Below are 60,948 nucleotides of genomic sequence, written 5' to 3'. Positions count from 1 at the left end.
CCCAGTGGGACTACACTTCCCAACAGCCTCTACTCCGCCGCCGAGCAGGATCGGCCTGGGAAAGCGCCGCTCCCCAGCCCGACTGGGTGTCGCCTGGGAACTACGTTTCCCAGCAGCCAGAGCACCGCTCTCTGCAGGCGAGACAGGCGCTCAGGGCCGCCATGCGCGCTGGGACGCGTAGTCGGTGTGGCTGGCGCCCGTGCCTCGGAGTGGCCCGTGCGTCAGGCGGCGCTCCGACCTTGCGGGTTTGTCTGGTCGCGTCTCCACTGCTCCCGGTCCGCCTGCCCCTCACTTGCCGGGAAGATGGCTGCCGTACGCCGGGCCCGCAGTTACTCCCGCTGCGTGGTGCGCTTCTCCGACCGAGAACTCTGCTAAATTCCTCCCGCGGGGAGGACACAGGGACCGAGCAGGGGGGGCAGAGACCCCCGGGACGGGACAGCGCCGCCCGAGCGTTGGCAGCATGGTGAGCGGGCCCTAGCCAGCCGTGCCCGGCGCCCCGCCGTGGCGCGGCCTGGAGCCGGGGGGCGGTGCAGCGGGGTGAGCGGCACCAGGCGCCCCGCAGTGAGGCAGCGACGGCGGGGGGTCGACCGCTGTGGCAACTGCGGGCGGAAGGCGGACCGGCCCCGCCCTATCGCCGGGGGCGCTTCTGGGGCTGGTGGCTGCAGCAAGGGGGGTGTGCCCCGGGGCGAGAAGAGCAACGCCCCGAGCAGTGCTGCTGCCACCAGCCCTGCCCAGTCAGCCCTCCTCGGCCGCCGGGTACTAGGTGATTCTATGTGGAGTGTGCTGTGGTCCTGGCTGTGATCCCACCACGAGTAACCGCGCCGCAAGGAGACGCGGCAGCCTTCCGCAGGGGATTTTGGGGTGATGAGTGGGACAGCTTGACTTGGGACCGATCTAGCTCTGTTCAGAAACACCTGAACGAGTCGCCGTGTTATTACAGATGAGCGTGCCCTACCTTTCTCTTCCCTCAGAAAACGCGTGGCATAAAGTCGCTTGGTATTTTAAACGGCTATATGGGCTAGGCACTCGACTTATTTGAGTTTATGATTTAACATAACAGAATTATTGTTCAATTCAGTATTGCTTTTTTGTCTGTACCTCAATGTGGATCCAAGTATCCACGATGAGAACTTGATCAAAGTTAAACTATTTACATAATTCAGGAACTCTTGAATCACTCTACCACTGTGATTAAAAACCTCATTTTTGAACACAGTGTTGATTCCATCACAGTAGGTATGACTTACTAATTGTTTTCTAAACCCAAGAAGAATGTCAGCTGTTGGTCACTGTTTTGCTATGTCATGCTTGCTTCTCCTGTAGTTCTGTACTGTTCACGTATAGCCATGTTCAACTGGTGACAGGCAGCTTTGAACTGTTTCTGGTCTTAGGTTTATTTTGCTGAAACAAAAATCTAATGTATTGAAGGACTTGATATTACAGGCAGTTTAGTAAGTGATTGTTGTGCTCTGAGCAAATCAACCTGCAATTATTGATTGCAAACCAGTCGAAACTAAGCTGTCCAAACAAACTAGTTTTGTATTTGACAAATTATTTGTAAAGCTTACAAACAAATCAGAATCAAATCTACTGAGCTGACTTCGTTTTGCAGGTCACAGTCCAATTCAGATGTTTCCTTTTGACATGTTGACCTTTTGGTGGCTGGAGTGGTTACCACTTTTGTGGAAAATTACTTGAGCTGATCAGAGACTAAGGAGGTCTCACTTTCAAGCAGGATAAAGTCGCTGTTCCATATGATAGCTGACCTGTATCAGGAAGGCCAACAGCATAAAGGTGATCAGGCTAGATTTATCCATCAAGTAGCAATTACAATGCAGTGTTCCGTGAACTTATGAATACAGTTTAAGTATTGTTAGATGGGGAGCAAGGAGACATTTTTCACAAGTTACAGCCTTCTTTAGGTATGGTCTCCTAGTGAAGCTCCTTGCTCCAGCGATTACCTGTGTTTACGCATTTGTTCTAGCAAAACCATAGGATTTCAGTGTATCAGATAAATAGTGGAAAGCTTCTTCATAGAGATCAGTTTTCTAGCCAAGTTAAGCATACAGTAGCAATGTGAATGAATTGCTTTACTGGTCAGTTTAGGGGGATGGTCACTTATGCTGCATATGAGGGACTGCAGATCACACATGAACTCAGTATAGAGGAGGTAATGACAGAAATTGTAACTTTGATTGTAATCAATATCATGTTTTTTTTTTTTTAAACTTCTAGGCTATGGACTAGCTCTTCATAGTAGAGTATATATTTTATTTGCATTGAGAACACTTTAAAGTTCTAAAGAGCATTGAAAGACATTTTGGAAGCACTTGGTCCAGAACCATGACTGACTGACTCAGAAATGCAGGAGGAGTAGGGCAGTAGAAAAGAGGTGAGGGGATGAGCATGAAGATTCTTGAACAGATTACTGAAACAAGGTTTTGAGTATTTAGGTAAACTTCAGACAGCTTCAAACCTAAATAATTTTAAATTAGTTTGTTTACATGAGCTAAGTGTTCTAATGGGCGTGCCTTTGTGCATAAGAAGATAATGTGTTGATTTAGTTTAGAAATTACTAATTTCTGCATTTTGCAGATAAACCCAGGTTTATTCTGCCCAGACTGAGAGCTGACTGGTCATAAATCAGCTGCAAAGCAGAAGCCTGACACTCTGCACAGGCAGCAGTAAGCATTATTCGTGTCAGCCAAGTGCCACAATAATGCACTTACAAACATCTATTTCAGTGCTAGCTCATTCCTAGGCTAAAATAATATGACAGGACTGTTGTAACTCATAGGACATTAACTGCCTGTAATCAAGATCAGGAAGTGTAGCGGGTTGAGAGAGAAGGCCTAGCTCTCCCTCCCCCACAAAGAGGAAAAAAAACCACAGCTAACTCAGAGAAGAAAAAGGGATTCTATATTTACAAGCAATGTGAAAATGCAGGTTATTTATACACAATATATACAGTATTTACAATATATATACAGAAATATACAGCAAGGGAAAAAAAATAATACAGGAACGAAATTCTCTCCTCCGGACAGAGGAGGGTTCCCCCCCCCGTACCCTGCTCTCTCCCCCTACCTCCCTTTTTTCCCAAAAAGGGTTAGAGAGAGAAAAATCAGTTATTAAGGGAGAAAGGTGTTAGTAGGCCTTATCTGTTATCCAAGTTCAGAACTCTGGCTAGTTGCCCAGAAGCAGACAAGCTGGAAAGGGAGAAGGAAAGGAACAAACTGAGAAAAATTCCAACTGCACTAAAACTTAAAGCTTCGTTCTACCAATGAAATTCATTTAGACCTGTCTTTGTTTACAAAATATTCACCCAGAGTGTCCCAGCACTGTCCCTTTCTTAAAGGCACAGCCTCAAATGGTCACAGGAAGGAAAACTCATGACATTTCTAAGTTATTTGCTCCATCCTCACATTTAACAGTGCTGGTGCTTTGGAGTATTCTGGCTTACCTGCCTACTCCACCAAGAAATTAAAAATGTACAACCTTAAAATCAGATGTAATGTCTGTTTACTGTAACCAGCCAACACTGTCTGCATTATCAATTGTAAAAGATAAATTGAGACATTGATGAAAACTCATTCACAGATGACAAACCAGTAAGCTTGTGGTGTTTGGGGAGCTGCTTTGTCACCAAGACAAAGAGATTAAACATTGCCTTCCTGTCAGGTTTGCCAGTAACCTGTAGTTTGATCATGAAATTCCAGATACTGTAAAAATTTTATACATTTTCTGAATACAAGAATGCTTTGATTTTTGCACCTTGTGCAGAAGCTTGTAATTTTTAATGAGAATTCATAAGAATTTCACTGACAGAATGTCACCTGGAGTTTTTGAACACTGTCTACAATAGGAAGGAATGGGAAATAAAACTTTCACAAGTAGTTCTGGTAATCTTAATAGCAAGTTTACCTTCTTATAGTCTCACTTTGCATTACATACTTGGCAGAGCTATGGATATGAATTGCAGCACAGCATGGTAGAAAAACTGGGATGCTTCAGCTGCAGGAAGAGTTTCAGACAAATGTAGTTTTGGCCGAGGGATTTTCTTTACTAGCATCTTATTGCTGCTGTTTTAGTGGCCTTTCACTGATGCTCAGAATTAGTTTTTGTTTATTATAGATTTCATACGTCTCAGTATATTTCACAATGAGAATTTCTGTCATCTTAAGTTTTGCTCTTAAAGTAGCTAACTCCTATGTAGAGCTTTGTTAAGTTTAGTTGAAGGTCTTATGTGAGGTCTTGTTTAACCTGTCTCACATCAGTACTGTAAATAAAGCCAGCTGTCAAGCTCTCATGCTAGGTTTTTTTCTTTTGCAATACATTTCTTCTTTAGTTGCACATCTGGTTTTTGAGATCGCCCCTGTTGTCCCATGATTTTCATAAAGGGTGGCTACTCAAAGCACTAGTGCTTTACAAAACAAATCAAGACTACTGTTTAGTGATTAAATGTTAATTTCTTGTATGAAGCATACTCCTGTTTAATACTGAAGCGTTGGTTCTATGTTTTGACTTAGACACTGAGTGTATTCATTCATGTATTATGGCAGTACACCGATGCATACAACTCTTCAAGTGATACATAACTAATCTGGATTGATGTGACTGAAATGCAGATCTCAACTTCATTGGATTAATAGGGAAGTGCAAACAATACCAGTAATTTTAGGATAAATTTTTATCATCTTTTAAGATTGTTACAGTTTGAGCTGGGTGCCCCCCTGTAATGTTTACTTCCTGTGTCCAGAGGTCCAGCCCAGAGGGGTGGACACAGGAAATTATGTAGTATTTCCTACCACAATCCTTTGTACCACTATAAGATCCAGTGCGGAGTCTAGCACTCTCTCTTTTCTTCCTCCAGCCGGTACCTGGGGGAGATGTCTCCTGGCTTTGGGCCTGGTTAAGCCCAAGGCCATGGGGGGATGGGCAGTCTCAGATCTGGCCAGCTGAGACTAGCCTAGCAGTGGGAGGGGGAAGAAGGAGCCCTGGGGGTCTTGGGTGTACCCTCAGGTGGGGATGGGATCTCTCTGGGTCTGTTTTGGGATCTTTCTTTGTCACTGTGCTTTTGCTTTTCTGTAAAAGTTCACTGCTTTCTATTTAAACTTTCCATCACTTTTGCAATCCCTTTGTCTGAGTGTTTATTGTTGCCAGGGGTGGGGAAGGGGGCTGCCTCAACCCAGCACATTCTTGGTAGCAGAGGATGGTTTCGGTGGGCAGGGGGTCTGCCCCCAACCCCTTTACATTCTTGGCGAGCCAGCCAGGAGTAGGAGTTGGTTATTGTGGCTACTCTGCAGATCGGATTGCAAAAGATAAGGGAGTTTAAATTTAGTTCTGGGCGTCGTTTTGGTTTTTGGCAGTTGGGGGCTCGTGTTGTTGTTGGGGCAATTATGTTAAGATCTTGTGGATTGCAGGGGGACTCCTGGTGCGTGACCGGTGGCAGAGAGTCCCTCCTGCTGTTTCAAGCAGGGGTGGTTCTTAACCATCGGAATGGGGGCACCGCTTGAGAATGCGGGACCTGCCTTCCTCCACCTTTATTCTCTGCGGAGCGGTAGAAGCGGCAGGGAGTGAAGTGGGGGAGAGGCAGCGGCGAGCAGATCAAAGTCAGGTCCGCTCTCGCTGCGGGGTAGGGTCAGCCGCGGCGAGCGGGCGAGCTCGGCTCCCTGTGGGCGAACGGGGACTCCAGCTGAAAGCTGTTCTCAAGGGCCCTGAGGACGTGCTCATGGCTTTCGCTGGAGGAGGCGTTTGAATGCCCGAGGGGTGGAGGCGATTTTGATTCTGTACCGCGGCGATAGAGACGGCCGGAGCCCTCCTGTATGCTCGGGCGGCGGCGGGCCCGGCTGTGCGCTCAGGCTGCGGCGGCGGTGAGCACAGCCGTGCGCTCGGGCTGCGGCGGGGCCGGCCCTAGTCTCTTCCCCGACCTTTTTGGACAAGTTCCAAAAATGGCGCCGAGCACCTGGCTCCACCTCCCTTCTTCTCACTAGGTTGTGGTGCAGCCCCTCCCTCTGCCAGGGGAGGGTTAAGTTGTTGGATGCTGTCACGTCTTGGTACGGGAACGCCTAGCGGGAAGGCGGTGTACCATGACATGCATCTGTAGAGCCTCGGGCCGCGGCTGGAAGCGGTCAGCACTGGGCTTGGGATAGGTCCATGCAGGGTTGTGAAAGGCTCAGCGTGCTGTTTTCCTGGAGGGGTGGAGAAGCAGTTAGAGCCTGATTGTTCTGACTGGCTTGCCCCAGGGGTGGAAATATGCCGCTGAGTAAATAGAGATGGGAATAAAGGTTTGGTTGAGAAGTTGTGAGGTTCTTTCCAGGTGACCAGGATGTCCGACGGATCCATGAAGAGCTTGCACCGCAGAAGAGTGAACTCTGCATCGCTGAGAGGTTCTACTAGATGAGGAAAGAAGAATTGGAATGGACGGACACTAGAGCCTGAATGAGAGACTGTTTGGGTGGACGCCCAGATGAAGATATGGACTTCGCCGAACATATCATCAGAAGATTTCTGATTTAATGATGTGTTTGGGTGCAAAGATTGTGGTATGAAATAAGGGGTGGCGTGTTACATTTTGAGCTGGGTGCCCCCCTGCAATGTTTACTTCCTGTGTCCAGAAGTCCAGCCCAGAGGGGTGGACACAGGAAATTATGTAGTATTTCCTACCACAATCCTTTGCACCACTATAAGATCCAGTGCGGAGTCTAGCACTCTCTCTTTTCTTCCTCCTCCGTCAGCTGGTACCTGGGGGAGGTGTCTCCTGGCTTTGGGCCTGGTTAAGCCCAAGGCCATGGGGGGATGGGCAGTCTCAGATCTGGCCAGCTGAGACTAGCCTAGCAGTGGGAGGGGGAAGAAGGAGCCCTGGGGGTCTTGGGTGTACCCTCAGGTGGGGATGGGATCTCTCTGGGTCTGTTTTGGGATCTTTCTTTGTCACTGTGCTTTTGCTTTTCTGTAAAAGTTCACTGCTTTCTATTTAAACTTTCCATCACTTTTGCAATCTGTTTGTCTGAGTGTTTATTATTGCCAGGGGTGGGGAAGGGGGCTGCCTCAACCCAGCACAAAGATGGACCTATGTTGTAAGTGGGTAGCATAGGGAAAAGGGGAGTATTCTTGAACTATTCTTAATGTATGTCCATGACAGCTGTGTTTCATGAGTGTGTTGTAGGCCCCTTATGCGGACTCTATAATCACATCTGACTGATCTTTACTAGGCAGAAGCTGAAGAAGATTGTCACTCCGATTTGGTACGAACTGATGACAATGAAAGATCCAGTGAAGCAAATCTTCAGGTACGTCACTCCTGCTAGTGGTTTTTTACAAACATAGTACTGATGTGATTTTAGCTGCAGTACTTAGGCTCATTTCCTTACTACACAGTTGTTGATCTGACAAATGCTTCATCTGTCTGCCCCACCAAGAGTGGAATGGATAAATTCTGCATTGTATTCCAAGTGTCACATTCAGTCTTCAGTTACCTGTGATGATGAAAAGAAATTTTGTGGCAGATTTGGGATTTCTTTGAAGAAGTGTAGAAATTAGGCAGCAGTTTCTGTATGCATCAAATTACAGTTTAAGTTGTCACTGTCTTCTGGAGCAGGAAGTGGATAAAAGCAGTCTGATGAAAAGTGTCTTCTCTTACAATACTAGAGTTCTGTGTAATTGCACCCCAGAAGTAGTGATGGTTGCAAGAGATCTGTAAAGTGTAATTTCAAAGATGCTGAAGAAATGCATGGCAAGAATTACAACTTGTTTCACAGAGTATAGTCCTTTCTTTTCAAAAGAGAAGGGGGTGTAAGGTCTTGTTTATATAATATATAAGTGACAGCCTTGGTTGTAATACAGCTTAGTATGCTTGTGTAAAGAAAAATGATGTTTTCTAAATTTTAATTTCAGGAGCTAATTGACTTCTTGATTAAGATAACTCTGCATGAATAAGAATAAAAATCATGTCCAGAAAGAATACTTTTCTATAGAGTCTTAGGTCATAACCATATTATTAACAACCATTTTGACTGCTTCCTGATGCAGCTGTTAAGTGAGCCTACCAGAGGCCAGGCTCTGCTTGACCTGCTGTTCTCCAATAGATAAAGGCTGGTGGGAGATGTGATCATGGGAGGCTGCCTAGGGTGCAGTGACCACGAGATAGTGAAGTTTTCAATATGCAGGGAGATAGGGAGGACCACCAACAGAACCTTCACCTTGGACTTCCGGAGGGCAAACTTCAGCCTGTTTAAGAAACTTATTTGTAAAATTCCCTGGGTAGCAGCCCTCAAGAACCGAGGGGTCCAGGATGGTTTGGCCTACTTCAAACAGGAGCTCTTGAAGGCACAGGAACTGGCAGTTCCCACGTGCCGAAAGATGAGCCGGCGGGGAAGGCGACCGGCCTGGATGAGCAAGCAGCTCCTGAAGGATTTAATCGGAAAAAAGAGGCTGTATCACCTTTGGAAGGAGGGGAAGGCTTCTCAAGGTATGTTCAAGGAAGTTGTTAGATTATGTAGGAAAAAAATTAGAGAGGCAAAAGCCCAGTTGGAACTTAAGATGGCCACCTCTGTGAAAGATAAAAAAAAGCATATTTACAAATATATTAACACTAAAAAGAAGGGCAAGAAGAACCTCCACTCCTTATTGGACCTGGGAGGGAACACGGTGACTGAAGACGAGGAAAAGGCTGAGGTCTGGAACACCTTCTTTGCCTCAATTTTTAACAGCAAGGCAGGAGTTCAGGACGAGTGGCCTCCTGAGCTGGGTGACGGGGTCAGGGAGCAGTGTAATGCCCCGGAAATCCATGAGGAATTAGTTTGGGACCTGCTGAGCCACTTGGACACTCACAAGTCCATGGGACCAGATGGGATCCATCCTAGGATGTTGAGAGAGCTGGCAGATGAGCTGGCCAAGCTGCTCTCCATCATTTTCCTCCAGTCCTGGCTCACAGGTGAGGTCCCAGATGACTGGAAACTGGCCAATGTGGTCCCCATCCATAAGAAGGGTCGGATGGAGGAACCTGGAAACTACAGGCTGGTCAGCCTGACCTCAGTGCCAGGGAAAGTGATGGAGCAGATTATCCTGGCAGCAATAACTGCGCGCCTGAAGGATGGCCACGGGCTCCGGTCCAGCCAACATGGATTTAGGAAGGGCAGGTCCTGCCTCTCCAACCTGATCTTCTGTGATCAGACGACCCGTCTGGTGGACGTGGGGAGGCCTGTGGATGTGGTCTACTTGGATTTCAGCAAGGCCTTTGATACCATCCCCCACAGCAAACTGCTGTCTAAGCTGTCAGCTTGTGGCTTGGACCATTACACTCTGTGCTGGGTTAGGAACTGGCTGGAGGGCCAAGCCCAGATAGTGGTGGTGGCAGCCAGTCACCAGTGGCATCCCCCAGGGATCAGTGCTGGGCCCCATCCTCTTTAACATCTTCACTGATGATCTGGATGAGGGGGTTGAGTCAGTCATCAGCAAGTTTGCAGATGACACCAAGTTAGGAGCAGATGTTAGTCAGTTAGAGGGTCGAAGGGCTCTGCCGAGGGACCTCGACCAACTGGACAGATGGGCGGAGTCCAGTGGGATGTCATTCAACAAGTCCAAGTGCCGGGTGCTGCACTTTGGCTACGGCAGTCCCATGCAGAGCTACAGGCTGGGGTCAGAGTGGCTGGAGAGCTGCCAAACAGAGAGGGACCTGGGGATGCTGATTGACATCTGCCTAAACATGAACCAGCAGTGTGCCCAGGTGGCCAAGAAGGGCAATGGCATCCTGGCCTGCATTAGGAATAGCGTGGCCAGCAGGAGCAGGGAAGTCATTGTGCCCCTGTACTCTGCATTGGTTAGGCCGCACCTTGAGTACTGTGTCCAGTTCTGGGCCCCTCAGTTTAAGAAGGACATCGAGACACTTGAACATGTCCAGAGAAGGGCAACAAGGCTGGTTAGAGGCCTTGAACACAAGCCCTATGAGGAGAGGCTGAGGGAGCTGGGATTGTTTAGCCTGGAGAAGAGGAGGCTCAGGGGTGACCTCATTGCCCTCTACAACTACCTGAAAGGTGGTTGTAGCCAGGAAGGGGTTGGTCTCTTCTCCCAGGCAACCAGCACCAGAACAAGGGGACACAGTCTCAAGCTGCGCCAGGGGAAGTTTAGGCTCAAGGTGAGGAGGAAGTTCTTCATCGAGAGAGTCATTAGTCATTGGAATGGGCTACCCAGAGAGGTGGTGGAGTCACCATCCCTCGAGGTGTTCAAGAGGAGATTGGACGTGGCACTTGGTGCCATGGTCTAGTCATGAGGTCCATGGTGACAGGTTGGACTCGATGATCCTCGAGGTCTCTTCCAACCTTAGCAATACTGTGATACTGTGATATCAGGTAGTGATAGGACTAGGGGGAATGGAATGAAGCTGGCGGTGGGGAGTTTCAGACTGGATGTGAGGAAGAAGTTCTTTGGGCTGCCTGGGGAGGTGGTGGAGTCGCCGTCACTGGAGGTGTTCAGGAGGAGACTTGACAGGGTGCTTGGTTACATGGGTTAGTTGATTGGGTGGTGTTGGGTGATAGGTTGGACGTGATGATCTTGAAGGTCTCTTCCAACCTGGTCTATTCTATTCTATTCTATTCTATTCTATTCTATTCTATTCTATTCTATTCTATTCTATTCTATTCTGTTCTTCACCGTGGGAGTGGTGAAGCCCTCGAATGGGTTTTCCACGGAGGTGGTTGAGGCCCTGACCCTGGAGGTGTTTAAGACCAGGCTGGATGAGGCTCTGGACAGCCTGATCTAGTGTGGGGTGTCCCTGCCCATGGCAGGGGGGTTGGAACTAGATGATCCTTGTGGTCCCTTTCACCCCTGACTGATACTATGATACTATCAAATGATTATTAACTCTGTCTGAACTCACTGAAACCATTTAAGACTTGGAAGTGTAAAACATAATTTTGAAATTATTTTTTGCAATTGTACTTTGTAATTCTCTTCAGATGTACTGTCTAAATGCAGTGTACTGAATTACAATTAACTGATTTTTTTTTAGGCAGAGCTCCAGATGTTCAGAGCTCAGTTGATGTTTGAACTTGCCCCAGGTGTGAGTTCTAGTGGGTTGGAACCTCTGCCATGCAGAGCATCTTCAAAAGGACCTGGAGTAAAGTCTACAGACTCCAGAGGGAAACAGGAGATAGCAACAGAGGAAAAGGTACCAAAAACAGATTTATAATTTTGAGATCTTTTTAGTATGCAATAATACTGCATCAAAAGTATCCTGAAACCTAATGCTGAATTAAATCTAGCGAAACAACAGAGGTGATTAACCTATTGTCTCCTTACTTATGTCTTTCCATAATGCTACACTGATCTTTCTGAAAGAGGGTAAGAAAGAGGTAAGGGGCAAGCAGCAAGAGTATGGATAGTTTGTTTATTGGGAATTTCAGTTACAGCTTGTACAACATGAATATGTTTTCTCACATATTGGTGAGAATTATTTTATTCATCTTCTTCACATGGTGCAGTAGGTAAGATGAAAAACCATTCTAAGTCAAGTGATAACACCCTTGTATTTTGAGGAATTTAAGAAGTGTTCTGTGTAATTTATTGTGCAGGCAAAAGAACTTTTCCTGAAGGCAGTGGAAGAAGAACAAAATGGGGCCCTTTATGAAGGTAATGTGCAAGTCTACTAAGAACACCCTTATTGCAGAGGAATCTGACACTTTGATTTATGTGCAAGACTGGATGATGCCAGTGAACTTAAACTTCAGGCTAATAGTAATTTGAGAGCTTAATTATTTGGACAAGGAAACAAACTTGCTGTAAAAGAAACCATCATGTCACAGTTTTGAGATGAAGCTGAAGTGAGATCAAGGAAAGAATATCTAGCTTTCAGACATTGTTTTAAAATCTAGGAATTGAATGCATTGCTTTTTCATACAGCAGCAAACTTTATGTAAGTTTGTAATATGAAACAAGCATAGCAATTCACCAAGGCAATATACTATATTTTACAGTTATCTTCATTCTGTTTTGAACAGTACTTAACCCATGGAATGTGGTGGTGTTTGGGTTTTGCTTTTGTTTGTTTGTTTTGTTTTATTTTAATTTACACAGCATGCTAGGATAGCTTCTTAAAGAATTCCTGAAGCAAATGTTTAGATGTGGTAGTGTTATTTTGTGGGGTTTGCCGTAAGTACTGAGGCAGTCCATTTAATCATAGTGTATATCAAATGAAAGCTAGAGTTCATTTGCTTGAGTGCACTCTCTCTATGTTAAACATAGCAGAGAAGCAGTAACACCTAACAAAGTTACGTTCACTCAAGTGTTTTCAGGTGTTTGGATTTCATGAATATGAATCCATTCTTTCTTAGTTGAATTTGATTTGAGATTTAAAGAAACAAAACAAGACTTTCTATACACATGTCTATATAAGACCTTAGAGACAAGGTCCTAGATTAGGCACAGATATATTAACTGTGGACATGTTGGGACATCTGTTTCCACACCACTTCTATTTGCTGACCTGGCCCAGGTCACCAGAATCCAAGTGGCATTTCAGCCTGCTTCTGAAATCTGCTGATATCTGACATTTGCGAGACAGTTATGTGCATCAGCTTCTTCTTGTTAAATGCTAAAGTTGAGACTGATCTCTGTTTAGCTGGCTGCTGGTATTCCTCATCCTCAACAACATAGGGCCCTATTTGACAGTCACTGGCCCTGACACAAAATCAAGAAAACAGGAACATTTACATTCCCCCAAACTCAGGCTTCTCAGACTCATTAACATGCCATATTCTGTGCTTCATGTTTCTACACTGATGTTTTATTTTAGGTTTTGTTTGTAAGAGTTCAAGCTGGGGGAGAGCTGATGTATCACCATGTAGGAATACGAAAAGATGTGTAAATACAGACATGATCTTAATACCAGTATTAAAACAGACCAAATGTACAAGCAGCGAATCGGCTTAAGGATCCACAGAGTTAACTCAGGAGAAAGATGTTCTGCAGTTTAAATAACTTCATTGCCACAGGGTGATTTTCCTGAGCCTATTTCTCTACTGAATATTTGCAGCATCTTTGGAGTGTTAAAGGCAAAAAAAATACTTTCTCTGTGTTCTGGAAGAAACTCATCTGTTAGTTTTCTGCTCATGCCCCATAGCCTTGTGCTTGCTGTGTAGGGTTTTGAGAAGGCGGTTTTCTTCCAGTCAGGTTTCTCACCCTCAGTGTTCTGCGTGGCTTGCTTCTCTTCTTTCTGTGGTCTTCAGGGTTTTGCCACAGTAAGATGTACTTGTATCTGTGGTTGAAGTTTTACAATTACAACAATATTTTGTTGATCCTCCTCATGTTTATAATGCTGTGTATGTCTAAGTGACTGTCTGTACTATTCTGGGGATGTAAGGTACCCATCTCATCTTTCCAGTTCTCTTTCATGTTCTGGTTATTTACAAATATAATGCCTAAAATATTTATGGCTTGCTGAGAAAGCTTTGCAATTGTTTGCCAACAAACAAAATCCAGATTTTATCCCATACTAATGTAAATATAAACTCCGTAATCATTTGTCTAGTTAATATTAAACCGTTAAAGTGGAAACTTATCTGCGAGGGCTCTTCATTATGAAAGAGTATATGAAGGTTTTAGTTTTGAAAATAGGTGCTTAATGTGCACTATTGCACACAATTTGAACCTAATCAGTTTAGATTAAATAAGATATACTAGGCAGAGGTATTTTTCCACCATTTAGTGTTTTTAGCTGAAGCCATCTCTGAAAAAAACCTTTGCTTTGATAAGCTAGTGCAGACATAAGACATACTTAAACATTAAACTTTTACTTTCAGCCATCAAATTTTATCGTCTAGCCATGCAGCTTGTACCTGACATAGAGTTTAAGATCACCTATACACGATCCCCAGATGGTGATGGAGTTGCAAAGAGGTGGTAAGGATGAAGATCTTCTATTTATGTGCATAGGAGTACTGAAATGTGAATGATGTACTTTGATATGCAGTTGTCTCTGAATATTTGGAAAACTTGTCTACTTCCATTTGGATAGACTACTGCATAGAAAGTTTACAGATGCATCAGTCCAAGGAGGACTTCTCTATACTGTAGTTCAAAGGAGACAGCTATGTTCAAGTGGAAGGATTACAAATAGTGATATTGTTATTAAAAAAAACCAAAAAGGCATCAGTCACTGTATTACAGTATCACTAAGGTTGGAAGAGACCTTGAGGATCATTGAGTCCAACCTGTCACCATGGACCTCATGACTAGACCATGGCACCAAGTGCCACGTCCAATCTCCTCTTGAACACCTCGAGGGATGGTGACTCCACCACCTCTCTGGGCAGTCCATTCCAATGACTAATGACTCTCTCAGTGAAGAACTTTCTCCTCACCTCGAGCCTAAACTTCCCCTGGCGCAGCTTGAGACTGTGTCCCCTTGTTCTGGTGCTGGTTGCCTGGAAGAAGAGACCAACCCCTTCCTGGCTACAACCACCTTTCAGGTAGTTGTAGAGGGCAATGAGGTCATCCCTGAGCCTCCTCTTCTCCAGGCTAAACAATCCCAGCTCCCTCAGCCTCTCCTCATAGGGCTTATGCTCAAGGCCTATCACCAGCCTTGTTGCCCTTCTCTGGACAACTTTTGTTTGATTTTCAGATTTGAATTAAACATTTAGGATCATCTACAAAATTGTAGGTGGCAAACAGATCAAATAGTAAAAAAAAGCTTTGTACCATGGAATAAGCATCATAATTAAGCAAGGGAATATACTACTATTCTTACACTAACACAACCAAAGGGGAGCATTTCCGAGAAGTAGAGCAATAGATTTAGAAGCTTGTAGATCGTAAGGGGAGTGGTCTGGTCTTTCAACATTATGCACATTAGAATCCCCCTAGTCTCAACATGCTAGATGTGTAGCAGCTTAAGGGTGGCCTCACATAAACTCAAGACTTGTGTTTGAGGACAGGTTTCAGGTTAGGACTAAGACTTCTGCGATAGCTCAGATAGCACAGTGAAGACAAGCTTATGAAACAGCTTGGCAATTCACTGCTTACTGGTAACATCCTTAGATGCTGGTACTAGCTACAAGAAATCAAGAGTTTTGAAACTGTGAATAAAAGAGGAAAGCACAGCCATGTCTGTGTGGTGTTAATAGCTCATTGTTGTTGCCCCAGGACAGTACAGCTTCCATGCAATAAATGACTCAATATAAAAGAGACTAAGATGAGGTAGGTGCTTTATTTATATCCATTACTTCAGTGTCTGAATGCACTGCTGGCAAGAAATGTTTGCAACGCATTTGTGCACTAGGAAAAATACTGGATAGTAAACTACAATGACTTCAAAATACAGGTTTTTCTTTAGAATAACTTTCTCTACTTCATTAAGACTCTGAAACTAAGTCATGTGGGAATGTGGATCTGCTTGAAGGGAAGGTTCTGCAGAGGGATCTGGGCAGGCTGGATCAATGGGCCAAGGCCAACTGTGTGAGGTTCAACATGACCAAGTACTGAGTCCTGCACTTGGGTCACAACAACCACATGCAGTGCTACAGGCTTGGGGCAGAGTGGCTGGAAAGCTGCCCAATGGGGCTGTTGGTTGATAAAACTTTTTCACAATAATTTATTTCCTGCATATGACTTAACCTTAGAGAGAGTAAAAGATGAGATTTGTCTTTTTGTGGAGTCCAGTGATTCTTCAGTGACTACACTAAAACCAGTGAACAGTGAGCTCTCAAATCCATAAAGGAAAGATCCATAAAGGAAAATCCATAAAGGAAGATGCCTGGAAAGATCATGGAGCAGATCCTCCTGGAGTCACTACTCGCTCAAAAGAATAGTGAAGAGGTGATTGGGAACAGTCAGCATGGCTTTGCCAAGGGCAAATCCTGCCTGACCAACCTGGTGGCCTTCTATGAGCAGGTGACAAAATTAATAGATGAGGGGCGAGCAACTGATGTCGTTTACCTGGACCTGAGCAAAGCCTTTGACACTGTCCCGCACCACATCCTGGTCTCCAAACTGGTGACACATGGGTTTGATGGGTGGACCACTAGATGGATAAGGAACTGGCTTGATGGCCGCACCCAAAGAGTGGCTGTCAATGGCTCCATGTCCCAGTGGAGGCCAGTGACAAGTGGAGTCCCTCAGGGATCAGTCCTGGGACCTGTGTTGTTCAACATCTTTGTCAGTGACATGGACAGTGGCATTGAGTGCACCCTCAGCAAGTTTGCTGATGACACCAAGCTGTGTGGTGCAGCAGACACGCTGGAGGGAAGGGAGGCCATCCAGAGGGACCTTGACAGGCTGGAGAGGTGGGCACAAGCCAACCTCATGAAGTTCAATAAGAGCAAGTGCAGGGTCCTGCATCTGGGTCGAGGCAATCCCAGGCACAAATACAGGCTGGGCAGTGACTGGCTGGAAAGCAGCCCCGAGGAGAGAGACTTGGGGGTGCTGGTGGACAAAAAGCTCAGCATGAGCTCTCAGTGTGCACTTGCAGCCCGCAAAGCCAATCAGATCCTGGGCTGCATCAGGAGAAGTGTGGCTAGCAGGTCGAGGGAGGTGATCCTCCCCCTCTACTCAGCCCTGGTGAGACCCCACCTGGAGTACTGTGTCCAGTTCTGGAGCCCCTATTACAAGAGGGATGTGGAGGTGCTGGAACGTGTCCAGAGAAGGGCCACAAGGATGATCAGAGGGCTGGAGCACCTCTCCTATGAGGACAGACTGAAGGAGTTGGGGCTGTTCAGTCTGCAGAAGAGAAGGCTCCGAGGTGACCTAATTGTGGCCTTCCAGTATCTGAGGGGGGCCTACAGGAAGGCTGGGGAAGGACTTCTCAGGATCTCAGGTAGTGATAGGACTAGGGGGAATGGAATGAAGCTGGAGGTGGGGAGATTCAGGCTGGATGTGAGGAGGAGGTTCTTCACCATGAGAGTGGTGAAACCCTGGAATGGGTTGTCCAGGGATGTGGTCGAGGCCCAGTCCTTGGAGGTGTTTAAGAGCAGGCTGGATGAGGCTCTGTCCAGCCTGATCTAGTGTGGGGTGTCCCTGCCCATGGCAGGGGGGTTGGAACTAGATGATCCTTGTGGTCCCTTCCAACCCTGAATGATACTATGATACTATGAAGTGGCGTTGGAATTAAATGGGGAAAATATATTGTTGCTGTAGAGGATCCAGCAAACTCTAAATGAACTTGGGAAGATTGCAATAGTTGTTTTATCATATGATGAAATGAGATTGCTTTACAAACAGGCAGAGAATAACTATACTGGGTAAGAGTAAGACAGTGGATTGATACCAAGACAAGGACATCTGTTGATATGTTTTGTCCAGTATAACAGTGTTGGCATTCCTGCTTCTCTAGTGTTGAGGATAACAAAGAGGATGGCAAAATAGCTGATGTCCTATCGGATTTCCAGCAGCAGCTAACTCTTCAGGAATCTTCAGTGAAACTTTGTCAGCCTGAGGTTGATGTCAGCCAGACCCATATCTCAGGTATGAGTTAAGGTGCACTTTAAGAGTTCAGAGGCAGAATTTATAGAGATGTTTCTCTATTAAAACATTTGTCTTTTTCATTCTAAAGCCATCTTTAAAGAAATGTATGCAATTGGTATCAAGTGTCATACTTAAAAGTAGCAACTTCTAGGACCAGACTTGTTGAAGTCAAGTGTATTCCAGTGAAATGTAGGGATTTCTGTTGTGGTTTGTAAACGTGTGTGCTGGGTTGAGGCAGCCCCCTTCCCCACCCCTGGCAACAATAAACACTCAGACAAACGGATTGCAAAAGTGATGGAAAGTTTAAATAGAAAGCAGTGAACCTTTACAGAAAGCCAAAAGTGCAGTGACAAAGAAAGATCCCAAAACAGACCCAGAGAGATCCCATCCCCACCTGAGGGTACACCCAAGACCCCCCGGGCTCCTTCTTCCCCCTCCCACTGCTAGGCTAGTCTCAGCTGGCCAGATCTGAGACTGCCTATCCCCCAGTGGCCTTGGGCCTAGCCAGGCCCAAAGCCAGGAGACATCTCCCCCAGTTACCAGCTGACGGAGGAGGAAGAAAAGAGAGCGTGCTAGACTCCGCACTGGATCTTATAGTGGTGCAAAGAATTGTGGTAGGAAATACTACATAATTTCCTGTGTCCACCCCTCTGGGCTGGACTTCGGGACACAGGAAGTAAACATTGCAGGGGGGCACCCAGCTCAAACTGCAACAACGTGTTACAATATTTATGTGTGAATAAGAGACAGTTGTTCTGTGAGGAATATGCATTTCTTGTTTAACTGATTCTGTATCATATTTTTACAAATACGTTACCAGGTTCATCAAGGCTATATAACACAGCTAGAATGGCTTTTAAAGGTTAATGGGTTTTAGTGCTTCAGTTCTAGTACAGTCATCCTGAGACCTCCTTATGAGCTCTAAATTGTAGGGAGTGTGTGTAAGCTATGAAAATCATATGTCTCTAAAACATGTGTGTTTTGCACCCCAAATTATCAGTTGCTCTTGGAAATATTGGCCCGATCTTCCCTGTTCTGCTCAAGGAATAAAAATATAGGAAATATAGCAAGCTGTTCAAGTCCAAACAATGAAAACTGGATTTAAAAAAAAATTAACAACTGTGGTATTATACATGTGGGAAACAATATTTACCTTTTTGGCCAGTGTAGTCAAGATGTTGTAGACCTTACTATAACATGGTTTCAGAAGATGTCTCTTCAGAGCAGCAGTCTTAGTATCTTTCTAGTTTTACTTTCTGCCTTCCTGTGAGGCCTGTGTCACAACACCTTGTTTACCAACTCTTACAGCAGAATGAAAACTTTTAAAATCATGATGTCTGCTTCGGAAGTTGGTAAGCTGGATCCCTCTTGGTCACCACAGTAGTACAATAGTCACAGTCCCAAGGAAAACTGAAACAATGCAAAGCAGTGTATTTGGCTGAACTGATTTCCTGTTTTCCATTTTGCAGTTCAGTGACATTCATAATATTAGAATACTGGTTAACCTTTAGTACAGGATTAGACCTCTGCTATGTAACTGACATACTGAATATATTTACTACCCTCCCTCGTATATGAACATAGTAATAAATATATTTACTGCTCTCCCTAGTATAGGAGCATAGTAGTTACTATTTTACACAAGTAAAGCTTAGGACCAAGATAACATTCTTCAGCAGAAATACTACTTTATTTTTACAGATGTGCCTAGTATATGAAGCAAAGTGTCTTAATCCCTAGTTTGCTAGAAACTTAGAAACGTGGATGGTATTATAGAGAATCAAAGGCTTAGGGTGTGTGGTGTCAATGTGAATGGAAAATGTATACCTGTTAGCACTAGTAAGACATTTTTAAGCCTTTGTATCTCTCATTGTCCGGGGCACTTAAGAGTTCACATACTGAAGAGCTTCTAAGTTGGCAGAGACTGTTTTTTACCTTCTAGCACTCGTCTGCCCAGCTTTTGCTTATGTTGGAACATTAATTTCAGGGTTGCAAATACAAGGCAATATAGTAAATTTATGGCTTCTGAATAATAAAACATAGAATTATGTCAGATTCATGAAACAAGATCTGTGTTTAATAAATACACAAGCTGGTTCCCAGTGAGCTGTATGTATTTTTTATCATATTGATACTCTGAAATGTAAATTTTCATTTTCATCAGATTTTATAGCAAAAGAAGCAGTCTTGTTGGATTTGCAGAAGTGTAGCAGTGCAGTTGTTTTAAGAAGCATGTTTTTTCACTATAGATCAGAATTCTGTTAAGTTGTGGTCTCTACCATGGTTTTTACAGATAGTTATTACTTAAGGTACCTTTGTGCCACTGAGCTGATTTCTCCATTCAGTCTCAAAGCAGTTACACTGAGTAAAATTGTCAAATTTTTTGCATTGTGGTGATACAGTTGAAACCGTAAGCTCTGCAGTAGTTGAAAATAAGTCAAGTGTAATTCCTGATGGAATAAGATTAGGAAACAAGATTATATCCACCTGAAACAATAAAGGAAACATTAGGGAGGCAGAAAGTTATTAGAAAGATTTTTGGATTAATTTCTCAGGGCTTTCTCACTGAACTTTTAATGCTGGGAAAATTATCATATGATCTTGTGGTGCCTTCATGAGGATTCTGTCATTATTTTTTACTGCATTAGGAGAAGTCTTTCAATGGTATCAAATGATAGTACTTTCAGTCTTTGGAGCTGTGCTGCAGGATAGGGCATGAATAGGTAGCTCTTAGGACCTTCTATCCAATACTAAACCTGACCTGAGCTTATTTAGTTTGTCATTCAAAAGCAGTATGCTTCGAGGTGATGCTACACACTAGGTGAGTTTGAAGAAAATAGTGCTCGGCAGGCACTGTGGATATGCAATGTATATATGGAATGTTTGGTGTACCACCTTAACAGTTGTGCATTTTGTAGTCTAAAACTATGTTTTCTCCTATCCTCTTACTCTAATGCATTTTGAGCTCTTTATTTGTTATGTGACTTTTTTCTAATGTGTAGTGACTTTTTTAATTAAAGATTTTTCTTTTGTTCCCTGGCAACTGGCTACAAAGTGGAAAAGTAGAATATTTTGTCAAACTTGGATTTACAAATGACCTGTTGTCTTACAGGTTATCATCTAACAAGGATTTCTTATTCCTTTGCAGCGTTACCTATGGAAGTACTAATGTACATTTTCCGATGGGTGGTTTCAAGCGACCTGGACCTGAGATCATTAGAGCAATTATCTCTTGTCTGTAGAGGATTTTACATTTGTGCCAGGTATTGTAGATAAATTATTTATAGTGAAGCTTCTCTCTGCTCTGAGGAAGAGAAAAAGAGCTTTTTTTGTGCTCAAGTACTTGTAAACACTACGTAGATACAGATAATAAATCCAGAGAGCAAAATTCCCTATGTTAGAAGGGTGGGGATTATGGTTTTGTAGAGGGTTGAGAGAGAAGGCCTAGCTTCCCCTCCCCCACAAAGAGGAAAAAAAAACACAGCTAACTCAGTCGGAGAAGCAAAAGGGATGCTATATTTACAAGCAATGTGAAAATGCAGGTTATTTATACACAATATATACAGTATTTACAATATATATACAGAAATATACAGCAAAGAAAAAAAATACAGGAACGAAATTCCCTCCTCCGGACAGAGGAGGGTTCACCCCCCCCCCCATACCCTGCTCTCTCCCCCTACCTCCCTTTTTTCCCAAAAAGGGTTAGAGAGAGAAAAAGGCAGTTATTAAGGAAGAGGCCTTCAAGCACATGCAGGATTAATGCTTATCTTATCCAAGGTTGCTCTGGCTAGGTGCCCAGAAGCAGGCAAGCTGGAAAGGGAGAAGGAAAGGAACGAACTGAGAAAAATTCCAACTGCACTAAAACTTAAAGCTGCGTTCTACCAATCTACCAATGAAATTCATTTAGACCTGTCTTTGTTTACAAAATACTCATCCAGAGTGTCCCACCACTGTCCCTTTCTTAAAGGCACAGCCTCAAACGGTCACAGGTTTGGTGGTTGTTTTTTTGGTTTTGGTTTGTTTGTTTATTTTTTGTTTTGCTTTTAGGCTGATAAATCACAGATGCCTTTTCTTCCCATGGCAATTTTCATGTTATGTTCCTCACAGTACTAATCAGCTTTTGAATACACCACTAAATGTGATGTATTAGATAATTTCACTGTAATAAAAATGTTGCTGAAAGTCTTAATTGCTCTACCTTGTTTGAAAGTCAGAAGCCCAGGAGCCCAAGTTAATGATGTTACCAGTAGGCTGCCCATCCTCGTGCAGCCCTCTGACTACTATCCTTTACTAGTTATGCAGTTAGGGAATGATGATGTTGCAACCAGAACTCCCAGGGCTATCAAAAATTACTTCAGGGCCCTGGGAGACCTGTTTGAGGGGTCAGGTGCACAAATAATTTTTTCATCAATACCCTTAGTTGCAGGAGGGAATACCGTAAGAAACAGGTCAGCAGCTATAGTTAACAAGTGGCTTAGAGGCTGGTGCAGTCAAAAGAATTTTGGGTTTTTTGATCTTGGGAAACTTTCTACTGCACCAGGCCAGCTGGCAACAGATGGAGAACATCTGTCCCAGAGAAGGGGAAAGGTCACAGTATATGAGAATGGCCTGTCCCCCAAAGGTTAAAAGATCCTGGGTAGGGAATTGGCAGGTCTCATCGACAGGGCTTTAAACTAGTTTTGAAGGGGGAAGGGGCTGAAACTAGTCCCCTCAGGCAAGAGTCTGGGGGCAATAAGCTAGAGTCAGAGGTGAAACCAGCAGCCCGGCTGAAGTGAATGTACACTAATGCACGAAGCATGGGCAACAAACAAGAGGAGCTGGAAGCCTTGTTGCAGCAGGAAAGTTATGATGTAGTTGCCATTACAGAGACGTGGTGGGACGACTCATATGACTGGAGCACTGCAATTGACAGCTACAGGCTCTTCAGGAGAGACAGGCAAGGAAGAAGGGGTGGAGGGGTGGCCCTGTACATCAGGGAGGCACTAGATGCCATTGAGACGGAGATTAGGGACGATCGGGTTGAGTGCTTGTGGGTAAGAATTAGAGGGAAGACCGGCAGGGCAGACGTCCTGGTTGGAGTCTGTTATAGACCACCCAACCAGGAGGAAGATGTTGATGAAGCATTCTATAGGCAGCTTAGGGCTGTCTCAAGATCTCCGGACCTTGTTCTCATGGGCGACTTCAACCTGCCCGACATCTGCTGGGATCTCAACACAGCAGAGAGGAGACAGTCTAGGAGGTTCTTAGAATGCATGGAGGACAGCTTCTTATCCCAGGTGCTGCGAGAGCCTACCAGGGGCAAGGCTATGCTTGACCTCCTCTTCACCAACAGGGAAGGGCTGGTGGGTGATGTGGTGGTTGGAGGGTGTTTAGGGGCCAGTGACCGTGAGATAATTGAATTTTCGGTATTCGATCAAGCTAAGAGGGGTAGCAAGAAGACCTCCACTCTGGACATCCAGAGGGCAGACTTCAGGTTACTCAAGGAACTAATTCAGAGGGTTCCTTGGGATAAAGCACTTAATAATAAAGGGGTCCAGGAGGGCTGGACCTGCTTCAAGGAAGAATTGTTGAAGACGCAGGGACAGGCTGTGCCAATGTGCCGGAAGATGAGCCGCCGGGGCAGATGGCCAGCCTGGATCGTTAATGAACTTTTAATGGAACTAAGGGAAAAAAAGAGGGTGTATCACCTCTGGAAGAGAGGTGAGGCAATCCATGGAATGTTTAAGGATGTTGCCAAATCATGTAGGAAGAAATTTAGGGAGGCAAAAGCACATTTGGAGCTTAAACTGGCCTCTACTGTGAAGGACAACAAAAAGTCCTTCTATAAATACATTAATAGTAAGAGGAAGGGGAAGGACAACCTCCACTCCTTGGTTGACATGGAGGGAAATGTTGTATCAAATGATGAGGAAAAGGCAGAGGTACTTAACACCTTCTTTGCCTCAATTTTTACTAGAAGGACAGAACGTCTTCCTGACAGCTGGCCTGCAGAGCTGGCAGAAGGAGCCAGGGAGCTGCACAGTTTCCCTATGTTCCATGAGAAGGTGGTTGGATCTCTCCTCAGCAGCTTGGATCCCCACAAGTCCATGGGACCAGATGGGGTCCATCCTAGGGTGCTGAGAGAGCTGGCAGATGAGCTGGCCAAGCCACTCTCCATCATTTTCCATCAGTCCTGGCTCACTGGAGAGGTCCCAGAAGACTGAAAGCTGGCCAACATGGTGCCCATCCACAAGAAGGGCTGGTTGGATGAGCCAGGGAATTATAGGCCTGTCAGCCTGACCTTAGTGCCAGGCAAGATCATGGAACAGGTCATCCTGAGTGCAATCACACAGCACTTAGAGGATGACCAAGGGATCAGGCCTAGCCAGCATGGATTTAGGAAGGGCAGATCCTGCCTGACCAGCCTGATCTCCTTCTATGATCAGGTGACCCACCTGGTGGATGTGGGGAGGCCTGTGGACGTGGTCTACCTGGACCTCAGCAAGGCCTTTGACTCCGTCCCCCATAGCAAACTCCTGGCCAAGCTGTCAGCCCATGGCTTGAACGGGAGCACACTGCGATGGGTTAGGAACTGGCTGGATGGCCGAGCCCAGAGAGTGGTGGTGAATGGTGCCACATCCAGCTGGCAGCCAGTCACTAGTGGTGTGCCCCAAGGATCAGTGCTGGGCCCTGTGCACTTTAACATCTTTATTGATGATCTGGATGAGGGCATTGAGTCGATCATCAGTAAATTTGCTGACGACACCAAGCTGGGGGCAGGAGTTGATCTGCTGGAGGGTAGAGAGGCTCTGCAGAGGGACCTCGACAGGCTGGACAGATGGGCAGAATCCAACGGCATGAGATTTAACACATCCAAGTGCCAGGTTCTGCACATTGGCCATAACAACCCCATGCAGAGCTACAGGCTGGGGTAAGAGTGGCTGGAGAGCAGCCAGGCAGAGAGGGACCTGGGGGTACTGGTCGATGGTAGGCTGAACATGAGCCTGCAGTGTGCCCAGGCAGCCAAGAGGGCCAATGGTATCCTGGCCTGCATCAGGAATAGTGTGGCCAGCAGGAGCAGGGAGGTCATTCTGCCCCTGTACACTGCACTGGTTAGGCCACACCTCAAGTACTGTGTCCAGTTCTGGGCCCCTCAGTTTAGAAAGGATGTTGACTTGCTGGAACGAGTCCAGAGAAGGGCAACAAAGTTGGTGAGGGGTTTGGAACACAAGCCCTATGAGGAGAGGCTGAGGGAGCTGGGGCTGCTTAGCCTGGAGAAGAGGAGGCTTAGGGGTGACCTTATCACTCTCTACAACTACCTGAAGGGAGGTTGTAGACAGGCGGATGATGGTCTCTTCTCCCAGGCAGCCAGTACCAGAACAAGAGGACACAGTCTCAGGCTGCGCCAGGGGAGGTTCAGGTTGGATGTTAGGAAGAAGTTCTATACAGAAAGAGTGATTGCCCATTGGAATGGGCTGCCTGGGGAGGTGGTGGAATCACCATCATTGGAGGTTTTCAGGAGGAGACTTGATGGGGTGCTTGGTGCCATGGGTTAGCTGTTTAGGTGGGTTTGATTGGTTGATGGGTTGGATGCGATGATCTTGAAGGTCTCTTCCAACCTGGTTTGGTTTATTCTAAATTGCAAAATAATGCCTGTTCTGTTGTCATCGTTGTATGACCACACAGGGAATTGCCAGGCTGCTGCAAAGTTGTTGTTCTGTACTTGGCTGAAAATGGCATTGTGTTCTTGAATTTCACTGGGAGGAGAAAGCAGCTTTCAAACTAATTAAGTAAATTAGTCAGTAATTTTAAAGTATAAGCTATTGTTGTTCAAGAAAGCTTCTTGCAGTTACACCCAAACTAACTAATGGAGTGTGTAACTTTGATGTATAAAAGCTAAACAAGGTTCACTGGCAAGTTATGGGGCTTGTTTTTTCTCATTTTCACTAGAGATCCTGAAATTTGGCGTCAAGTTTGTTTGAAAATATGGGGCAGGAGCTGCAATAAACTTGTTCCCTATGCCTCTTGGAGGGAAATGTTTCTGGAGAGGCCTCGTGTTCGATTTGATGGTAAGATGTGCTTTTCAGAATAGTGTTTGGGTTTTTGCTACATGTTACCGTGATGGAAGCAGTTAGGTGGGGTTGATGTTTATGACACTGTTATTAGACCTAATCTGAGTTTATCTGGGCTTTTAAATCTGTAGAATATATGTCAAGAAAAGGGAAGGGTGGAAGGGGTAAAAACAAAAACTTCTATGTATTAAAGAACAGTAAAATCAAAAGTTTTAGATTATTGGGGGTTTTAGTGTAAATATTATTGGTAGCTCATTTTTGCTCATATGCTTGTATCTACCTTTCCTGTAGGCGTGTATGTCAGCAAGACAAAATACATACGTCAAGGAGAACAATCTCTTGATGGTTTCTATAGAGCGTGGCACCAAGTGGAATATTACAGGTAGAACTGTAGTGCAGTGAGTGAGTGAAATGTTTATCTCTCTTAAGTTCTTCAAATCCAGCACTTGATACCACAAACATTAATTATTCTGTAAAACTCAGTGGAACTCCTACAGTATGTAAAACCGTTTTTGAGATTAGGTTTTAAGAAATAAGATTTATTACGATTATTAGAGAGGGGCTTAGAAACACGTTTCATCCTCAGTTGCACCGTTTAATGGGGATAAAACTTACACAGTAGCAACAGTAATACTTACCTGCAGAGTCCTTTCCCCAAATCACTTCTGCTTTACATTTGTGATGTAATCATTGTTTTCAGTAAAGGAAAAACAAGTGCTAATATAAGAATTGTCTTTTAACTTATTTGTAACCAATCTTTAACAATCAAGAGGCTGGGCTTTCTCAGCTTGCTATAAATACCTTGCCATTGTTTCCTCAGCATGTTTTTCTGCTGTTCTTCATCTTACCCTTCTCAACATTTATTGTTCTGTTCTGCAGTCCTTTCTGAGGTTGGAAGGTGTTAATAGAAACATAGAATCTCATGGGTGTTTCTGTAGCCTCACAAACATCTGCACGGTATCCAAGTGCTGCAAAAGTTGATCAGATCCCAGAATCTAAAAAAGCCCATATGGCATTGTCTGTTCTGTACTGATGCTGTAATTAAGATTTTGTTGCATTTGTCTCAATTGATGCCAGGAATGGGGAAACTTACTTGAGGTCAGTTTTGATTCCAGGATAGCCTTCTTGCTTTGATTAGAGGTGACAAAATTCTTGAACTTCTACCTTCTTTCATAACTCTTCATAACTTGATCTTTAAATCTTCAAAGCTCTCTTATTTCTGTTATGTTGTGTGTGAAGAAATGTGTTTTCAAATCCCATTGCCTGTTAAGTTCTGTATCCTTCTGGAGAACATCCTGTGATTAAGAGGATTAAGTCACCTTGTTGGTGACTTCAACCTCCCAGATATCTGCTGGGAACTTAATTCAGCAGGGAGGAGGCAGTCCAGAAGATTCCTGGAGCGAATGGAGGACTGCTTCCTGACACAGCTGTTAAGCGAGCCTACCAGGGGACAGGCTCTGCTTGACCTGCTGTTCTGCAATAGGGAAGGGCTGGTGGGAGATGTGATCGTGGGAGGCTGCCTAGGGTGCAGTGACCACGAGATAGTGAAGTTTTCAATATGCAGGGAGATAGGGAGGAGCACCAACAGAACCTTCACCTTGGACTTCCGAAGGGCGAACTTCAGCCTATTTAAGAAACTTGTCTGCAAAGTCCCCTGGGTACCAGCCCTCATGAACCAAGGGGTTCAGGAGGGTTGGACCTACTTCAAACAGGAGCTCTTGAAGGCACAGGAATTGGCGGTTCTCACGTGCCGTAAGGCAAGCCAGCGGGGAAGGCGACCGGCCTGGATGAGCAAGCAGCTCCTGGAGGATTTAAGGGGGAAGAAGAGGCTGTATCACCTTTGGAAGGAGGGGAAGGCTTCTCGAGGTATGTTCAAGGAAGCTGTTAGATTATGTGGGAATAAAATTAGGGAGGCTAAGGCCCAGCTGGAACTGAAGCTGGCCACCACAGTTAACGATAATAAAAAGCATTATTATAAATATATTAACAATAAGAAGAAGGGCAGGAAGAACCTGCACTCCCTAGTGGACCTGGAGGGGAACACGGTGACTGAGGATGAGGAGAAGGCTGAGGTCTGAACACCTTCTTTGCCTCAATTTTTAACAGCAAGGCAGGAGTTCAGGAAGAGTGGCCTCCGGAGCTGGGCGATGGGGTCGGGGAGCAGTGTAATGCCCCGGAAATCCATGAGGAATTAGTTCGGGACCTGCTGAGCCACTTGGATATTCACAAGTCCATGGGACCAGATGGGATCCATCCTAGGGTGCTGAGAGAGCTGGCGGATGTGCTAGCTAGGCCACTCTCCATCATTTTCCTCCAGTCCTGGCTCACAGGTGAGGTCCCAGATGACTGGAAACTGGCCAATGTGGTCCCCATCCACAAGAAGGGTCGGATGGAGGAACCTGGAAACTACAGGCTGGTCAGCCTGACCTCAGTGCCAGGGAAAGTGATGGAGCAGATTATCCTGGCGGCAATAACAGCGCACCTGAAGGATGGCCAAGGGCTCAGGTCCAGCCAACATGGATTCAGGAAGGGCAGATCCTGCCTCTCCAACCTGATCTCTTTCTATGATCAGGTGACCTGTCTGGTGGATGTGGGGAGGCCTGTGGATGTGGTCTACCTGGACTTCAGCAAGGCCTTTGACACCGTCCCCCACAGCAAACTGCTGGCTAAGCTGTCAGCCCGTGGATTGGACCATTACACTCTGTGCTGGGTTAGGAACTGGCTGGAGGGCCGGGCCCAGAGAGTGGTCGTGAACGGTGCCACATCCAGCTGGAGGCCAGTCACCAGTGGTGTCCCCCAGGGATCAGTGCTGGGCCCTGTCCTCTTCAACATATTCATCGATGATCTGGTTGAAGGGGTAGAGTCAGTCATCAGCAAGTTTGCAGATGACACAAAGTTAGGGGCAGATGTTAGTCAGTTAGAGGGTCGAAGGGCTCTGCAGAGGGACCTCGACCAACTGGACAGATGGGCAGAGTCCAATGGGATGTCATTCAACAAGTCCAAGTGCCGAGTGCTGCACTTTGGCTACGGCAGTCCCATGCAGAGCTATAGGCTGGGGTCGGAGTGGCTGGAGAGCTCCCAAACAGAGAGGGACCTGGGGGTACTGATCGACAGCCACCTGAATATGAGCCAGCAGTGTGCCCAGGTGACCAGGAGGGCCAATAGCATCCTGGCCTGCATTAGGAATAGTGTGGCCAGCAGGAGCAGGGAGGTCATAGTGCCCCTGTACTCTGCTTTGGTTAGGCCACACCTTGAGTACTGTGTCCAGTTCTGGGCCCCTCAGTTTAAGAAGGACATCGAAACACTTGAACGTGTCCAGAGAAGGGCAACAAGGCTGGTGAGAGGCCTTGAACACAAGCCCTATGAGGAGAGGCTGAGGGAGCTGGGATTGTTTAGCCTGGAGAAGAGGAGGCTCAGGGGTGACCTCATTGCCCTCTACAACTACCTGAAGGGGGGTTGTAGCCAAAAAGGGGTTGGCCTCTTCTCCCAGGCAACCAGCACCAGAACAAGGGAACACAGTCTCAAGCTGCACCAGGGGAGGTTTAGACTCGAGGTGAGGAGGAAGTTCTTCACCGAGCGAGTAATTCGTCATTGGAACGGGTTGGCCAGGGAGGTGGTTGAGTCATCGACCCTGGAGGCGTTCAAGGGGAGATTGGACGTGGCACTTGGTGCCATGGTCTAGTCATGGGGTCTGTGTTGATAGGTTGGACTCGATGATCCTCGAGGTCCTTTCCAACCTAAGTGATACTGTGATACTGTGAAAAAAAAAAACCAACAAAAACAACAAGAAAAGACCCCAAAACACTACCACAGCAGAAGTAGTATATGCTTTCTAGTTTTATCCTGTATAATTCTATTTTTGCAGGTATTTGCGATTCTTTCCAGATGGTCAAGTTATGATGCTAACAACTCCTGAAGACCCTCAGTCTATAGTTCCTCGCTTACGGACTAAAAATACAAGGTTAGCAAAATAAAATATTCTGCAGCTTTTCTTCTTGCTTTTACCTGGCAATTTCTATTTATTTTTGTCTCAAATTGTATATTCTGGCTTAGCAGAACAAGAGTCAAAACACAATGGTATTTGTATTGTATTATTGATGTTTATAGTTCTGAGAATATGAAAATTTGGTCTTGACATTGTAATTAGATTTCCTTTGCAGGTTATGGGATTTTAAACTCCTGAAGGAAGTAGATGGAAGAATACATGCTGTTAGCTTGGTGGGTTTAGAATCCTTTTAAATTAGATATTATTTTGTTACTGACTGCCATCTTACATATTTCCTTCCCTGAAGGAAAGTGAAGATTTTGGTGGGATATGACTAAATTGTTACTCCATTGATTTTTTTTTTCTTTTTAATGTTTGCACAGAATTATTTGCAATGTAGAAAATAGTTTGTGACTTCAGAACAGGTTTGAGCTGTTCACCAGAAGTCTGAAAACATTTAGCAATAGGCTACGTAGAACTGACCATTGTATGTTTACTGTCCTGTCTGGGAAAACTAAAAGCAACCTTCCAAAAATGGTTTATTTTGTATCATCAATGTGGCTGGTACCTCACTAAATGAAAATTAAAACCAATTTCCTTGATTACGTTAGGAAGTCAGTTGTCTTTTTACTACTGATATTTACATTGCAAATAAATCACTCTTCAGAGACAAAGAATATTTTTACGCCCTTGACACTATCCTCCCCTTAACCTTCCAGAACAGATGCAATCTTGCTTGGCCATTATCGCCTTTCCCAAGAAACAGACAATCAAACCAAAGTATTTGCTGTAATAATGAAGAAAAAGGATGAGGTAGGTGGCAAAATAGAATAGAGGAAAAATAGTTTTAGGAGTGGTCTTCTGTATAAGTTTGTTCTCTCAGAATGAGTGTGTTAGGGCAACTTTAATGGCTTTAAAGTGAACTATAAATAGGCATAGTGGTTAATCTTATTTCCCAATTCTGTGATAATTTTTTTTTATCAAGACACAAATTAGCTGCTTCACATTTGAGCAACAGTTCTCCCCCTTAGGCTTCGTGTGGTGCTTTTAGCTAGTTTGTTAACACCGTGGGAGGGTGAAGAGGTAATTTTCCGAAGTCAGTTCTGACAGCATTAACTATAAGTAAGCAGTACTTGTTAGTTGAACTCTGAATAATTTGGTCAACTTATATACATCACAACATTTTTTAATTAACAAACTGTCTGTCAAGAAAAACTTGGGAAGAGTTGGAAGTGCTACTTTGCTGTACAGTGAGTTTGCATAGTTTGGGTGGGTGCCCTCCATGCTTACCTTTCTGTGAAAACTTCCATGATTACTGTCTAAATGGATGTGTTTTCAAGGAAGACCAGTACTTCCTTTTGATTATGAGAGCTTTACAATCTATCTTCACAGTCACATAGGCCTCAGGATAAATAGTTGCATAATGAGTTGTTTGTAGGTCATGAAACTTCTCTTTGTACAGAAACCAATTGACTACCACAAGTACAGGTATTTCTGCCGTTTTCCTGCACAAGAAACAGATCACAGTTTTCATGTAGGACTGCAGCTGTGCTCCAGTGGGCGCCAGAGGTTCAACAAACTTGTCTGGATACATCATTCTTGTCACGTAACTTACAGGTAAGTAAATGGAGAGTAAGATCAAAGGCTACTTAACTGTAGGAACACAGATGACATTAATTTCTCCACTACCAAGTACAGAAGATGTAAAGACTTAGAAGGCTGTAATAAAATGTCTTAAGAACAGTAAATGGTCCTGATTTGATATATGGTAATAAACTTTTAAGACATCCCAAGCTTTAGTAACTTTTTATAATGGTATGGGAAGCTTCCTAAATAGTAGCACTGCAATATTTTAGCTGTTTAAAGTATTTATGCACAGTGTGTTTGAATGATTCCAGAGCTGAATCAAGGTTGAACGACAGTGTGTTGCTAGTAAGCAGGTGTGGAAAATGTGTTAATTAAGGTATATTTCTTTTCCTCTCTGGCTGTGTGTTGTTGGGGTTTGTTTTGAGCAAGAGGGGCCTTGGGTCCCAGGAACGCCTGTGCAATTCAGGCCTTGAAGAATTCTCTGTTGATAATATAGTGGCGGAGTAGGAGATGTGAGAAAGTGCTGATTGCTTGGTATGCTGAAGTCCAGCTGCCCCTGAGATGGGAGGCAAGCAAGATAAGGAGGAGGCGAGATCTGGGAAAGAGAGCAATTAGGCCGGATAGAAGAATTCCACAGAGTTGTGAAAACAATGATGTAACCTTTTAGAGAGCAACCAATAGTATGTTGCCAAGTGGGCATAATTATAGCAGACTGTATATAAGATGTGTCTGATGCTCAATAAAGTTGGAATCCGCTGATCAAATTGGTTGAATAAGCGGCCCCCTTCTTGCAGTAAGTGGCGCTCGAACACGGGACCCTAATGAAGACAAACGTTAGGGTTTAAGAGGTTCTTCGGGACGTGGGAGATTCGCAGTAAGCCGGGAGGCAAGAAGGCGGCCGGCCCGGGATAGCAGTACCGGAGGCTGCAAGAAAAGGGAAGACAGCCTTGAAGCCGAAGACGCTGTAGAGCCGGAAACTGCTTAAACGAGGACTGTGCGCACAGGTATTAAAGTTTATATACGGATATGGATAGGCAGGCAGCGTATGATTTATTTATATGCTTTTTAGAAAAGCGACAGTGTAAGTTAAATTTTACAAAGGAGTTGGTGCCGCTGTTAAGCTATGCAGGAGAGTTAGGATATTTTAAGGACCCAAATGAGGTGTTTGAAAGATTGCAGTGGAAAAAGTCTGGACAAGACTTGTGGCTGCATGGCTTAGATGATGAAAAACGAGCAAAGGAGTGTGGAAAATGGTGGAAGATGGTTATGACAGCATTGGATCAGCATCGTGCTGAGCAAATGGCAGCTTATCAAGCCAGGGTACGATTAGATCATACGGACCCAAATGGAGCAAGTGTTACACATGCTGGGTTGCCTTTGTCAGAAGAGGTTCAGGATTATTTAAGAAAGGAGAAGGCTGCGTGTGTAAAAGGGCTAGGTGGCAGAGTCGAATTACAATCTGTAACACAGGACTCTGCTGAGGAGCCTTCCCCGTCTCTTTTAGCTGAGCAAATTGTACAGGAGGAGAAAGTAGGTGAGGGAGAGGAGACAAACAGGGCGGTAGATCCTGGAGGTGGTGTTAAAGATCATGCAAGAAAGCACACAGAGTACTGGCGAAAGGTTGCAGAGCACTTAAACGCCGAAGGAGATCAGGAAGGGTTTAGCCGCCTGGCTGTTTCACATCAAGCTTTTCCAGTGATGTACACACAGGTCCCTGGGGAGCAGAATGTTGTTCAGGCTGATGTAACCCAATTGCCATGGAAATTGTTATCTCAATTACGACAGACTGCGAGTCAGTTTGGGGTTCAATCTGAACCAGCTAGACAGATGATTGATTTTATTTATATGAACTATAATATGTTGCCTAGAGATTCTTATAATGTTATGAAGCTAATCCTAACAGCATCTCAATTTATGACATTTTTGAATGAGTGGGAACACCTAGCTAGACAATCAGCTGGAGTACAAAGACAGCAAAACGATCCACTATTTGATGTAACAGTAGATCAGTTGTGTGGAACGGGACAGTATGAGAGACCAGAGTTACAGGCACTTTTACAGCCGCCTGTTTTGCAAGCATCAGCCCAGATAGTGAGGATGGCTTTTGACAAGCAGAAGGATGGAAATGCAAATCCTCACTATATGGGAATTAAGCAAGGTAGACAGGAACCTCTTGGTGAATTTGTAGATAAGTTGCTTGCCGCACTTAGAGCAGCAAGCGTAGGAGAAGGTATCCGAGAGGCAATTTTAAGGCAGTGTTTAATGCAGAATGGGAACCAGCAGACGCAGCAGCTTATTACATCAGCAGATCCTAGATGGACGGTAGCCGAATTGTTGCAGAGGGCTCAGGACTTGCCAAGCAATCCGATGGCCATGTTGACGGAGGTGATTGATAAGGGATTACAAAAACAGGCTGAGGTGTTGTCAATGACAATGACAAAACAGCTTGAGCATAGTCAACAGGTTATGGCAGCCTTAGTACCTTTGCGCACAGACTCGAAAGGGCAAGGCCGACCCTATAAGCAGTCATCAGGCGAAATACAGTGTCATCGAAAAGCGTAAGGCGGAGATATCGTCTAAAGTAATGCCCGGACTTTTGGCCCATAGATCCGCTTTAGGGCATTTCCCTAGCGGAGATAGTTATTTTGATGAAGCTTGTTGGAGAGAATACAGGAACAAGTTGTGGGACTTGGTTATAGATGGTGATAAAACTGCTATAAAGCTGCAAAAGTCGTGGCAAGAATGCATGAACTGTGTTAAAACCTACGAACTGAAACAGCGAATGGCTGCTGCAGTTAGAGCAACTTTGTCAGGACGAGATGCAGCGCCAGGTGTATCTGAGTTGCAGCTGAAAGATGTGTCTGAGAACTGTCGACCGATCGACCGGGGCCGCCCCCGATACATCTTGCGGCGACCACACCGCGTTTACCAGCCGTCACCACTGCCGTTTGCACACAGCGGGGAAAAAGCCGGAAAAAGGCAGTTCAGTGTGTTCGACCCCTTTTTATCAACACCTTCCTCTGACATCGCCAGCGACGGCTCGGATTCGGAAGACAACACCGGCAGCGAGGAATTCAAACAGCGCCGACTTTGCTTTACGGCCCCTCTTAGAAAAAATGGAGCGCTTGGAGGCTTGCGGTTACAGCGTTCCTGCCACCGCACTCCTCCCGCGAGCCCTGCCGGCCCCCGCGGATACCGACGGCTCCGACCAAGGCGGTACCGGCTGACGCACCACCGACACCGACAGCACCGACAGTAGCAGCGGAGCAGCTGCCACGGCAGCAGCCCCCACCCATTTCCCCCGCAGCGGCTTTAGCCGCACTACTCTGTTTTGATTTAAAGCAACAGTACTCATTTTGTCATTTCTGATTGTAACGTCTTTCAGAGATTTGTTATTTAGAGTTTTGTTAAGTTTTTCTAATAAGCATAATGAATAAGTAAGCATTTGGTATTTATAAGTACTTAGTACATAGTAATTGCAGTAAGGTGTATGCACTTAGTTAAGAGTTCAAATTGTAAGATTTTCTTTTGGTTCGAACCTTCTTAGTTGTCTGCCTAGGCATTTCAAAGGAGCTCCATGTAATATAGTTAAGGAATGTATAAACAGCTTTTAATTTTGGAAAGTGTTTTTTAGTTAATGTAACAATTTTATTTCTTTTTAGACACTGATTTGATGGATTAATTTTAACATAGTTTTTTAAGGTTTTAAGGATTTTTTGGTATTAGCATAAGTTAAGGTTTGTAGTAAATAGGTATTAATTTTAACAACTATTCCTTCACTAATGTGCAGAAGAACCAAGACTAAGAGGAAACAGCATTTCCCATGAAGTCGAACATCGATCACAATAACTGTTATGATAATCTGGGGTCAAAAGCATCAATCAAAAAAATATTTTGTCCTGAATGATGAATCTGAAAATAGGCAGTTTGGGCTGGTAAATACAGAAAACCTATTTTGTGGTGAGAAAAAGGATTTAAATCCCCATGGAAAATTATTGAAAGGGATTGGCATAAGTGGGAAATAAAGACTAGAGAAATTTTAGTTGGGAAATCTCAGGAATAATTAAAAGGATTAGTAAAAGGAAAAGTAAGAGACATAAGATTTTGACGCAAGAGGAATTGAAATAACAGAAGCACAATGGGAAATGGTAAACAAACTAACCAAGGAAGTAGAGAAGAGACTCCAAATGGAATTTTGAAGTGGGTTAAGGAGTTAAAAAATCTGTAGGGCTCCTGAAGAATGTAACTGCTGCCGAGAAGAAAATACACCCGGCTGCTGGTTGCACCCCAGCAGGCCGAGGAGGCAGAGTTAACATATACTGGTGGAGCCTAATTTTGATCCTAACCCTATTTGCACATAAGGAGTCCAATCGAAATCAAAAACCACGTTCCCATGTGTGGAATCTTGATCAGACTGGAGAGAAAAGACTTGAACTTGAAAAAGCAATGGTAAATTTTTCTGCTACAGTTGAAATCATAGTAAATGCAAGCATAGATGCAATAAAAGTGCAGCAAATTGAAATCAATAGTCTCTCGAAAATATCTACTCAGAATAGATTAGCTTTGGATTTTTTATATGTTAAGGAAGGGGGTGTATGTGTAGTCATAAATGTAAGTTGTTATAGTTATGTTAATCTAGATAAACGAGTGAAAACAGATTTACAGGCGATTGTAAACCACAATCAGATATTACATCAGATTTCTTTAGACGATACTTCTTGTGGATTTAAAGAAATATGGGATAAATTAACTTTCTGGTTACCAAATCTAAATTGGCTTAAACATTTGTTTGTAATATTGTTGGAATAATTGTAATATTGCTATGCATAATACTCTGCAATTGTTGTTACAAAATACTAAGACCCTTAAGTAAGATTGCTCATGTCAACGAGTTACAAGTAGAGAATTATGATCAGAATGTGATCAGAACAGATGAACTTAATTATGATCCAATTAAGAAGGTTCTGAAATATCTGGAAATTTTAACACAAATCAATGGTGACAAAAAAAAAAAAAAGGGGGGAATTGTGATGAAAATACTGGTGATTTGTGTTAAAATTGTAAGACTTAGAGTGCACTGGGATTAAGGGTCAGGATCTTGTGGGGCCTGTTTAGAGGGTAAAGAGAAAGAAACCTACCTTGCAGACTTGCAAGGACACTGTCTGGTTAATTGGAGACATCATGGCTGAGAAGGAGCTGTCTTAAAGATAAACATTCAGATCTGGGAATTTGTTTTCTTCAGATAAGAAGCCTGCACAATTGAGCATGTGTGAAAGTGGATGCTTTGACCCTTACCACACTGAATGTAGGGAGAAGGGATTTGACCACCTATTCTAAGACTATCATATCACATATCACTGGACACACTATTACTTAAAAGGAAACTCTACAGGAAGTGGAGGGAAGGACAGGTAGAACAGGGGGAATACAAGGAAGCTGCCTGAGCAGCAAGAGTCCTGGTCAGGAAAGCCAAAGCAGAGTTTGAGTTGAATCTAGCCAGGGAGATTAAAGGGAATACTAAGAACTTTTACAGGTATATTAATGGGAAGAAGAAGACTAGGGAAGGTGTGGGCCCCCTCAGAAAAGAAAATGGTGACATGGTCACCTGTGATGAGGAAAAGGCTGAGGTACTTAATAACTTCTTTACCTCAGTCTTCACTGCAAGGGCCTCTAGCCACACTCCTGATGTTATGGAAGTCAAAGCCAGGGACAGGGAGGAAGAACTGCCCATTGTAAGTGCAGATCAGGTTCGTGATCATCTGAAGAACCTGAAAGTGTTCAAGTCCATGGGACCCGACGGGTTACACCCACGGGTACTGAGAGAACTGGCAGATGAGGTTGCTAAACCCCTCTCTATTATATTTCAAAAGTCCTGGCAGTCTGGTGAAGTCCCCACAGACTGGAAAAGGGGAAACATTGCCCCCATCTTCAAAAAGGGCAAGAAGGAGGAACCAGGGAACTACAGGCCAGTCAGTCTCACCTCTGTGCCTGGAAAGATCATGGAACAGATCCTCCTGGAGTCACTACTCGCTCAAAAGAATAGTGAAGAGGTGATTGGGAACAGTCAGCATGGCTTTGCCAAGGGCAAATCCTGCCTGACCAACCTGGTGGCCTTCTATGAGCAGGTGACAAAATTAATAGATGAGGGGCGAGCAACTGATGTCGTTTACCTGGACCTGAGCAAAGCCTTCGACACTGTCCTGCACCACATCCTGGTCTCCAAACTGGTGACACATGGGTTTGATTGGTGGACCACTAGATGGATAATGAACTGGCTTGATGGCCGCACCCAAAGAGTGGCTGTCAATGGCTCCATGTCCCAGTGGAGGCCAGTGACAAGTGGAGTCCCTCAGGGATCAGTCCTGGGACCTATCTTATTCAACATCTTTGTGGGGGACATGGACAGTGGCATTGAGTGCACCCTCAGCAAGTTTGCTGATGACACCAAGCTGTGTGGTGCAGCAGACACGCTGGAGGGAAGGGAGGCCATCCAGAGGGACCTTGACAGGCTGGAGAGGTGGGCACAGGCCAACCTCATGAAGTTCAATAAGAGCAAGTGCAGGGTCCTGCATCTGGGTCGAGGCAATCCCAGGCACAAATACAGGCTAGGCAGTGACTGGCTGGAGGATAGCCCTGAGGAGAGAGACTTGGGGGTGCTGGTGGACAAAAAGCTCAACATGAGCTCTCAGTGTGCACTTGCAGCCCGCAAAGCCAATCAGATCCTGGGCTGCATCAGGTGAAGTGTGGCTAGCAGGTCGAGGGAGGTGATCCTCCCCCTCTACTCAGCCCTGGTGAGACCCCACCTGGAGTACTGTGTCCAGTTCTGGAGCCCCTATTACAAGAGGGATGTGGAGGTGCTGGAACGTGTCCAGAGAAGGGCCACGAGGATGATCAGAGGGCTGGAGCACCTCTCCTATGAGGACAGACTGAAGGAGTTGGGGCTGTTCAGTCTGCAGAAGAGAAGGCTCCGAGGTGACCTAATTGTCGCCTTCCAGTATCTGAAGGGGGCCTACAGGAAGGCTGGGGAAGGACTTCTCAGGATCTCAGGTAGTGATAGGACTAGGGGGAATGGAATGAAGCTGGAGGTGGGGAGATTCAGGCTGGATGTGAGGAGGAGGTTCTTCACCATGAGAGTGGTGAAACCCTGGAATGGGTTGTCCAGGGAGGTGGTCGAGGCCCCGTCCCTGGGGGTGTTTAAGAGCAGGCTGGATGAGGCTCTGTCCAGCCTGATCTAGTGTGGGATGTCCCTGCCCATGGCAGGGGGGTTGGAACTAGATGATCCTTGTGGTCCCTTCCAACCCTGAATGAAACTATGAAACTATATGCCTCCCTTCTATTTAGCATAAGTTTGCTTATATAGATGATGAAACTATATAAGATGAAGAAAACTATTGTAAGGTTGCTTTTTGGGTGAAGTTGGTACCAATAAGAGATTAGTATTACTAGGATGAGCAAAAACACATTATTATGGGTAATTTTATATTGGGCAAAGCAATGAAGCTCTTTTGCTCTTGCTGATTGCCTGCAAGTTTTCTGCCTGTGAAGCTAGAGCCTGGCCAGATCTACCTTTACAGATTAAAGAAATCTTGCTACCATTAAACAAATTATGATTTTTGACCATCCTAGAGAAAATAAAGGTGCAACATAACAGGTAATAATGAATTGATTAAACTTTTTCAGACATGTCTGATAGGGATACCCAGACTTAATGTTAATATGTTTGTTAATTATAGTAGTAAGTTTTAAGGTTCTTAGGTATCATTGTACTCATTTTGATTATTGTTAAACTTGTTTATAATTGTATTATGCAAAGTGTTCAAAGAATAACCTCCAAGGCCTTACTTGCACAAAAGAAAAACGGGGGAATTGTTGTTGGGGTTTGTTTTGAGCAAGAGGGGCCTTGGGTCCCAGGAACGCCTGTGCAATTCAGGCCTTGAAGAATTCTCTGTTGATAATATAGTGGCGGAGTAGGAGATGTGAGAAAGTGCTGATTGCTTGGTATGCTGAAGTCCAGCTGCCCCTGAGATGGGAGGCAAGCAAGATAAGGAGGAGGCGAGATCTGGGAAAGAGAGCAATTAGGCCGGATAGAAGAATTCCACAGAGTTGTGAAAACAATGATGTAACCTTTTAGAGAGCAACCAATAGTATGTTGCCAAGTGGGCATAATTATAGCAGACTGTATATAAGATGTGTCTGATGCTCAATAAAGTTGGAATCCGCTGATCAAATTGGTCGAATAAGCGGCCCCCTTCTTGCAGTAGCTGTGCAAGCTAGAAATGTCTGCTCACATTATGTGGGAACTGTAACACTTAGAAACTATATAATCCAGCAGTGTAAAACAGGGGCATGTGGTCAGCTGTTCTGATCACTAGCCAAGCAAGAGCCATGACCACTATTCTTGCATCTGACACTTGAAATTATTGCCAAATAATTGCTGACTATCCAGATATTTGATATTTGTATTTTGTGTGGATTTAGACTTTGTCTTCCATCTTCTTTTATTCAGTGTTTTTGTAGGGACATAGCTCAGCTAATGAGCTGTAAATACATGAAGTCAAGGAAGAAAACTCCCAGTGCTTGGGAGTATAGGTAACTTCCACAAAGAGAAAAATTTGGCTTATAAAAACTAGTATTTTCGTACCTCACAGAATGCTAGGGGTTGGAAGGGACCTCCAGAGATCATCAAGTCCAACCCCCCTGCAAAGCAGGACCACTTAGAGCAGGTCATACAGGAATGTGTCCAAGCAGGTTTTGAAGATCTCTAGAGGAAGAGACTCCACAACCTCTCTGGGCAGCCTGTTCTAGTGCTCTGTCACGCTCACAATAAATAATTCTTTTCCCATGTTGAGGTGGAATTTCCTGTGATTGAGTTTACATCCATTGTGGCTCCTTCTATCATTGGGTATCAAGTGACAGTATCCCAGACATTCACTGGGTGTCAAGTGACAGCATCACATTCTTTATTAGCACAAAGTTTTCATACAGCTCAGGCTCTGCTGTACCTCTCAGTGTGGGGGTGTCCTTTTGAAACTAGAATGAAGATGAGTATCAAAAACAGCAAGGAGGACTTATTCTTTTTGTCAGCATTCTTCTTAAAGTTTTGTAAACATACCAAATTTTGTTGTCACTCTCTGTATTCTGAATTCAGGATTCTGAGTGAAATGAGTTACAGGGGATTTTTGCTTCAGTATTAATATGGTGAAGAGTGACATCCTGCGCTGTTTCAAGTCATGGAGCTAATAAGAGTGGAAGGGGGAAGTGGTTCTTTGATATTAAAATAGAAGTGTATTCTAGATAAGGGGATTTGGCCAACATTCAAAAGCTTTCAGAATAGCAATATGAAAGCCACTTAGATTTGGTGCATACCCTACATGGCAGAACATGATTGCATTATTGAGGAGCTTAAACAGCAGCTTGTGCCCAATTTAAGTTTTACAATACTCTTTTTCAGGTCAACTGGTGAGACAGCTGTTACTGCTTTCGACATTGACAAGATGTACACCCCTCTGTTCTTTGCACGAGTGAAGAGTTTTACTGCATTTTCAGAAAAGCCGCTCTAAGAAACACTTTCTCCTCTCACAAGTCTTGCATGAATGAAAGGTTGTAATTGATGAGCACTTAAGTTATAAATGTGTATATACTTGGAACATTTTAAAATTCTGGAGAATTTTTTTGAAGGTAATATGTTTTATTTGACTGTGAATGGCTGGGGTTTTGTTTTGAGATCAAGCTTATGAGTATTAAACACCTCTACTTGGTGACAAGAATTTGATAACAAATGGTTTGATTTGTTTAATTGTGGGGTTTTGTTTTATTCTGTTTTTTAACAGATTTTATAAATCAGTCTGCTTAAAATGTCAGCCTTCATCTGCCAGGACAGTAGTTTGTTACAGGAAAATCTCACTGTTCATGGAACACTGTGGGGTCTCTGTTGAAGGCTTGAAATGTGAAGGGAAGAAAGTTGTCTTACATCTGTTAAACTATGTGACTTAAAAGAACTTCAAATAAATGTTTTCTTTAAATTAAACTTCCTCTGTTTGCCTTTAAGATCTGGCATTTTGTCAATATCTAACCTTAAGAAAAAGCAATCAAGGGCAAGCTAGCATGAAGTATAAAATTTAATTGCAGATGAGCATCTCCACCAATGCAGTGATGTCAGCTGGTCGTAAATGTAATTTGTGTCTTGGTTAGAAGCTCATTGGAGCCTGCCTTCTTGACATGATGGGCAGGGAGAGCAAAGGGATGGGGCAGTGAGTTGTTCTCTTGTACTGAGATGAGTTTGCAGGGTATGTGGCTCTGCTTGGGAAGTGTCAGTGCGTCGTGAAATGCCAGTGTGTATGGCCTGTGCATTGGCTGGGCCTGAATGCACAGGTAAGCAGGGCTCACTTGGACTTGACTGTAATGTGTTATAACCCTTCATCTAACCTTGCTGCAGATTCTGTAAACCCTTTGAGCTTTTGTTGTACTAAGATAAATTTTGAGGCTGCTGTAGATGTTGAGGTGCTGTGTACTGCTAATCATGAAGTGTACCTTGAGGTTTGGTGCAGGTACTGCACGCTGCTTCTCCTGCATATATCGCTTGAGGGGGGTGTAGTGCAGACACTGTAATGCTGCTTATTATATATGTATCTTGGATTTTCAAACAACTGAAGCTTTTTAGTATAGTAGTATAGTTTTTTTCCAAGCCATTTTGCATAATTTACATTTTAACATCTAATTTCAAATACTGACCTGGAGTTGAGGACTAAAATGTGAAAGCTATGGAAAGAAGTATACTTGTTCCATAATTGACGAAGTGTATCTTTGCAAGGAGCTACATGATTAAAAGTGCATCAATAAATCATTATTTTAAACATGCAATCTCTTGGAATTCCTTATTTTGACAAGAAATCATTATTTCCATAGAGTTAAAGTTGATTAGTTAGGGTTAATTCTATGATTCTGAGTTACCATGCATAAGCTACATGCTTACAGAGTTCACTTCTTAAGAATTTTTATTGCACTACTTACAGATTATCTGATAAAAGTGGAGAAGCTTTCAGGTACTTGAGTTCTGAATAAGGATGTGTTTATCTGAAACTTTGTGCTTTTTCTTGGTAGTCTAATTGAAGACTCTGCTTGCAGCCCTTCTTTGGCCTGTATCCTTAGACTGCTGTTGCACTATTACTTCATACAACAGAATGTTTAATAAGGAGTGTGTTGTGCTTTCATTGCTGAAGAGACAAACAATTGCTCAGAGTGTAACTTCATCTTTTCAAATATCGCCAAGTTTGTTCCTTTCCTGCACTTCTGTTAAAGGTGAAAGATCTGATTCTGCCTGCTGAGAAATGTAAAAAATGTTTGTCACAAGAATCAGAGGATGATACTGATTATTTGTTTAATTTTATTCAGTAGCCAAGTTGGGTATAGTAGAAGAACTTTTCAATTCAAAGTTCTTTTTGTACAAGACTTGCTTCCTCTGAGCTACTGTTTTTTCTTACCTTGACCATGTTTGAAATACACTCTATTTGTAAAGGAGAAGCTTGCTAATGTCCTGTTAGAAACGGAGGCATTGATTCAACAGAACTGTCAGGCAATGATTATTTTAATATTATATGAAATACTTCTTCAGCAAGAAAGCCTTCTGTTTGTGAGACTGAGCTGTGATGGATAGGCTTGTTGCTCTCCATTTAGCAATACAAGAAAGTCAAGATAGTTTTGTCTTTTGAAGTGGTTTATCAGCAAGTACTACTGCTGTCTGCTCATGTGCAGCTGTTAAAATAGTGCTGTTAAAATAGTACTGTTAAAATAGAAAAGAAATGAGTGACTAGATACTCTACAATAGTGATTTTTGGTAGTCCAGGGCTTTAATTGCTAGAGATTCTATGCTCTTATAATTTAGTTTTACTGTGCTTTTAATTACCATACGAAGACTACTTTACGGCTGGGAAATTGTCCTTTACTAATTCTGTTAGTAACTTCAGTAAAAAGTGAATGTATACACATATGCAGTCTTTTTTCCCCAAGAGTTTATGGTGTGAGTTTAAAAAAGTTCACCAATATGGAAGGAGAGCTACAAGAGGTGACAAGAACATGATTCTCAGAGCTGCAGATCTCTTATACATTAGATTAAAGACAGCAGAGTGGACAGTTCTGAGAAGGTGCTCAGATGATGAAATGTTATGCTGATCTAAGTCAGTCTAGTTGGAGATCAGCACCAGTTAAACCTTTGTGTGCAATGCTGTGCTGTAGATGAAGGGAGGAAGTGGAGGCAGTGGAATTCAGCCCTTTGAGTAAAGGACCAGCACTAGACACTTTCCATCTGCTAAGTTCAGCTCCTGATTCACTTGGTAACCATGAGCTAAACTGGTCAGAATTTCAAAACCATGTGGTGTTTACACAAGTTTTTTTTTTTGTGTAAAGGAAGAAAACAATAGAGTCTGTTTTGATTTTTTTTTTTTAATCCAAGAAAATTTCCCTGGAATGTGTGCCAGTGTATTTGGAAGCTTTGGTTGCTGTCAGGGTGGCTGAACCATTGAGGTGCTTTTCTGGTTTGTCTTTTCTGTTGTCCAAGATGAGAAAAATACAAAAAGTTCTATACCTTTCCAAAACAGTTTATATTAAGAAATTAATATTACATATATTATTTAGTGTTAATAGCACCTGTAAGAAAATCAAGACTTCCATTTGATAGTCACTTAGCCTGGATGCAACTTTTGTCCTTTATGCTAAGATTAGCAGCTTTCTTAGTAAAATGACCTGCACAATTGTTTGCTCCAAAGGAACAGTGCTTTGCTTTACCTCCATTTTGTCCAGAATACAGTTCCTGAGTCCCAAAATAATTATTAAAAATACAACTCCTAGATGATGTTAGCTGAAACAAAGGATTTGGAAGAGAAACTTGAGTTGGTTACTGAATGAAACTTGTTTGGGTATATAAATGTGGCATCTTCTCTTAGCTAAAGCTGCTTTCATCTCTAGTAGCATAGTGTATTTGTAAGGGTCCACATGCACCACACTGACGTGTACCTGTCGTTCAAGGTGATAAGAGACACATTTCAGAGTATGAATAGAAGAAAATTCATGAAACATGACTTCTGAAGACAATATCCTACATCTTTTAGGATTGACAGCCTCACTAGCTTGCCAGCTGCAGGTATTGTGACATCTTTTGAAGGTGTCTGTAGCATGTTCATTAATTTAGCCTCAGAATGCTCTTCAAGGAGCTGGATATGATGCAGAGCTAAGAAAAGTAGGACTAGGAAATCCTGCCAAATTAAGTTATTTTTTAATGTGGAAAGCCAAAGTGTGAAGGCATTTCCCCCATACATTTAATTTCTAAATGAATATTTTTTCCTTTGAAAAGACAGAAGCACTGTGATATGTAGATATTTCCATGCTAAATTTACACCTGCAGTAAATTTCTTTTCATTGATTCTATTTCCATAATAGTAAGGGATGGCTAAAGTTGCTAAAACAGAAGTGCTGCCTGGTTTAGTTTTGCAAAGGAGTTTGCTTGACTTTGTTTTTGCTTTTATTCTATCTTTTCCCTCCAAATAACAGAACAACAAGAACCTACAGGTTCTTGCAGCTTAGTAATAAACAAGAGTTTTGGGATGTGCTTCTTATTGGTACCAATGCACAATGTTACTGTTCTGCCATTAGGTGGCATGCCACAGTTCCAAGTTTTCTTACTTACTTACTTACGTGTTTTTTTTTTTCCTTACAATATATTTAAAATTTGAGATAATTTCAGGGGAAATAGAGAAAATGCAACAGGCAGTCATTTAGCATTACATTTAGCCTGGTGAAGTCCTCAGGTTTCTGCACGAGAAAGATGTTCATGATAACAAAAATGATTGGGAATAAACAGAAAGGCAAAGTTCTTCAAAGGGATTTTAAGTATCTAAATCTGAGTGGAGCCTTCAGTCCTGAGTTTGCTTCCCACACTCCAGGAGGATGGCCTTCAAAGGGGATCTGTCCTTCTATGCCAAAGGATAATGTACCGAAAAAACCTGGGTCTTAACCACTACCTCTTGGAGAGTACCTGTTCCCAAAGCAGTAGGCATCATTTCAGTCCCTGTCTTGCTCTGAACTTTTCAGAGTCCAAGTAGTTTGCTAGGGCAAAGTTGTTTGCCCTAGCCAGGGCCAGGCAGACATATTTTTGGGGGTGTTGGTCATCCTGTCCTGCTGTATGTAGGATGAATGGATTTGTTATAGAACAGTTTTAATAAGGAAGACTGAATGTCTCCCTAAAAATCCTATAAAAGTGGTAAACGTGGATGTGAATGGAATACTTCACCCAGCTAGAGGGGAGAGGTGAACCCATGAGCTGGAAGTGTGTTACCTTCTGTGTAGGTCTCCCCCAGACTTTGCTGTTGCATCACCTGCTCTTTGGGAATCAGAAAGGAGCAATCTTATCTCATTTTTAAGAGGATACTGCAGATGTCTCTCACTGCAAGGGGAGTTGAGAAAGCTCATTTCTACAATGCTAAGGAATTAGTTTAGCTCTAGTACTTCACACTTTCATGTTTATTAACCTGGACTGGCCAATTAAGATATGTTTTTATAGGGACTTTTAATTCATATCAGCTCTCAGGTGCACATTTGGAAAAAAAAAAAACAACAACCCAACCAACCAACCAAAAAAACCCCAACCCAACACAAACAAACAAACAAAAACACATAACAACAAAACCTCCTAGAATCTTAGTCCTTTCTCTCCTCCCTAAAGCCCAGTGTCCCAGCCTCCTGACTTGAGCTGTGGTCACAGAAACAGCTGACTTTGCTTTTATGACAACTATGGGAGCAGGCAGCTCAAGGCTGGTGAGGAATGGATTCAGTGACAGCATAAAGGAAAAGACACAAATGTCTTCATATTATAAGAGAAATTTGGTAAACTTATATGAAAGTAATAGTTACAACCAGTTTTCATGTATCAGGGGATTTAGAGATTTTTTTTTCCTTGCTGATTTTTCCCAATGGCTGTGGCATCCTCTCCAAGAGAAGCAATGCTGAAGATCATAATGTAGGCAGAGCTTAATCTTTTGCCACCATGTCTGACACGATGTGCAGGATGGAAATGCTTGGTCCTGGGCTATGTGATGTCTGCACCAACACCTGCAGAGCTGTCTCCCGCTGGGGATTACTGACTTGTGCTCTGTAACTTGCATGTACAGAACGGGGCAACTGCACTAGGAGCTACTTAGTGGAAACTGTGTTTAAGGTAAATGTAATTGTTTGTTTCTACCACAGACAAATAATTCCCTATACAGATTAATATCAGGGTGGGTGTTATCAACCTGGCTGCTCCTCAAAAATGTCTTCATTTTCTCTTTATAATAAGCAATGTTAACTCACAACTTGTTTCAGTTGAATCTTCCCACCCCTCATTGATTTTTGTGGGGTTTGAGTGGGATACGTGAGAAAAAGATTGTTGCTGTTATACAACCTTCAAGAAGACCTTTGAAAGTCAGGCTAATTCCCACACTTGTACATTGGTTTCAGTAAAAATCAAAGAAAAGGTCTTTAATTTGTTTTGGATAATGTGACATCTGCCTTAAATGACAAATGTGAATATAGTGGGTTGGTTTAGTGCTGCCTGGAAATTTAATCATATGGAGTAGAAAATATTGAGTATCCCTAGACTCACCTTGAATACACATATTAGTAATTGACAGAGGACACTGGCTGCCCCTTCTCCCTGGCAATGGCTATATGTTTTCATCATGAGGCATTTAGGGTTAATGATGGAGAACTTGGCCAGGCAATTCCAAACCACCCACATTTCATGTAGAAGTGATCTCAGCCTACATAAAGATGAGTGTGAGCTTAAAGCTTTCTCTCATTTTGCTTTGAAGCTTTCCTGGAGCCCAGTCCTGGGAGGAGCCTTGATTTCTTGAATGGGCAAGAGCCAGGCAGCGAGAAAGACTTGTTTCTGAACCAGAGGAAGATTCAGGCTGTGACTGCATGGCTGAGTCCATCATGTATAGAAACTGAGCTCTGTGAAGGTAGTTCCAAGGTCCCACAAGTCTGTGTTTCCTAGCTGTGACCATTTTAGGCTGTGCCTTTAAGAAAGGGACAGTGCTGGAACACTCTGACTGAATGTTTTGAAAAAAACAAAGATAGGTCTAAACGAATTTCACTGGTAGATTGTTAGAATGCAACTTTAAATTTTAGTGCAGTTGGAATTCTTTCTCAGTTCCTCTCTGTTCTGCCTTTCCAGCCTGTCTGATTCTGAGCAAGTAGCCAGAACGACCTTGGATAATAGATAAGAACTAATCCCTGCATGCGCTTTGAGGCCTAACAAAATTTCATCCTTATTAATTACCTTTTCTCTCTCTCTAGCCCTTTTTGGGAAAAAAGGCAGGTAGGGGGAGAGAGGGGGTACAGAGGGGGAACCCTCCTCTATCCGGAGGAGGGAGTTTTGTTCTGATTATTTTTTTCTTTGCTGTGTATTTCTGTATGGCCACTGTGCTGCTGGGATGTCACGACATAGTGGCTGTTACTGAAACTTGGTGGGATGAATCCCATGACTGGAATGTAGGGATAGATGGGTATAAACTCTTTAGGAAGGATAGGCAGGGAAGGAGAGGAGGAGGTGTTGCCCTCTATGTCAATAGCCAGTTGGAATCAGTGGAGCTCCACCTGGGGAGGGATGATGAGCTGGTTGAGAGTGTATGGGTTAAAATTAAAGACAGGACAGGGGAAGGAGATATTACTGTGGGGGTCTCCTACAGGCCACCTGACCAGGAGATCCAAGCAGATGAGGCCCTCCACAGGCAAATAGAAGTGGCTTCCAGGTCACAAGCCCTGGTCCTCATGGGTGATTTCAACCACCCGGACATCTGCTGGAGGGACAACACAGCAAGGCACCAGCAATCCAGGATGTTCCTGGACTGCATAGAAGACAACTTCCTCCTCCAAATGGTAGAGGAACCAACAAGAAATGGTGCTATGCTGGACCTTGATCTCACCAACAGGGAAGGGCTGGTAAGCAATGTGAGGCTCAGAGACAGCCTTGGCTGCAGTGACCATGAAGCAGTTGAATTTAATATCCTCAGGGCAATCAGGAGGAAGTATTCCAAGCTCACGACCCTAGACTTTAGGCATGCAGATTTTGATCGCTTCAGGGATCTGCTAGCCAAAGTGTTGTGGGACAAAGCCCTGGAGGGAAGAGGGACCCAGGACAGCTGGTCAGTATTCAAGGACCACCTCCTCTGTGTCCAGGAGCTCTGTATACCAACAAAGAGAAAAGCAGGTAAGAATGCTAGGAGGCCTGCCTGGATGGGCAAGGAGCTACTGGACACACTATTACTTAAAAGGAAACTCTACAGGAAGTGGAGAGAAGGACAGGTAGAACAGGGGGAATATAAGGAAGCTGCCCCAGCAGCAAGAGACCTGGTTAGGAAAGCCAAAGCAGAGTTTGAATTGAATCTAGCCAGGGAGATTAAAGGGAACACTAAGAACTTCTACAGGTATATTAATGGGAAGAAGACGACTAGGGAAGGTGTGGGCCCCCTCATAAAGGAAAATGGTGACATGGTCACAAGTGATGAGGAAAAGGCTGAGGTACTTAATAACTTCTTTACCTCAGTCTTCACTGCAAGGGCCTCTAGCCACACTCCTGATGTTATGGAAGACAATGCCAGGGACGGGGAGGAAGAACTGCCCATTGTAAGTGAAGATCAGGTTTGTGATGACCTGAAGAACCTGAAAGTGTTCAAGCCCATGGGACCCGACGGGATACACCCACGGGTGCTGAGAGAACTGGCAGATGAGGTTGCTAAACCCCTATCTATTATATTTCAAAAGTCATGGCAATCTGGTGAAGTCCCCACAGACTGGAAAAGGGGAAACATTGCCCCCATTTTCAAAAAGGGTAAGAAGGGGGAACCAGGGAACTACAGGCCAGTCAGTCTCACCTCTGTGCCTGGAAAGATCATGGAGCAGATCCTCCTGGAGGCACTACTGGCTCAGAAGAATAGTGAAGAGGTGTTTGGGAACAGTCAGCATGGCTTTGCCAAGGGCAAATCCTGCCTGACCAACCTGGTTGCCTTCTATGAGCAGGTGACAAAATTAATAGATGAGGGGCGAGCAACTGATGTCGTTTACCTGGACCTGAGCAAAGCCTTCGACACTGTCCCGCACCACATCCTGGTCTCCAAACTGGTAACACATGGGTTTGATGGGTGGACCACTAGATGGATAAGGAACTGGCTTGATGGCCGCACCCAAAGAGTGGCTGTCAATGGCTCCATGTCCCAGTGGAGGCCAGTGACAAGCGGAGTCCCTCAGGGATCAGTCCTGGGACCTGTCTTGTTCAACATCTTTGTGGGTGCCATGGACAGTGGCATTGAGTGCACCCTCAGCAAGTTTGCTGATGACACCAAGCTGTGTGGTGCAGCAGACACGCTGGAGGGAAGGGAAGCCATCCAGAGGGACCTTGACAGGCTGGAGAGGTGGGCACAAGCCAACCTCATGAAGTTCAATAAGAGCAAGTGCAGGGTCCTGCATCTGGGTCGAGGCAATCCCAGGCACAAATACAGGCTGGGCAGTGACTGGCTGGAAAGCAGCCCCGAGGAGAGAGACTTGGGGGTGCTGGTGGACAAGAAGCTCAACATGAACTCTCAGTGTGCACTTGCAGCCCGCAAAGCCAATCAGATCCTGGGCTGCATCAGGAGAAGTGTGGCTAGCAGGTCGAGGGAGGTGATCCTCCCCCTCTACTCAGCCCTGGTGAGACCCCACCTGGAGTACTGTGTCCAGTTCTGGAGCCCCTATTACAAGAGGGATGTGGAGGTGCTGGAACGTGTCCAGAGAAGGGCCACAAGGATGATCAGAGGGCTGGAGCACCTCTCCTATGAGGACAGACTGAAGGAGTTGGGGCTGTTCAGTCTGCAGAAGAGAAGGCTCCGAGGTGACCTAATTGTGGCCTTCCAGTATCTGAAGGGGGCCTACAGGAAGGCTGGGGAAGGACTTCTCAGGATCTCAGGTAGTGATAGGACTAGGGGGAATTGAATGAAGCTGGAGGTGGGGAGATTCAGGCTGGATGTGAGGAGGAGGTTCTTCACCATGAGAGTGGTGAGACCCTGGAATGGGTTGTCCAGGGATGTGGTCGAGGCCCCGTCCCTGGAGGTGTTTAAGAGCAGGCTGGATGAGGCTCTGTCCAGCCTGATCTAGTGTGGGGTGTCCCTGCCCATGGCAGGGGGGTTGGAACTGGATGATCCTTGTGGTCCCTTCCAACCCTGAATGATACTATGATGATACTATGATGATTCTATGATACTATGATACTATATTGTGTATATATATAATCTGCATTTCATTTTTCTTGTAAATATAGCGTATCCTTTTGCTTCTCCGACTGGGCTAGCTGTGGTTTCTTTCTTTTGTGGGGGAGGGAGAGCTAGGCCTTCTCTCAACCCACCACACTAGCTTAACTGTGCCAGCCTGCACAGTTAAGGTTGTGTAGGACTTTTACTCCTTTGCTATAAATCTGCGTTTATCTGGAACAACAGCTGGTAACAGCGTGGAGATGAAGAGACTATTTTGATGAAAAAGCCTCATTATATAGCTTACCCGGATAATAACAACAACCTGCAGCAGCAAATATGCCTGTGCTGCCCTCACCCTCTAGTGAAGTGAAATCAAAGCCTGTCTGGATTCCATGCATATGCAGCATGTGACTGCTGCATGTTGATTTTTAGCCATCTCCCTTTGGAAATGAAGTATTAAGAAGTCATCTTGTCAGCCTGGCACTTTCCACCAGTAAAATTTGAACTTACTGACCAGTTTCCAAAACAATTTGATGTGTTATTCTGTTATTGAATCAAAAATTCAATTATAGCAAGTGATGATGGAAGTAGGTGATGTGTGGAAAGAGATGCTGCTAGTATCTCCATAAAGGGAAAGCCTGACATGACGTCTATATGGAGTTTTTATATCATCACCAATTATCTTTATAGTACTTCAATAGTTCTTTGTACTGTCCCATTATTAGATCCCAAAGAATTCACAAGGGAGATTAGCAGAGGAAGTCAAGACACAATTTATGCCACATAAGACTATGCTTTTAATCAAGTAGGTAGAGATTCTAAATGAGGTTTTTAAGTTAATTTAAAGTCCAAGAGTAAGTGTGGGAAAATTTAAATCTACTCTGTGCAATGAAAGGAGGGAGGGAGGAGGCTGTCTGGAGTTCAGGATATCATATTCCCAGAATGAAGAAGGGATCAAGCTTGGAGGAAAGTAGCCATAAACTGCCTGAGGAGGTGTAAACAGCCAAAAAATATCTCCTGACAGTGTTAAAAGAATCTGCTTGAAAAAAATTAAAGCTTCTTGCTGCATGTGAAGTTTTCTTCTCTTACTGGAATAGGCTTTCTGAGAGACCAGCCATTTAAAAATACTGAAGCATTTTCTTAGTACACAGGAGGGACCTCTTGAGAAAGCATTAGTTTTGCAGGAAAGAGCAAATGGCATGCTCTATCACAGGGCCGGGTAAGATCAGAGAACACAGAAGGGCAACCTGCTGATGAGGCTCGGTGCTGTCTACTGAGATCAAGATGCCTCATCTCTGCAATGTGGAGTCTGCAGCCTCACCAAGCTGCCACACAGCAGTGCTCTCATCCTTCTGCAGCCAGGGCTGGGAGCCAGCACTGTGGGAGCTTGCAGCCACACCACATGAATGCCACAGACATTTTCGAGTGGGCTTCTCATGCAAATCATAGTTAGGGAGAAGAGTTTAACCAGGCTGAAGTTAAACCTTTCTTCCTTAACTTTGAGAGTACTGCTATGTGTAAAGAAGTGAATGGTGAATATAATAATTTAGAAAACCTCTGCTCAAAACAGAAGAGCTCCACAAGGCACTGGGAGGGAGCAGTTGAGCTGCACATGAGATAGCATCTCTGAAGGAGTATTTTCTGGAAGTTTGTGAAAGGAGGCTGGTGTGTAGCAAGAGGTAATGAAGTACTCATTGAGTCCTTTGTCTGTGTGCTTCAGTTAAACTAGAGCTTGTCAAGTCACACCAGACTGTGTGGTGCATTAAATCAGCTGTACAACTATTATTAACATGGCTTGGACGGGAGCACACTGCATTGGGTTGGGAACTGGCTGGAGGGCCGAGCCCAGAGAGTGGTGGTGAATGGTGCCACATTCAGCTGGCGGCCAGTCACTAGTGGTGTGCCCCAAGGATCAGTGCTGGGCCCTGTGCTCTTTAATATATTTATTGATGATCTGGATAAGGGCATTGAGTCGATCATCAGTAAATTTGCTGATGACACCAAGCTGGGGGCAGGAGTTGATCTGCTGGAGGGTGGAAAGGCTCTGCAGAGGGACCTCGATAGGCTGGACAGATGGGCAGAGTCCAAGGTGTGGTGAAGAGGTTATTAAATTTATGAATATGAAATATGAATTATGAAAATATTATTTTAATTAATTATAAAACTATTAATAACCGATGAATCACCAACTTATATACATGTTCTAGTGCACGTTCATGAAATAGATTCCACAAGTGGCTTAGTGTTATGATTAGAACTTAATTGAACTAGTTACAGACTATTTCTATATTTATATAATGAAGGGTGCAGTTCTGCCGCTTGGCCACTAGATGGAGACTCGGCGGGACGCGGGCGGCTTCTGGCTATACACAGCAATATTACGATCTTTCTATGCATCAGCGCTTACTCTGCTAGACGCGGATACTTTGAACTGAGTGCTAGTGGATGGAAAACGCGTGGAAGATATTCGATTCCCTCCAGACAACAGGGATCGGTCCTGGTTGGGGTCGGCCCGTGGGGTCGGCCCTCAAAGTCGGCTCGCACGGCAGGGCGGGAAGACGGTGGCTGGTAGGTGGGCTCAGACGACGTGGCAGCAGGCAAAGCTATGGGGTCGGCCCAACCACGGCGATTCTCGGGGCTGATGCAAACAGCCTCGGGGAGAGAATGCGGCTGCGTTAGGCGGCGGATTCTCGATTACTGAGCTTAAAGGAGCAGCGGGACTCTCGGAGTGGTCCTGGGTTCAGTGCAGTATAGGCACGAACAATGCCTTAGTCTTCCCTGAGATTCACAGGGCTCAGAGCGGCACATGTGGAGGCTCCTCCTGCTATGGCGGGGCTAGGCATATGTGGACTCGGTATCGATCAAGTCCCTTCTCCCCGGCAACTGGGCAGATCTTACCCTCGGGGGTCGGTCCAGTCCTCCGGCGGCACAGCGGGCTCCCCCGGTCGGCACGACTGGCTGTAGCGACGCTGGACTCCTCAGAAACAGCAAAGGTCCTCCCTCTGTGCCTCTCACCATGCAGAGGCTTTCAGTATGCGTGCATGTATAACAGAAGCTAACAACAATAAGCTCAATGGCAAAGGCTGCAGCTCGAGAGTTACTCTCTCGAGCAAGCACAGAGACAAAGTGAATGAGGGGGCATCTTGTTTACCAACTGGGGTGATACTTATAGATTCCTCGAGGCTGGGCTTGACCAATGGGCACTCTCATAAACAACTGTCTTCAGCCTATAGAAAGTGTGAAGCTAGAATTATGCCCATACTTGGTGTCAGCACGAGCACTGCATGCGCTGCGTGCATGCTGGCCTGGCTAATGCCTTGGCTTTTGTCTTCCTCCTGGAGGAGAGGGAATTTGTCCACATGCTGGGACAAGATTCAGTATTTGGGCATAATGTGCCTTCACCACACAAGGGCATGAGATTTAACACATCCCAGTGCCAGGTTCTGCACATTGGCCACAACAACCCCATGCAGAGCTACAGGCTGGGGTCAGAGTGGCTGGAGAGCAGCCAGGTGGAGAGGAACCTGGGTGTTGCAAGAAGGGGCCGCTATACGATCAATGTGATCAGCGGAATCCAACTTTATTGAGCATCAGAGACATCTTATATACGGTTTACTATAATTATGCCCACTTGGCAACATATTATTGGTTACTCTCTAAAAGGTTACATCATTGTTTTCACCACTCTGTGGAATTCTTCTATCCGGCCTAATTGCTCTCTTTCCCAGATCTTGCCTCCTCCTTATCTTGCTTGCCTCCCTTCTCAGGGGCAGCTGGACTTCAGCATACCAAGCAATCAGCACTTTCTCACATCTCCTACTCCGCCACTATATTATCAACAGAGAATTCTTCAAGGCCTGAATTGCACAGGTGTTCCTGGGACCCAAGTCCCCTCTTGCTCAAAACAATCCCCAGCACCTGGGGGTACTGGTCGATGGTAGGCTGAACACGAGCCTGCAGTGTGCCCAGGCAGCCAAGAGGGCCAATGGCATCCTGGCCTGCATCAGGAACAGTGTGGCCAGCAGGAGCAGGGAGGTCATTCTGCCCCTGTACACTGCACTGGTTAGGCTGCACGTCGAGTACTGTGTCCAGTTCTGGGCCCCTCAGTTTAGGAAGAATGTTGACTTGCTGGAACGAGTCCAGAGAAGAGCAACAAAGTTGGTGAGGGGTTTGGAACACAAGCCCTATGAGGAAAGACTGAGGGAGCTGGGATTGCTTAGCCTGGAGAAGAGGAGACTCAGGGGTGACCTTATTGCTCTCTACAACTACCTGAAGGGAGGTTGTAGACAGGCTGATGTTGGTCTCTTCTCCCAGGCAGCCAGTACCAGAACAAGAGGACACAGTCTCAGGCTGCGCCAGGGGAGGTTTAAGTTGGATGTTAGGAAGAAGTTCTATACAGAGAGAGTGATTGTCCTGTGGCAATGCCAGCGACGAGCAGTGTGAGCAATCTGGCAGTGCAGGCCTAGAGCCTGACATGGTGGTAGGCCATAAATGCAGAATCAGCTAGCAGTGTAGCAAAACAGTGCTGTGCCTGCAGCATGTAACTAAAACAAGACACTGGTAGCTATAAACATGGGCAGTTATCTTGGGACAACAGGGCATGCACCTGCATCAACAACCTCGTTGTGTCATTAGTAGTTGGACCAATAATCTGTAATAGGGCAATGTGTGGTCACTCAGAGGGAACCAATGGAGCTGTGCCAACGAGGCACTCCGAGTTTATATAAGTCGTAGCAGTTGCCTTGCTATGCACTTCTTCTTCTGCCTTTCCTGTCTCCTGTTTCTTCTACACTTTACAGTGCTATACTTGCACTACAGGCCTGCTCCATAGGCCTGCACCTCAGGCCTGCACCATCGGCCTGCAACACTGGAACAATAAAGGAACAATACTTGATCACATTGGTCAGCCGTATTGATTCCCAATCTCCGTCGCCCCATTATTGTCCATTGGAATGGGCTACCTGGGGAGGTGGTGGAGTCGCCGTCATTTGAGGTTTTCAGGAGGAGACTTGATAGGGTGCTTGGTGCCATGGGTTAGTTGTTTAGGTGGGTTGGATTGGTTGATGGGTTGGCCGCGATGATCTTGAAGGTCTCTTCCAACCTGGTCTATTCTATTCTATTCTATTCTAATGAGCTATAAAATAAAAATAAAACTAGAACATACTTCCCTTGAACTGTAGGGAAAGACTTCCCTTCTGCTCATTCCTAGTGGTGAGTTCTCCTATTGGCCCAAAGGAGAGAAGAGCAGGTTGCTGGCAGCCTGACAGGCTGCTGTTTGATGCTCTTCAGGTGAGCTTTGAGTGTTTCACTGCTCCCCATAACATTGGTGGCATGATGGCAGTCTGCTCAGGTGATCCTGCTCTTTGCCATGAATCTCCCATCAGCAGGGAGCAGGCATGCCTGTTGTGCTGGCTGAGGCTTTCCTCTGGATCACTGCCTCTGAGCAACAAGTGCCCCAGGGCAAAGCAACCCACCCTTGGGCTGCACAAGTGGGAGAGGGAAAGCAGGAAGCAGCCCCCTGCTGCCGACAGCATGTACCTGCCTGAACAAAGCTAATGCTTTCCCTAACCCATCTGAACAAACAGGAACCGCTTCAGGTTTTCATTTCTCTAAGAGTGGCTTTTGACAAGTAAATGGGGCCTCTGGGAAATTTAGTCCCTCTTGGTGGAGTGATTTAGTGCACAAAAGTGTCATGAGGGCAGGGCAGGATTATAGTCTGGCCTGAAGTTTTTGTCCTTAGCACATACAAAGACCAATATTGAGCAATTACTTGTGTCCTGTCCTCTTCCTGCCCCTAGAATTTTCTCTGAGCATGGGAGTCATTTGGTCTCCAGCCATGCCATTTACATGTGCTACCTTGTCCTACCATCCCTGGCCTCTCTACAGGGAATTGGGGAAGTCTGGAGGCAATGAATGTGGACTATCCCTTCACTCCCCCGAAATGTATTGCTGCTTTTGTTGTCAGCTAGGTGGGCCCTGCCTCCAGGGCCATTGCAGTCTGGGCTGAAGATTATGGCTTCTTCCTGTCTTTGCTGTGACTTGAGCAGAGGAATCTGGATGTTTGACAACAGCTTTTCACAGCACCCAATGTTTACACTATCCACAATCATTAGATTCATCCCAGCTGTTCATTTGGCAGTCGTTGCTCATTGCTGTAGCTTCCTCAGTCCAGTATAAGGTTGGGATGCCACCAGCTCACCTTGCTGCCCACAGGTGCCAGGGGAGAGGCTGCAGCATGTTGTTGCCCCTCCATTCTTCACCTGACATTCGGAGCAGGAAAAGGCCCCATGAGGCAGTCCCCACCATGTTGTGGTGTGGACATTCTGTTGGGAGCAAAGGGGTGAGGAATGTGATCCTGGCACAGAGGTTTGTTTTCTCCCTTAGAAGCAGAAAGAGATGGATGCCCTGTTGCTCTATGGTTTTGGCTTAACATTTTCCACCAGGCGCAGAAAGCAATGAGCAAAGAGAACACTCTGGTGCTGCGGTTTGTGTTATTTATGGTGATCTCTCTTTAGAAGAGCAAATAAATATGGCAGCCCTTGTTAACAGAAAACTTAAACCATGTCCCTGATGATACAATTGCCAAATGGTGTGAAGTTTAAATCTTGACATAACTGATTTTGAGAAATGAAAAACACTCTTCTGAGACAAGTCCTCAAAGGCAGTTTTGCTTTCCCAGTTACTAACTGGAAACAGAAGGAGTGAGCTCAGAGTGAAAAGATGACCAAAGATCTTCCTGTCTTGCCCTGTCCTCTGAAGAGACTCTCTGTGCCTCAGGAATACTTGCCGTACATCTCTCATTGCTCACAGAAATCAGGTAATCCAACAAGGAGAGCAAAGGGTGCTGTGGCATTCAGATTGATGAAGTTGCTGACTGCAGGGCCACAAAGGCCATGTCCTTTTGCCCCTGGGTGCTCCTAGTATATCAAACCTTCGGATGACTTTTGGATGTGCCACATGGTATAGAGCTGATTCAAGCGGAAGTATCTGTATACTGCAGCTATCTGGTACAAAACCAGTTATAGGTGATCCCAAATGTTCCCTGAATCACAGAAGAGCTGTGGTAGCAAGCCCATAATTCATCATCTTTGAGGATGTTACAGAAGACAGTGCTGAAAGCCTGTCTAAAGTCAAGACAAAAAAAATATTCACTGCTTTCCTCTCATTCACCAAGCTACTCATCTCCTTGTAGAAGGCTATCCATAACTAAGCTAAGCACAATTTCCTCTTCATAAATCCATACTGACTGCTCCAAAACACTTTTTATTCTTTCATTTGTTTGCAAATAGTTGCCAGGAGGAATTTCTCCTTCACAGATTTCAAAGTGAGACTGGTGTAGTGGGTTGAGAGAAAAGGCCTAGCTTCCCCTCCCCCACAAAGAGGAAAAAAAACCACAGCTAACTCAGTCAGAGAAGCAAAAGGGATGCTATATTTACAAGCAATGTGAAAATGCAGGTTATTTATACACAATATATACAGTATTTACGATATATATACAGAGATATACAGCAAAGAAAAAAAATACAGGAACAAAATTCCCTCCTCCGGACAGAAGAGGGTTCCCCCCCTGTACCCCGCTCTTTCCCCCTACCTCCCTTTTTTCCCAAAAAGGGTTAGAGAGAGAAAAAGTAAGTTATTAAGGAAGAAAGATTTTAGTAGGCCTCATGTGAATTAATGCAGGATTAGTGCTTATCTTATCCAAGGTCGCTCTGGCTAGGTGCCCAGAAGCAGGCAAGGTGGAAAGGGAGAAGGAAAAGAACAGAACTGAGAAATATTCCAACTGCACTAAAACTTAAAGCTGCGTTCTACCAATCTACCAGTGAAATTCATTTAGACCTGTCTTTGTTTACAAAATACTCATCCAGAGTGTCCCACCACTGTCCCTTTCTTAAAGGCACAGCCTCAAACGGTCACAACTGGCCAGCCTGTAGTAGCCCAGATATTCTTTCTTGTTTTTCTAGAAGACAGGAGTGATGTTTCTTTCTTCCATTCTTCAGGAAACTCTCCCACTGACCCTAACCAAGAGTGGCCTTGCAATGACACCTGCCAACTTCTTTGGCACTCATGGGTGCATCCCATCCAAGCCCATGGACTTACATATGTTTGGTTTATTGAAGTGCTCCATAACCTAGTTCTACTGATGTAATGGTGAGTCCACTTTGTTGTTGGAGGTGAGCAATGTCAGTGAAGTTTACCTTGCAAACGACAAAAACCCCATAGTGCCTGGGAGTTGCAGCAGCTCAGAGATAAAGGGGCACTGTATTGCACCAGGGCCAGTCTGTACAGCTTGCACAGGAGCCAGGTCCAGACTGAGATTGTGACCGTTTGAGGCTGTGCCTTTAAGAAAGGGACACTATGGCTGAATGTTTTGTAAACAAAAGACAGGTCTAAACAAATTTCATTGGTGGATTGGTAGACTGCAACTTTAAGTTTTGAGTCCAGCTGAGACTTTCCTCAGTTCACTCTCCCCTCCCTTTCCAGCTTGTCTGCTTCTAGGCTCTCTGCCAGACTGACCTTGGACTGATAAGTGTGAGGCCTACAAACCTACTAACATTTTGCTCTAATTTATAACTGCTTTTAATTAACAACTGCTCCTTTCCTCTCTTTCTAACCCTCTCTGGGGAAAAAGGGGAGAGAAGGGGGTACAGAGGGGGAACCCTCCTCCAGAAGGGGGGGGGGAATTTCATTCCTGTATTACTTTGCTGTATATATTTCTGTGTATATATTGTAAATACTGTAAATTGTGTATATATACCCTGCATTCCCTAAAACTGCTTGTAAATATAGCATTTCCCTTTTTGCTCCTCTGGCTGTGGCTAGCTGTGTTTTTTTAATTTCTTCTTCTCTTTGTGGGGGAAGAAGGCTGAGGCCTTCCTCTCCAACCCATGACATTTTTTTTTTTTGGCTGCCCAACTCAGGGCTTGAGGATAATTAGCTTGATTTAGTGCTTGCTCTAGCTGGACTAGCAAACATGAAGGTGCTTTGGATTTTTAAGCAATTTCTATAATCAAAATGTTTGGTTCTGGTCTACAAGTATTGTCTGGGCCTCCTTATCGATCATCTGAGTAAATATTTTATGCAGAAAATTAATTTGTGGTTTATGTACAAGGTGAGGCTCCAGTATGGATGCTGTATGGATTTTTTCTGGCCACCGAGATACAGGAATGTGACCTCTAGCACTCTCCTGATTGAGATAAAGAAGTTTAAGATCCCAGTAGGGGACAGAGTAACTTTAAGTGATGGCTGGGATCCAAAGGTGATTTATTTGATGTGTGTAATCCTGCTGCTGGTGATAACTAATGTGTATTCCCTGTATTCTTGGCGTCGGGAGAAAAAGGTGTCCAGAACATGTTTTATTATTAAGCATAGATCAAAGAGAAGGCGATGTACCTCTGGGCCAGCCCCAGAGATGTCCAGTGATGAGGAGTGTGGAGACTCTGTCAGTTAAAGAGAAAGGTAAAAAGTCTATTGGAAAAGCTGCTTTGAACAGTTTTGCCGCTGATTCTGGCAAGCTGCCAGGGGAGGCGGCAACTGCCAACATGGCGGCTCCTCCTTCTCCTCCTCCTTCTTCTTCGGCCATTAACGAAGCAAGGCCATTTCCACCCACTCTCTCGGCAGGACCGGAAGCCACTCCCACAGCAGCTGATCTGTCTCAAAACCTGTCAGCTTCTGTCAATGTGGCTGTAAATTCAAACACAGCTCCATTTAAGCAAGTAGAAGTTTTGAAGACTAGAAGTAGAAAGGCCAAAGCTGATTCAGAAGCTAATGGAGGAGAAGAGCAGGAGACTGATCCTGGTGAGGGACCCTCTACCAGAAAAGATCCTGATGAGGAGGAAGAGAAGGTTTGTTTTAAAGATCTAGCTGAATTATTGAGATAAACTCCAGAAAGAGATGCAGCTAGGACAGCAGCTAAGGGTGCTTCTCAGCTTAGAGAGATCCTTAGGAGAGTGACAGCAGGATTATGGTGACAACATGTTCAGGAAGATGTGTTAGATGATGACCTTTCAGGGTGTCATTCGCCTTGCAAAGAGATAAGAAATGTCCGTAAAGATTACACCAGAGCAGATAAGGAGCCAATTCTAACTTGGCTTAGTAGATGTTATGATACAGGTGCTCCAACTCTAATAGTTGGAGACAAGTCAGCAGCTGAGCTAGGAAATCTCTCAAAGGATAATGGAACAGATAGACATCTAGCCAAGATTCTAGGTAAGGTTAATCTGTGGATACGCCTTTTAATGGCGGTTGCCCTGAGATACCCTTCCCAAGATGATCTTCCATGGAATCCTAAACCCTGGACTACCATAGATGAGGGAATTAAGCGCTTGAGAGAATTTGCTGTTAGAGAGATACTCTATGGTGAACATGAAAATCTGAATCCTGATGACATTCCTGTGGGAACAGGTCTTGCTAAAAAGCTCATCAAGCTCGCTCCTTCTAATTATGCAAACATTCTGGCAAGCAGAATTGTGTCAAGAAATTATTGTGGAGCTCCTCCTACAGTTGGCCAATTCACAAGTCAAATGAGACAATTGGAGGACAGCATGACACGTGGTTCTTTGGTTTCAGCCATTGAAACTCTGTCTGGAAAAATTGAGAATTGCATGAGAGAGTTAAAGGA

The 60,948-nt window shown here is 44.6% G+C and overlaps 1 protein-coding gene across 4 annotated transcripts; it reads left to right on the top strand.

Annotated features, from left to right (window-relative positions):
• Positions 1 to 232: 232 nt before the first annotated feature.
• Positions 233 to 41,104, top strand: FBXO9 (F-box protein 9). Of its 4 annotated transcripts, none has more exons than XM_068142952.1 (13): positions 257 to 463; positions 7,212 to 7,289; positions 11,006 to 11,164; positions 11,568 to 11,625; positions 13,794 to 13,893; positions 17,321 to 17,451; positions 20,600 to 20,714; positions 25,384 to 25,502; positions 25,797 to 25,887; positions 29,371 to 29,466; positions 30,210 to 30,303; positions 30,953 to 31,107; positions 40,529 to 41,104. In XM_068142952.1, exons 1-13 carry the CDS (start codon positions 461 to 463, stop codon positions 40,635 to 40,637), a joined length of 1,308 nt encoding a protein of 435 aa, XP_067999053.1. In that variant the 5' UTR covers positions 257 to 460; the 3' UTR covers positions 40,638 to 41,104. The 4 variants fall into 4 exon arrangements, 3 of the variants coding, with proteins under 3 accessions (XP_067999053.1, XP_067999055.1, XP_067999056.1); XM_068142955.1 differs by having other exon boundaries at positions 391 to 463; positions 7,216 to 7,289; XR_010987861.1 differs by lacking the exons at positions 30,953 to 31,107; positions 40,529 to 41,104 and adding an exon at positions 27,612 to 27,835 and having other exon boundaries at positions 233 to 463; positions 30,210 to 30,295.
• Positions 41,105 to 60,948: the final 19,844 nt, after the last annotated feature.

This window comes from Melanerpes formicivorus, unplaced genomic scaffold (assembly GCF_026170545.1).
Source record: "Melanerpes formicivorus ecotype bairdi unplaced genomic scaffold, bMelFor1.0.p_v2 SCAF_9, whole genome shotgun sequence".
In the NCBI taxonomy this organism is placed as follows: domain Eukaryota; kingdom Metazoa; phylum Chordata; class Aves; order Piciformes; family Picidae; genus Melanerpes; species Melanerpes formicivorus.
The sequence above is the reverse complement of the archived record's forward strand: the minus strand, read 5'-3'. Positions and strand labels throughout refer to the sequence as shown.

Coding starts and splice junctions, on each gene's coding strand:
- FBXO9 (XM_068142952.1), top strand. Junction 20,715..25,383: donor GGATTTTACATTTGTGCCAG/GTATTGTAGATA, acceptor CATTTTCACTAG/AGATCCTGAAATTTGGCGTC. Junction 31,108..40,528: donor TCTTGTCACGTAACTTACAG/GTAAGTAAATGG, acceptor ACTCTTTTTCAG/GTCAACTGGTGAGACAGCTG.